Here is a 72,089-nt window from a genome sequence, read left to right as displayed (position 1 = left end):
TCCACTAGGAAGTTCCAAAACGAACTCCTAAGCTAAAAAACTGAGCGGTGAGGAACATTCTCCGTGAACTAAAAATTTGGTGCCGAGGAGCAAGAGGTTAATCCCTCTCACCAAAAAGTTGAAGTTAAAGACTGAGTGGTAAATCCCTCTCGGTAGAGAGGTAAAGTCCTTCCATTAGGAAGTTCTCTAGGGACTCCTAGTGTAAAACCGAACGGTAAAGCCCGTTCACTAGGAAGAACTCCTAACTTAAAGACTGAGCGGTAAATCCCTCTCGACAAAGAGGTAAAGTCCTCCCATTAGGAAGTTCTCAAGGAACTCCTAGTGTAAAGCCGAACGGTAAAGCCCGTTTACTAGGAAGAACTCCTAGCACAAAGACCGAGCGATAAATCCCTCTCAGTAGAGAGGTAAAGTCTCCCATTAGGAAGTTCTCCAGGGATTCCTAGTGTAAGATCAAACGGTAAAGCCCATTTACTAGGAAGAACCCCTAGCTCAAAGACCGAGAGGTAAATCCCTCTCGGCCGAGGGGTAAATCCCTCTCGATGATGTTGAAGACCGAGAGGTAAATCCCTCTCATACACCAAAAAGCTGATGATAAAGACAAGAGGTAAATCCCTCTCGGTCGAGAGGTAAATCCCAATCGTCAACCAGAAGGCCGAAGATAAAGACCGAGAGGTAAATCCCTCTCGTCAACTAAAATAGTTGATGCCGAAGAGCGAGAGGTAAATCTCTCTCGCCAGAAATTTGAAGTCAAAGACCAAGAGGTAAATCCCTCTCACCAGAAAATTGAAGTCAAAGACCGAGAGGTAAATCCCTCTCGCCAACAAACTGAAGTTATAAACCGAGCGGTAAAGACAGTCCCCCATGGACTATAAATCGAACGGTGAAGACAGTCCCCCATGGAATATAAACCAAATGGAAAAAAACAATCCCCCATGGACTATAGATCGAGCGGTAAAGACAGTTTCCTGTGGACTATAAACCGAACAGTAACACCCATTCCTTAGAAATAACTTCGAGGTCAAAGTCACAAAGCCGAGAGGTAAAGCTCTCTCCCTAGGAAGTTCTCTAGGAACTCCTAGTGCAAAGCCGAACGGTAAAGCCCGTTCCCTAGGAAGAACTCCTAGGTCAAAGTCACAAAGCCGAGAGGTAAAGTCCTTTCACTAGGAAGTTCTTCAGGAACTCCTGGGTCGAACACCAAGAGTTGAGGAATAGTCATTCTCAATCAAGCGTCTTCAATAAAGCACTCTTGCACGCTTGGCCATTCAACCTTATAAAATGGGTTAGTCTAATTATTCACATTCTTTTGACACTTCAAATTCGATCATTATTTTTCTTCAGAAAAGAAAAACGAATCTAAAAAGAACTCCCAACATAAGCGGCTCAGCCTATTGAAAAGTTTAAAAGAGAAGTTATAAAGTCCACCGTTTCGGCAGCACGAGCAATGACTAAAAATAGCCTCCCTCAAACTTATAAGTCCTATAGTTAACCACAGCTAAAGCCGAACGCTTAACTCGGACTTGGGGGACATAATGTATCGTACCTAGTGGAGACCGAACGATTAACATTTGGCACCGTTCGGTCCATCCACTCAAGATCATTCGGTTCATCCGCTACAGTCAACCAGGTCAAAGATTGGGCTGCAATTGGGTTAATGTTTAAGTTATTGAGCCAATAGTCCAGCAGATGATAAAATAATCAAGAATATCTAATTAAAGATATTGATAAGCAGGTTATAAACACCAACCAGATTTTTAGGTAATCTGTTTATATCTTATTTTGTTTATATTTTATTAGGCTTATGTCAGCTTAAGGTCCATAAGACAACTTATAAATAGAGAGTCAGAGCCACAAGCCAAGTACATTCAACTCAAACTTCATAATAGTCAAACATTCAATAGTAATAATCCTTCACTAAATACTCAACTAAAAACCAAGGTTCTTCAAATTCACGCCTAACTTGAGCTTCGAAGTATCTTTTGCAGGTACCTCCCCCCTGAAGCAAGAAGGTAACCGAACAGTCAAGACTGATGTGACTGAACGGCCCAGACAGAAGTCAACCGAATGGTTCAGACAAAAGAAAGGCAAGCAGCTCAGGCGCTCCTAATTTTTGGAAGGAAGGAAGATGCGTCGGAATAGGTTAGTCTCTCGATCCCGAAAATTCTCACCGAAACACAGACCATAACTCGAAAGAACGCTTTTGTTGTTTTTGCAATGTAAGAAACTAAGAAAGAAAACTCTATATATGATATATAAAAAGAAATTTATACGAGACATCTTAGTGTTGGACGTAAAACAAATCATTTATGTCAAACACTATAAAGTCTAACATGAATTACTATAACTTATAAAAATATCACTACATTTATTTTACATGAGCTTCTTCGCTCTTAAATATAAATTAGGTAACGTAAACAAGTATTATTGTACTATATTTGTTATTTTTTATTTATTATTATGTTATATTGATGTGATTCTTTATGCATATAAACTAATTTATGAGTATAATGGAAGTGAAATACTTTTAAAATTAAATAATATTTTTAAATTAGAAAGGATATTTAGTCTCAGTTTTAAAAAATCCAAGACAAATTCTTTTAATGTTTTAGTTATGTAGATAACCGAAATCTAATGTATTTTTTTTAAATATTCTTTTTTTAGTATAAATCTTGTTGCTCTCTCTCATACTCAACAATTAATCTAATCTTAATTTATAGCATATACTTTGAAATTGTTTACACAATTTTAGTAATTTTTAAATAAATTCTCATCACGAGTGTTTTTGTATTTAATGTTCGACCCTAACTCATTTAAGAAAATTCACTTTTTTTTTTTTAGTTTAGTGATGCATGTTTTAAATAACATATCATAAATTTCACAAAATTTTGTCAAAATTTTGCTTAAGTTACATGAAATGAAAGTGATCATTATCAACCAGAACCAAATATACACCCGATGATCAATACAAAATTCACTTGAAAGGTATTAATGAATTTTAAGATATGAGTATTAAAAATACATATGTACTCCATGAAAAGTTATTATTCTTTTTAAATTATCCAATCGGACAATTCAAGATTCAATACATATAAATTATTAGTATTGTCTCCTCTTATACTAATTTTAAAAAAACATAATTTTATCAAAAAACTTAGAGATAGTAAATAATTTTTGTATTGAATTTCAAACAGAAAACTAAGGCTAATTTAATGTAACAACAATCTCAAATAAACAAAATTTAAACATATAATTACCATATCCTAAATAAATAAATAATTCAACATACCAAGTATATTAACAACATTTAAAAAACAAATTAAGCAAATAAGAACCTGGGAGTGCATATGATAGGAATCACAACAATGGAGTGTGTTTTTGAAGCAATGAAGCACAACCTACACAATGCAACTAGAATGCAATACCCTAAACACGGATGGCAACACAAAAACGTGTACTCTGATCGTGTTTCTATGGTTCATAGGAGTAGACATGACTTCTTGTGCTTGTGGAGCTGTTTTAAGTTTTCTATAGCAATTTGGTCTTTTATAAGGTAAAGGAAGCTAAATACCATTATTCTTAAGTTCTAATATGAGTAGGATTGTGTGTACATGTTTGATAGTTTGTGATTGATTGAAATTACTATTTTAGTTTATTGAAGCATTGTTAAAATCTGTTTTGAGTTCATGATTTGTGTTGTTTGACAAGTCTGTTTTGGTCTATAACTGGTAGTATGTTGTATGGATTTTTTGTTGGAACTGATGGTTGAAAGTAAGTATGTGTTTGTTTGCTTGAAAATTAATGAAATTAGAGTCTTGGTTAGTTGAATATAGTGCTAAAATTTTGTTAGAAAAATATGAAGGTGTGATGTTAGAAATTGTTTAGAATTTGGGTTATGATAAGGGGAAATTCTATAAAGATTGATTTTTTAATTAACTTGATGTTAGTGGTCAGAGTTTATACAATTTAGGATTTATGTAGATGCTTGTACTGTTGAAATTGAGTCTTTAGTATGCTTATTATTGTTTGGGCCTGTAATGGTGGTTGGTTTGATATGATGGACTGAGTCATTGGCCAATTGAGCAAATTGGTATCCAATCTGAGGTATAAAAATGTTTTCAAATCAATGATTGTGTCAGGGATAGCAATTTGGTCATTTAGATAGGTCATAAGTGCATCCAGATCAAGTTTCAAAGTTGTTGAGTTCTGGTGTGGCGTTGAGGGGCACTGAGTGGCGTTAAGCAATGTAAAGTCAAAGAACCACTAGACTTCAAGGTGTTGAGCATTGTGGAGTCAGTAAGCTCATGATTTGTTGTGCACTAAGCGGTTCTGGGTGGTGCTAAGCGTCATTCTCCCTACAGGTCTTGATCCTTTTTCTCAGTAATTTCATTGGGCAAGGGATCCTGCTCGTTAAGAGCTCCCTGTTTCCCGTCTTTTCTTATTTATGTGTTTTATGAATTCCTGTTTTGTTTGAATTAGTTTTATGGATTTTAAATATGAATGTAAGTATGGTTAAAGTATGATGATAAACATGTATGTAGCTTATTCATGTATGATATTTTGATGATGATAATGAGTGTGTTATTAATGGTGAATATGGTATATGTTTTTTATATCGTTCCACGAATCTAATGGAGATATTCTATGGTGGTATTCAGTAGTGTGATGTTTGATGTAGGCAAGCAGCTCAGACGCTCCTAGCTTTTGGAAGGAAGGAAGACGCATCGAAATAAATTAGTCTCTCAATTCCGAAAATTCCCACCGAAACACAAATCATAACTCGAAAGAACGTTTTTGTTGTTTTTGCAATGTAAGAAACTGAGAAAGAAAACTATATAAAAAGAAATTTATACAACACATCTTATTGTTTGACTAAAACAAATCATTTATGTCAAACACTATAAAGTCTAACATAAATTATTATAACTTATTTATAAAAATATCACTACATTTATTTTACATGAGCATCTTCGCTCTTAAATATAAATTAGGTAAGGTAAACAAGTATTATTGTACTATCTATTTGTTATTTTTCATTTATTATTATGTTTTGTAAAAATATATTATATTTTCAATATTTATTATATGTGGTATGTTATATTATAATAAAATGAAGTTGTGCTTTTATATATATATATATATATATATATATATATATATATATATATATATATATATATATATATAATTGTTTTTTTTTACTTTCTAACAATTTCATCCCGATTATAGAACTCTACCAACAAATGATATTGTACCAAAAAAATCCCAATAATTAAACAGTTAAATATTGAGTCAGTAACTTCACCCTCTTTAATCCAATTAAATTATATAGAAACCTATATAAATACAATTAATACATTCTTTAAGTTAAATTCTTTGAGAAAAAAAATCACTTGAAACAAATTATATATAAAAAATTATAATATATAAATAAGAATAAATTTCTTATATCAATTTTACAAAATTAAATTAAACATATATCTTTGCCATAAGGCCAAACTACCCTAACACTAATAAAAACAGCTTATTACGTAACGTGTTTAACGTCCAACAACTGAATAACCAACTTTAGAAATGATAAGTGACATTTTTGTAAATAAATGCAATTATTAAACGTCGTTTAGAATTGTAATATGACGTAAAAGGATATAAAATGTTGAATGTCTCAGCGTTAGACGTCAAAAAGTTAGTGAATTCAATAAACATTTGAGCGGGAGATTGAAAATTCATTCACTTTATCTTAGCACGCGAGACTCTCTTCTCAAACTTTTCTCAAACGAAGTTTGATGAGATCACATGTAATATTTCTTTCATTGGATACAAATGTATGTTAATTAACTACTTTATGTATGATTTTCTTTTGTTTTGACTGATTATTTTCGTGTTTTTGTCCTTCATAGACGCATTCTGTTTTCTCTCTCACTGGTAACGACACTTTATTCTGACGAACCCACCTTTTGATGATTAGTTTTCGTTTTCGTTTTGAAGAACTTAATTGTTGAACTTGTTTGTTATTTTTTTTGTTGAACTTGTTTGTTGTTGTTGTTTGGCTGAACTTGTTTGTTGTTGTTCTTGTTTAATTGAACTTGTTTGTTGTTGGTTATTGTTGTTTGTTGTTGATGCTACACTCCTCGTTCATAGTTCATGCTTTATAAAATACTAAAAACTGAAATTTGTTGTAAAAAATGATCACAATTAATTAAAAAAAATTGATTAACATCGAATATTGACAAAATTTGACGTTAATTTAACGTCGAATCTTTTAAATTCGACATCAATTTAATGTCTCCTTATATATGTTGACTTCGAATTCGACGTAAAAGGCCCAAAATATTCACTTTGTATGTTGTTTTTGTACTAGTGTAACAAAGGATTACTATAAGAACAAAAAAAAAACAAAATTCGGCATGTTTACCAATTTTGAGGCCGTAAAACTAATTAAGGTGAGTTAGCTAAAGCTCGAAAGCATAAAAATGGGTTAATAGCTTAATAGTTGCTACTAGAATGATTGAACTGTAACAACATTTTTGTGTTTTCGTGAAACACTATTAGTACAATTTTAATTATTAATTATTATAAACATAAAAAATAGTAAACACCATATATTTGTTTTATCAAGTAAGCATCTAATCGACCAATCCAAACTTTATATTATAATAAAAATAAAAACTTGATGATTAACCATGCACGATGTATGACACCCCTTTAGTCCTTGTCCATCCATTAATCAAAGCACTAAACCTAGCTATCTAGCATGACTTTAACTAAGGATGAAAAATTACAAAAGAACAGAACAATAGCCATAAATAAGAGAATATACATACTTCATCGTGCTCACTCTGCATGCCTATTCATGGTCCTTTTATTTGTTCCATGACAAAATTGGAAAAATAAAATACGTGTATGTTAATGTTATTGCATGGGTTCTTCACCATTTTTTTTTATAACTGTTTGGGTACTGATTGGAACATCCTCTTTAAATCTGTGTCGCACATTAGTTTACGTAAATCTATGTAGGGGACATGATGAAGCTTCACTTTTGCTACTGAAGTTATTGCAAGTTTGTTAATGGAGGCATCCCATGATGAACGAACCATTGCTTGTTGATTAAAGTGTGATAAAAAAGGAGAAGAGATTTTTTTAGTCATGTGTCGTTTCATACAGTTTATGTTACCTTTGATGGACTGCTAGCAAAATTCAAGTCTTTTCAAATGCAGTTTACCTATCAACACTAAGAAAAGTGATAAAGATTTGTGACATATGGAATTTGATTATGGTTCTTTTCACTTCGAATAGAAAATAAATTAGGTTGAAAGGAAAATACACATTTGGTATAACTTCAAACAAAGAACAAGCCACTTTACAATTAAGAAGAGATTGAGAAAAAAAGAGCATAAAGTTATTTAATATATTGAAGATTTATATTGATTATATATAAGATAAATTTACAGATATAAACAATAAGTGTAAATCTCAGTTTAAAAATTAGTTTTGTAAAATTAGTTTTAAAATTTATTTCTTAAAATGGTATTATAGCATTTAAAGTTTATAGTTACAAAATTTATTATTTATTGAATTTATTGTGATAGTCATTATTTTTATGATCTAGTTTCACGCTGAAGTTATATATGTCTTAGCATAAAAAATATATATTGAATATATAACACTAACTATAAGTAATTAAGACAGTTTTGCAAATTTGTAAATTAATTTTATTAGATTGGGTTAAGTATGTATATTTTTTTCAATAAACTATTTTACTTTAGCATAATATGTTAACTAAGAGCTTATAATTTAGATTTTTTATTTCATCTATTATTAAAATTTATTTTTCCTATATTTGATATCACATTAATATAAGCTTGTTAGAGAAATTCCCACTAACTAAAAGAAAATTTATAATATATAAAATTGAGAATTAATAAGTTATCGAGAAAAAAATTTATTGAAAAAATACAATACCCATAAAATATTAATATAATTCACGTCACATTCGATTCAAACTTTAAAACAATAAATTTACGAGTCTTCATTTGGTATTCAATTTTTTTTTTATTTCCATCAAATATAGAATAAAGAATCACATTTGTCTGACAAGAATAAAACCTCCAAGTGACTTAGTATTTTAAATATTTAATCTCCTATTTCAAATGTTTAATCTTTTATAAGAAAAATAAAGTGATACAAAAGGAATGTAATACATATTATTAATTTATAATATAAACAATTGTCGATCTCCTCTCTCCGTAAAAAATATTAATATTATATGATTGTATACAATTTTTAAAGTTCGTTCATTTTATTAAAGAAGCCTTATATTCTTTTTTAATTAGTCAAAAAGGTTATGGTGTATTAATGTTTATTTAATTAAATAAAGGTGTGATGAGTTTTCAACCTCTCAAACTTTTAGAGATGGATACCAAAATGTGGAGGTCGTTGGTTATTTATAATTAAATAAAATTTGTAGATGAATAGATAGATGGCATATATTGGCTTTTCGTTTGATTTGGTTGGTGCGCGTTCATAGCTGTATTTATTCCATCATTATAAAACTGCTTTCCACAACATTTATTTTTTATACACTTCAACTGGTTATCTACTGCAAATAAGTAAACTATAAATAAATAAAAAATAATAAAATTTTAAAATATTCGATTGAAGAAAATCTAGGAAAATATACGAGAGATAAAAAATATAAATTAATCGGAAATAATAAAATAGTGTCATTATTATTTAAAGTTATTTATTTCCTCTTCCTCCCATTAAACAATACCATTTTAATTATTTCCTCTTCCATCGTGGTTGTCACAATCACACATAATTCTCATCGTAAAGAAGGTTAAAACTACCCACAAGAAAATAACAAAAAAATACATAAAAAATCATTATACTTAAATATATTTTAAATTTTTTAAATATGGATAATTCTTTTCGTCTTTTAAATTAAAAATGACATTTTTAGTTTCCAAAGAATAGAAAAGTACTTTTTTCTTTAATTTCATGTGGTGTGATCAATAACCTTCACGTGAGTAAACCATGCAAAACCCACTTGAGTAACTATGTTAAAAAAATGATATAAACATTTACTTTTTAATTTTTTTTAAGATAAATTTTTAAATTTAAAATTTTGACTCAAATTTTATGTTAGTCCTTCAGAATATAAGATCAATACTTTTAAGAACTTCATATTTATAAAATACCTTTTAATTCTCTAAAATTTAAAAATAATTATTTAGTCTTCAAATTTAAGAATAGTGTTACCTTGATATTAAAGTAGGACGTGATCATAATAAATGAGTACAATTTTTTTTATTAAATTTTTGGAGATTAAAATTAAGAATAAATCTATCATAAAGTTAATGATAAGAAAATATTCCTTTTTAGTTAGGAGGAATTCCTTAAGCAAATCTTTCTTGTTGCAGCAAAATTTTTAAAAATTTACAAATTTTTCTATAGTGGATTTTTGCATAAGTTCACTAAAGAATTACCAAATTCCTGTCATTTAGATTTTCTTTTAAAAAAAATGTATGCATATATCAACAAACACATAAAATTTGTAATTTGGTAAAGACCATTCATTCATTTATTCCATTCTATTTCATTATAATAATCAAATATGAAGCGGAAAAAGCTTACAATTAAAAAAGTCAATACTCTCCGCTCATGTCTACAATACATTATTTTACATCTAATATTAGAGGGCGAATATAATGCATAAAAAATTAAGTGAATTATCATACTAGGACAAAGTATTATATATTATTATAAATATTTATATGTAGGTGTATTATATAGATACAAACCTCTATAACATTCATATAAAATACATCAAAATCAATTTCTTCCACTCTTATTTACGTATATGCTTTCTTATTAAGTAATAGAATGGATAAATCAACCTTTGTTAGTCCGACTAGTAGAAAATGAGCCTCAGCAATTTGAAAATAGATTGGAAAATTAAGTTTGTCTCACAACTAGACAAGTTGGTGGATTGACATGTTCTAATATGAAGTCATTTTAACTCTATTAAATTCTCATATTCATTTATTTACGAGATCGATATGAAATAGTAATATGATTTAAAGGATGGAAGAGAACTAATCTTATCATGGTGGATTTTGGTGACAAGAAAGATGATTTTGGGATAAAAGCAAATATTATTGTTGATATTCAATTTATTGTATTAAAAATTTATGATAATCGCAAGACTTTACAAGAAAATCGACATCATATGTATTCGTCTCTGAAACTAAAGTCCTATAGGTTTATTTGTATCTAGTGTTAAAGAATGAGTTGAATGATTAATATCTAATTGCAACTTGATTGATATGATACAAATTGTTTAAATTAAATTTATGATAAAAAAAATTATATGTATTACAATTCAATGTCAATTGCTTACCTTTACATTTGTTGGTTAGTGGTGATTTTCAGCTGCAATGATCACATATGTATTTCTATATATATATATATATATATATATATATATATATATATATATATATATATATATATATATATATATATATATATATATATATATATATATATATATATATATATATGGGAGTAGACATTTCTCAGATAGTAGTGAGGATTCAAAATGAGCTTGTGATGTTATAAATAGGAATGGACGTAGGTATACATTTATGTGCTCATGTATTCGATAGTGTTTTCTTGTTAATAAGAAATGTTTGTGTACTATACATGGGTAGCCGACCGTCCTAGGAGAGGACCATCTACACCGATCGGTAATTCAATGATTGTGAGCCAAGTAAGATGGATGTCGTTAATGACCAATTAATACACTCATCAAAGTGGAGCAAGAAAGGACGACCGACCCTCAGATCAATTCAGCCGAAACAGTTTGTGTATATATATATATATATATATATATATATATATATATATATATATATATATATATATATATATATATATATATATATATATATATATAGGGGTTTGCTAACGTGCGTACGCCTGTTTTTTAGTTGGTACATTTTAGCAATGTATACCGGGTTTTAGTAGACAAAAATATCCTTATATATCATGGATTCTAAGTTTTAAGGTTAAGGGTATTGTAATAATTTTTATTCTCAAAACTAAAAAAAACCCCAAAACCCTTGCTCACCTCCTTCATTGACTTGGAAAAAATCAGAAATACTCGTTGTTAAACAATTTATTACAAAAAAATGATTTTATTTTTATAATTTTTTGTCGTATATAATTTTATCTAATTTTCACAAGCATAATGATATCCGAAGGAATTGATAATTGGCCTGGAGGGTTTTTTTAGAGATGATGATTCAACATATGCAGATGAAATTAGAGAGGTTAGTGAAGATGGTGAAATTGAAGAGATCTTGTATGAACCTTTGCCTGAAGGTGAATATGTCAATGACTCAACTCTTTACAAAGGAAAATTGTTTAACGACAAATGTTTATGATTTTTTCAATTGGCACTACAGTAGGATGACAGAGAAAAAAGGTTGGAGTGAGAGATGAAAGAGAAAGGGTTTGAGAGGAATGAGAGAGGTGAGTAAGGGTCTGGGCTTTTTTTTAAATTTTGAAAATGAAAATTATTAAAATACCCTTAATCTTAAAACTTAAAATATATGATATATAAGGGTATTTTTGTCTATTAAAATCCGGTACACATTGCTAAAATGTACCAACTGAAAAACAGGCGTACGCGCGCAAACCCCATATATATATATATATATATATATATATATATATATATATATATATATATATATATATATATATATATATTCACACTTTTGTAATAAATATTATTATTTAGTAATGTCATAATTTGATAGTTACATGACCCACTTTGATATTTGTATTAAGTACAATAAACATATACACAAAGGAGAAAAATTGTAAAATTATATTAATCTCATTAAAGACTAATAATTGATATATTATGAATCTATCAAACCTTAGTTAGTATGATGTTAGGGTGACATAAAACATCTACTATCAAATCAAATTTATATATGCTACCAAATCAAATGTATACTTGTTACAATTTATATACATGTAATATGAGTCATCAATTTAGGTTTCATCACCTCCAAAGGATCAACCAAAAAACGACATACATTATCTCATATGTCTTACCGCTGATCATAAACCTATCCAAAAAGAAATATAATTAATCTTACATTTATACATCATTGTATCAACGTAACATGTATAAAAATATGTAACTAGTGTTGAGTATTTGAACAAAAGTTTAAGTCAAGTCTTTATTTTTTGGGTTAAATACGTTTTTTGTCTCTTAACTTTTAGTGAAAATTAGAAATAGTTTATTTTCAAAACTTTGGCTCAATTTAGTTTCTCAACTTTAGAATTATATGAATTTAGTCCTTTTAACTAAATTATGTAGGTTTAATTATGTTTCAAACGCGTTTTAAGATAGTATTTGAGTTATTTATACCCTTTGATACATTTTTGTTTCCGTGTTAATTGAGAAACACATTTAAATATAAATAAATTTAACAAAATTTGGTTAAAATGATTAAATCCATATAATTTTAAATATGAAAACTAAATTGGTTCAAAGTTTGGAAGATGGACTAATTCTAATTTTCACATAAAGTTAACAAACTAAAATCATATTTAACCTTTATTTTTGTATGAACTTTGGAGGTTTTTAGTTTTTAATAAATTTAGAAAACAAAACAAGTTTAACGTAATTAAACTTGATGTGAACTAAACTACAATAATTCAATGACACGTGATTTTTCTTTGTCCAAGCCAAGCACCTAACTTGATCACTTGTTCCAATCTTGTTATTCAAAGTGAAATATTCGTATTCTCTTATACACACTTTTATATCAACACCATTGACTCGTGTTATCAGCACATTAACTATAAAATCATTTGGAACCATTTGAATTTCTATTTGTTAAGTGGGTTAATCATTTTGACTTTCTTTTGGGACGTGACCACGTAGTTTACATTTTAGACCGAAAAAAGGTACTTTTTTTAGATTGAATAAAAAACAGAACAACCTTTTGTAGACGAAAACCGACGCAGCAACATCGCATTCATCCCCTCAACTTTAGGATCATATTCAGATCTAATAAAGAAAGAATCCAACGTTAGTATTCGTTTTGAAATGTTTTTTTTATTCTGTCGCAACCAAATCGTATAGTAATGAGTACAGTTGTGTGTCATGTAAGCAAAAACTATAGTTTGTTCATATTCTTTTAAGCGTTTTTGGATTACAGCACGTGATTATTTGAGAGGTGAAAGAATGAGATTTGGATTTATGGTAATTGGAATGGAAGCAACTAGTTCTGGTGCTTAAAATTCAGGTTATAGGGAGGGAATATTTGTGTAGGATTTATGTACATGATACACGGTTCAAGTTTAAAGAGTGTGCCAGGAAATTTCACTAGATCTAGTAAAAATAGATAGAAAAGTACATCATAGCTTTTAACTAAAAATTAGGTTACACTGATGTGATTCTTTATGCATATAAACAAATTTATGAGTATAATGGAAGTGAAATACTTTTAAAATTAAATAATATTTTTAAATTAGAAAGGATATTTAGTCTCAGTTTTTTTTATAACTGAAAACAAATTCTTTTTATGTTTTAGTTAGACAGATAACCGAAATCTAATGTATTTTTTATAAAATATTTCTTTTCTAAAAGAGTATAAATTCTTTTACTCTTCACTCATACTCAACAATTAATCTAATCTTAATTCATAGTATATACAATGAAATTGTTTACACTTTTAATAAATCTTAAATAAATTATCGTATCGATTGCTTTTGTATTTTATGTTTGACCCTAACTCATTTAAGAGTTTAATGATACATGTTTTAAACAATATATTATAAATTTCTGAATAAATTCTCTTTTTATTCAAAACTCCATACGAAATTGTTGTTTTTCCTTTGTCGGATACACTTGATGAGCCAACACTACTAGTGTCCTGGGAAAATCAAAGAAATCCAATTTTTGAAATCTTCAAGATTTTGGTAATTCTGGTAAGCATATTAACAAAAGCCGAGACAGATTATATGGAGTTTCAGTCATGGATGCATTTAAAAAGGATACACAATTCAAAACCTGAACAAAATTCTAAACTCAAAGTTCAATCAGAATATCATAACAATTTCAAGAAGCTTAGAACAAAAACGGTGGGGTTGGGAACAAAATGCGACTAGACTCGTCGTGACAAAATGAATGATGCATATGAATGTGAGATAAGAAATGTTATTGGGATGATCGAGCAGGGAAGAGAAGAGAAGATATTGTCAGAACTCAAAATCATAACTACCACCGCTCGGTCTCAGTCATGCACCGCTCAGTCTCGGTCATGCACCGCTCGGTCTCGGTCATGCCTCCGCTCGGTTGCCAGGACTCAATCCACCCACCGCTTCATCGACCGCTCGGTCTCGATCGTGCCTCTACTCGGTCTCAGTCATGCCTCACTAGAAATGCATCCTAATAGTATAAGCTTCATTCAGGATGAACAACTCAATGCAATTGAAGTTTTCAAAATCAACAACACAACAGGTAGTCTCGTTGAACCGAACCCAAACCCTCTTCCACAAACCCCTAATAAACAAATCTCAAAGAAGAAAAATAGCGGCACCAAGAGACCCCTAACTGCTGAAGTTGCTGGTGCAATTTTTGGTGTCGTTTTCCTCTCCCTTATCATCGTTTTGTTCCTCATCAAACACAGAAAGAACATCTCTGTCAAAAGGACCTACCGAGAAACTTCCAATGGAAGTCCCGTTTATCGTCTCATCGAACAGGTTTCTTCCTTCTCCTCCCGTTTTTCCTCGCTTTATTCCCACACCGTTTCTTGATCTGTTAATTGCGTCAATTGGTTGTGATTGCGAATGTAGCACTCCATTGATTACTGGCTTTGGGCGGATCTCATCGCAAGCACCCCAATCTCGAAGAGGCTCTTGAACAGTGTCATCAGGATTCACCCGGAGGAGGCAATCACTTTTCCTCAATTAAAAAATAAAATAAATTAAGAACCCTAGTATGATTTCAGAAACCAAAACTTCGTGGCACAATAACTTGCATCAGACGTGGCTCGTTGTTTGTCACGTCAAAGAAAATTTGACGCCGTTCAATTTTAAGGACTAAACATAAGAGTTTCAAAACTAAGAGGACTAAAATGAACAAAACTTTCGAATAAGGACTAAACCCAAAATCGTTTGATAGTTTAGGGACTAAAAATATATTTAACCCTAAAAACAAGTAACAACATTTGGGTTCCTATAATTTCTTATAATCATAATAATTTTGCTTATATTTAGGAACATACTTGATTTTATTCTAATAATTATAATCATTATAATTATATTTGGAAACATTTTTAGTTTTATTATTACAGTTAACAATTATAATTATATTCAAGAACATTTTTAACAACCGTTTTAACATTTGAATTATTTTTACTAATTTCAGCATGGATTATTTCTTGTAATTTATTAAAATTTATGCAAGATATACATTCATCAATACTAACAAATTTTCCTTTTTCTAAATAGGAAATTTTATTTTTCAAATCTTTATTTTCTTCAAGAATTTTTTTCATGATTTGATTTTAGTTCTTTAAAATTCTTCTTTAATTATTTATGAGCATTATTTAGTTTCTCTGATTCACATAATAATTCTTTATACGTATCAAGTAATTCATTTTTACTATAATATGAATTTTCAGAATCGCTAGAGATACTTACTTGACTTTCAGAGATGTCATCATTAACCATCAGACATATGTTGGCTTGCTCATCAGAGTCGCTTGAGCTTGTTGTAGAATCATTGTCTTCCTCCCAAACAATATATGCCTTCTTTTTCTTAAAGAATTTCTTTTGGTGTCTTTCTTCACCCTTCTTTGGATTTGGACAATCTGCCTTCATGTGTCCTTTCTCACCGCAATCATAGTAACGATAATTTGACGAAGATTCCTTGTTTTCCTTCTTCCCATTTTTAAATCTTCTTTTGCCCTTGGACTTCATGAACTTGTTAAATTTCTTAATGAAGAGATCCATGTCTTCTTCATCTTCTTCAGAGTCTTCTTCTTCAGAGTCTTCTTCTTCATTAAGATGTTTGCTTTTATCAATCTCATATTTAAAAGCCAAAGTCTTTTTATTTCCTTTCTCTTCATCCTTATTCAATCTCCCGAGATCCAGTTCATGTTCTCTTAACTTACCAAACAATGCAGCCATTGACATAGTGTTGAGATTTTGTGACTCACTGATGGCAGTTACCTTTGGTTGCCAAGTCCTGTCCAAAGATTTAAGAATTTTTATATTTAATTCATCATTATCAAAGGACTTACCTAACCCAATGAGATTATTCACTATGTGAGTGAAGCGTTTTTGGACATCTATAATTATTTCTCCCTGCTGCATTCGAAACATCTTATACTCTTGGATTAGATTGTTTCTTCTGGCTCTCCTAACATCATTAGTTCCTTCATGGGTGACTCTCAGCATCTCCCACATCTCTTGAGCAGTCTTACATGTTGAGATCCTGTAAAATTCATCAACAGTCAAAGCAGATGATATTATGTTACGAGCCTTTACGTCCTGTTGGGATCTCCTTTTATCATCAACATTCCATTTTTCTTGCGATTTTGGTTCCTACAAATTGTTAATAAATACAATAGGAACAAAAGGACCATTTGTGACAGTTTCCCAAATCTCACTATCAATAGATTCCATGAAAATTTGCATTCTCACTTTCCAAAAAGAATAGTTTTCTCTAGTAAACAATGGAGGTCTATTGATAGAGGCACCCTCAGCAAAGGTTTGATGTTGCCCAAACATTTTCGAAAAAAATAAATTTGAATAACTATCAAAGAAAGCTCTAATACCAGTTGTCAGAGTGACACAGCGGAATGGTTAATGCGTTCAACAAACCAAGAGGGGTTGAAATGGTTTCTTATCTCAAATTGTTCTTTTAATAATTCTCTCAAATAAATATAAAAATTCCTTAAAATAATTTAAACAAATTAAAGAATAAGAAAGAGAGAAAATTGCACAAGTAATTTTTATCCTAGTTCGGATCATAGAGATCCTACATCCAGTTGTTAATCTCAATTGAGAATTAACGCTTCACTAGCACAAACCAACAAATTGTTACAATCACAAAAAAGATAAACAAGTTCAAGGTTAGAACACCTCTCTTGTTACCCCAAGAGATGAAAGTCACTTCCCCTGTAACCTACAAGGGATGAACACTTCCTCTGAATCTTCACAAAGGATGAACACCTCCTTCGAATGCTTCACGAAGGATGATATACTTTTAACTCAGCAACAACAACAACACTCAATCACACTCCCTGTGAAAGTTCTCGCTCTATGCCAATAACAACAACACTCAATCACACTCCTTGTGAAAGCTTTCGCTCTATGCCAACACGCCAAGTTCTCAAAGTCACAGCACAAGGGTTCAGCAAACCGTAGAACACTTATCATCGCACACTGCAAATAAGATTTTCCGAAATACACTTATTTCGTATTTGTATTTTAGAAGGAGAATCTCAATCTAATTTATAGAGATGTCACTCAAGGATACCTCCAAAAATCCGTTGTCAACTAATTAACGTGTAATAATCAATTATCTAATTATGGTAATTGATTATGCATTTAATGAATGCACAACGGTAAAAAAAAAACTTGCTTAAAAATTCTCATAATTGCTCGTGATAAGCAATTATGACAAGTCATAATTGATTATTCATAATCGATTATCTATAATTTGATAATCAATTATCTTGAGTATAAAATAAGGTTTTCTTATTCAAAATGAATTTTAACGCAATCTAAGGCAAACAATACATAGAATCAAAGACAAACCACATCATATACATAAATCTACTAAATTACAAAAGTTTTAATATAAAAACAACTCTTCATGACGATCTTCCTGCAATAAGAGCACTTGAGACTTAACTTTGAGATATCATCAAAATTTCTGCTCTTCAGTTTTATGCTAACAGACTGGATCGCCTAGACACTTCCTGATCGTCGAACAGATGAATGAGGAGTAAGAATTTGTAGAGATAAGTGAGAGAGAACGAAGAGGACAAAGTTTAGAGAGATAGACAATATTTTAGATAATGAGACGAGCTTTATAAAATTTTATTTATATTATAAAATTATTTTAAAATAAAATAATCGATCTCATAATTTTAATACATCTATCTACTCTAATACATTATTTTCTAGGCTCTTACATTTTTTATTTTCTAAACAACATTGAGTTAACATTATTAATTTAATTAATCAACCACATTACTAAAAAAATATGTAAATTAAAATAAACAAAAAAAATACTTTAAAAAATAAACAACTTCATAATTTTTGGAAATAAATGTCTTTAAACAACTAGAAATCGAATAATTTTTAATTCAGAAAAAACACAGAAAATTAATATTCAATATTTGTTAAAACAATTTACAAAAAATAAAAAAAAATCAAAACTAAAGAAATTCAAACACACAAATGGTAATTCAATGTACTGTTTCCTTAAAAAAATAAAAATAAAAATAAAGAAATGGAATTGGGTGTAAGATTTGATTTAGAAGAAAAAATTGTATTTCGATGTACAATTTCAATTAGAAAAACAATAAAAAAACTAAAAACAAATTAGAAACACTGTTCGTAAGTCCAAAATAATTTTTTGAAATCATGATCCAAAATACAATTTGCCCAATGTGGCAATCTTCTTCAAATATACTCATTTATATAATATTAAAAAAATTATCCTAAACTCTTGTGAAAAAAGAACCTTGGTATTTTCACTAGTGACTAACAATAATTCTTTTTCCTAGCCAAATATAAAGTAGGTGAGCAAAAGTAGCATGAAAAGATCACGTGTGAATAATAATATGCGTCTACATGTTTTTTTTTCAAATTAAATTTAATTTTGAAATGTAATTTTTGAAGAATAAATGAAAAATCAATGTAGAATTAAAAAAAAATGGTGAAATTTAAGAAAACCCAAAAAAAAAAATAACATTTGTAATGTAAAAGGAGTTCAGTATGAGGTCTTATTTGGTTTTAATAAAATCGTAATTTTAATCTCCTATGTTGGTAATAATGGAATTTTGGTGGTGTAGTTTTCCATTAATTTAATCTTGAAATGTTAAAACAGTGGAAGTTGAATGATTGATGTTGGGAAAAAGAAAAGAAAATAAAGAGAGGGAAAATAGTTATTAGATTAGAAGAGTAGATAAAAAAAGAAAAGAAATAAGAAGGTGGGAATATTCTGGTTTGTGAAAGTTTGGCACAGGAAAAGGAATAATGGTGGTGGAGATTGGAGAGAGAAGAAGAAGGAAGAGTATATTCCAATTTTCTCTTTATAAATTGTAAGAAAGATACATCAGAATCTTGTTAATGTGTGTGTGTGTTAAGGGGACCAGAACTTGCTTCTCTTTAGTATCACTCTACAGGGATACTAATATAGAATGAACCACTACTTTGTAAAAAAAATATTACGGTTAAATAAATTTTTACTTTTTTAATTTTATGATATTTGAATTATTTTTGTTCTGAAATTTGAAAATATTTAGTTTCTAAATTTTAGAAATAGATAAATATAATTTTTTAATTTAATTATATTAATTTTTTTATGTGTTAAATATGTTTCCTATTAATATTCAAGTTGTTATATTATTGATATACGTTTTTTTTTAACTTATTTGACACGTTAAAAAAACATAATAATTGGATTATAAAAAATTATATTTATTTATTTTCAAAATTTTGAGAATAAAATATATTAAAATTTTATATAAAAATAAATTTTAATATCTCATAAAAATTAAAATACTAAAAATATATATTTAATAAAAGAGGTATTCAACTTATTGAATATTTTAATTTACAGTCAGTTTAAGTTTATTCAGTATAACTTGTAGTTCATACTAAATAGTAGTGGGACCAAGAAAAGAAAATAGGATAGATGGAATATTTCAAAAATAACGACACTTTGACAATATTTTTTTACAATATTTTAACATCTATGATTGATTTAAAATTATTTCATAATCAATAATAATAATCATAAACACTAACATAGATTAACCATAGAATGATATATAGATGATGTTAAAATATTATCAAATGTTGTCAAAGTATCATTATTCATATTTTAATTTACAATCCGTAACCTTATTCTATATAATTCGTAGTTGACAGTAAATAATGGTGGGACTAAAAAAAAAGTATGGACAGATTGAATAGTTTAATTGACAACATGTTTAGATTTATTTCATATAACTTGTTGTTCACACTAAATAAATAATAGTGGGACGGGGTAGGTTAGTTCCCATAATCCCAAAAAGAAATTTATCATATTCTAATTTTTATTAGACAAAATTATTTTTGGTTTAATTAATAATTTAGTTTTATATTTAGGTTTTTTTTATCCATTTTGATCTCTATATCTTTTACTTAATTGATTGTCTATTTTTCCAAAAAAAATTCAATTAAGTTTTTATTGTTGTAAAAAAAAACTTAATGTGATCATTTTCGATAAATTGACATTGATGTTGTTTGGAGATGTCATGCATTAAAGCTTTCATTTTGTTACACATGAAAATAAAGTCATTTTCTACTTGAAGGTAACATGTGTCAAAATCTTTTAAGGTTTAATAACTCATATTTTGACACTAAATAGCGATGATTTGCAAGAATGAACCATTTTTGCATCTTGTCTCAACTACATAGTATTTTCAATGACACTTTTATCCCACGCTTTTGATTGATATGCATGCATGGTAGAAGAGAATTGAAAAGAAGGAGCTGATGTAACTAATTCCAAACATTGCAAAGAAGAACATTCCTACTTGTTAATCAAGCTTCTCAGTGGTTGGGTGTTCCTCAAAGCTTCACAAAAGTGGTGCCAAGTTGTTAATACGTGATCCAAAAAGATGATGAGTTTGAAGATGAAGGGAAGGGAACCGATTTCCCTCTTTATGTGTAACTAATTCCACCAAAGTTGTAACTGATTCCAGAAGCTTGGAATCGATTTCATCAAGCTTTGAACCTTATGCTATGCTTTAAAAGTATTGAGAGATGAAGTTATCATTTTTTTTTTCAATTTTTGATTTTTTACATTGCAATCGTTACAACATTACTATTTTTTTTTTCAATTTAAGATTTCTTTAACTAAACACTCTTTATTTTTATTTTATTTTTCACATATTTTTTTTTCCTTTTTCTATTTCTTTTTCCTTTATCGAAGAGGCTTAACAAATATATTTTTTTATTTTTTTTAAATTTGTTTTTCAATTTGAAAAAAAAGATAACAATTGAAATTAAAATATAACAATTGAAAAAATATCTTAAAAATATATTTTAAGATGTATTAATAATTTATTAATTATTTAAAAAATTCTACTATTCAAATAATTTTCACTAAAACAATATATTACTCAAATATAATTTTATATTAATATTACCATTAAATGCAATTTAGTAATTTTCATTTTCTATCTATTAATACATTTTTTTAATTTATTATATCAATCAAATTCTTATCAATCTTCGTAAACTTTGTTACCAATAAGGAGTATTGGTAAATCTTGAAGAAAATTGTTTTGATGATGCTGCAAGAAGTTTTAATTGAAGAAGATATTAGAATTATTTAAAAGCAATTTGTAGAAATTAAATATAGTAGGAAAGTCTTGTAAACTTTGTAAAAATTGCATTTTTAACTGCCATAATCGATTATGGAATGGCAATAATCGATTATCACAGAGTCATCCAGGAATAATCAATTATCACCTCATATAATCGATTATCACATTTTTGAAAACCTGTAACGGACTTGAATAATCGATTATCACTTACAATAATCGATTATTCGTGGCAGTTGAGACTTAACCTTAGATATTCATAACAGCTGGCTATATATTGGGTTTCTGTGAAGATCAAGGGGAGAAGTTGTTGAACAGAAGCTCTTGCAGAATACTGTTTGTCAGAGGAAGTTCTCAGAAGCTATAGTTCAAGTTCCCTTGCTTGGTCTCATGAACAGGAGGGGCTCGCGTGTCGTGTGTCGATAGTCGGAGCAAGCCCTCTTCGAGTTAGCAAGGTGCTCTGCCTGGTCTCGTGAATAGGAGAAGCTCGCGTTTCGTTTGTTGATAGTCGGAGCGGTTCTCTTCGAGTTGGCAGAGTGTTCTTCTTCCGGTTCGTTCGTCGAAGGAAGGTTTATTTATCTGCTTTATTCACTATTTGTTGTAATCTGTGAAACATCCTTTTAGTGGAACTGTTAATCACTTTTTATAGTGATTAATGACTGGATGTAGATTCTGTTGAATCAAACCAGTATAAAAATTACTCGTGTGATTTTCTATTCCCTACATTTTTTATCTTTTACGCATATCAACTGTTCGATAAATTTTCTGAAAGAAAATTGATTTTCTAAAAACAGACCAATTTATTTTAAAAAGGTGACCGAACACGCTTTTTGCTACTCTAGTTTTATTCCGCTGCGTTACACTCTGTCTGGTACCAACCAACAAACTTTACTTTTACTCTCAATCATTTTCAAATCCTTTTAAAAAATAACATACATTTTATCTCAAATCAATTCATTCAATCTTCCTCAAATTCATCCTTATCTTTAGTCTTTTTATGCACAAAGAGAGTCGAATGAGTGGGGGAAAATTAGGGTAGAAAAGCCTAGAAATCCATAAAACAATAGCAAAACAAAAATATGTCAAAACAACCCCTATCGAAATTGTTGCTTACACCTCCTTTGCCAATCTTACTTCCCCTTGCGTCACATCTAACTTCCCTCGCGTCATATGGTTTGTGGCATCATGTGCCTCTCTTGATCTTGATCTCCCTCGTGCTTCGTGGTGTGACTTTTTTCTTGTCTTCTCCCGCATGGTGGTGTTGACTCGCGATATGTTTGTGGATGGTGGTGGTGGCTCACAACTCGTTGTGAGTGGTAGTAGTGGCAGCTCTTGCATCTCGCATACATGTTTGTGAGTGTGTGATATGTTTTTTATTTTGGTTATATACCTAGTCCAATAGTAATATGTGTGATAGGAACAGAGTAATACAATCTTTGTTTTCAACGAATTGCGAGTTGGTTCGACAAGTTAATAGTTGAAATTTCTGATATATTTAATATCGGATTGACATACTGATCTATTGAACCTGACACATTTTATCATATCTAAATATATATTCAACTTCACTAAATAAGAAAAACTAACAACTAATATTTGTCTGATAAAAAAAAAATCTTCAAATACAAAATTCTCTGTATTTTCTTTATTATTTGTTTACTATATTTTTACAATATTCTGATTTCATTATATTAAAAGAGATTTTGATATATTTTAAAACATTAAAATCAATATTCACTTATATATATTTTGAAGTCCAATGAAAAAATAATATCAAAATATTAAAATATTAAAAGTGGGAGTCCACGGCCCTGCCTTTTAATATTGACACCTTCCCTCCTCACTATCTTTAATGTTGTGTTCACTTGGACGTAATTTATTGTTTACGAGTATCAGCGAGCGATGGAAAGCAATGAAAGTCGTGTTCACTTGATGGAATTTGCGAGCAAGGAACGCGATTGAATTGCGGGATGTCCATCTTTTTGGTCACTAGCTATGTTGAGAAGATTTGGAGGGATCCGTAGCATAATTACTCATGTGCCCCCCACATTTAAAAAATTTCCACGTCCACGGTTGCATGTTTTATATAATATTGGAAGATAATGTTTTATATAATATTGGAAGCTGCAAGCTACTGTGCACTCACGCGAGTAACTCAAAGCTATAATTTGCAGAAGAGATTCCTGAGCCTTTGCTTCAAACAGACGTTCAACAGTGAAGATTCGCGCATGCATTAGTCACAGTACACACTTTGCAATAGCTTTTGACCATGTCGAAGAAGGATTAAATAGTGGTAGGTGTGGTTGTTGTTGTGTTAATTGCAGAACCTACAAGAGCATTGTGTGGTTGTGTTAATTGAAGAAGCGAGAATAGCATTGGGTTGTGCAAGTTCAGGAGCTGCAAGTGCAAGTGTGTTTCAGTGCTTTTGGAAGAGAGAAAGCTAAGGTGAGCTTTGATTGTAGTTGTTTAGAGCTTTTGTCTATTGTTTTTATGTTGCAAGTGATGGAGGTAGATGAAGACATCAGCTGGATCGGTGGAGGAGATGAAGAACACAGTCGTTGATGAAGAAGATGAGTGTGCGTGAAGGTGGAGAACAAGAACGGTTTCAACGTATTCGGATCAGAGATGGCGTATCCAGTTACACGGTCAATGAAGAAATTGATTCCAAATCGTATCCGGTTACAGTCATGCGTATTCGGATACGACATGGTTTGCACGTTGCGGCTTGGATCCGATTACACAGCCCGTCGTCGTTCCCTGCAAGTCCTCCGGTTTGGTTCGTCGTTGGCAGAGTTTGGCGTGGAGAAGGTCGCAGCGCGCATCTGATGCAGGTTTAACCAGTGGACGAAGTTGTCCGTGATGATGGAGGATGGAGGCAACATTTGATGGTCCTTCAACCAGCGACGACAGTTTGTGATTGGTGAAGGATGCACCGATGTTGCTTTGACAGGTGAAGCAGTGGACGAAGGAGGAGGATGGGCACACATGAGGATGCTGAGAAGAACACAAATCTGGTGTTATTGGTTCAAATATGATAGGACTAACGATTTGTTTGTGATGGTTTGTGATGCAGGTCTTGTTAGAGTGGTGAAGGACAAGCTTGAACATTCAATTGCAAGCTCTTCCGTCGTGTAAGTTCATGAAGCACCATGTGTGTTGTGTGTAGGAAAGAAGTTGATCATGCTTTCTTTTAATATTATGAAGGTGCTGGACTGGAGTTGTTGCTTTTGGTGAAGAAGGTTCTTTGTGCATGTTTTTTTTCCACCAAGCACGAGTTATTTCTTTGGTTGAAGAAGCTTATTGGTGAATATTGTTCGGGCAGCCAAGATAATTCAGTTTCTTAGTTGAACATTGAAGATTTTGACTCATTTCTCTATATTCATTGAACATTGAAGATTTTGACTCATTTCTCTGTATTCATTTCTCTGCACCTAGTTCATGAATTGGATCTACTTTGTTCAAGGTAGATTATGAATTAAATTTTTTGACACATTGCTTTTGAACCATGATCTAATATTATCATATTCACAGGTTTCGTGTTACATAGTTGAAAAACATAGAAAATTACCATCGAACTTGGCAAGTCAAGAATCAATGAATCTTTTAGTACATTTGTGGTTGGGGTTTGAGTGTTTTGGCTAATTCATACTTGGAAATCTACATACACAGATCTTCAACAGGTAAGTGTGATTGTTTGTTTATTTTTAATTAATATAAGAATGTGTTTTTAATGTGTTAGTTAAATATATATCCTTTAATTTTAGTAATATATGAATGTATTAGTTAAATTTGTTTATATATGAATATATGATAATATGAATAAGATATGTTTCATGAATATATGAATGCATGATTTTAATTATAGTATGATTATTTGTTTAAGTAAAAATAGATGGAAGAAGAATTAGATTTTTCGTACTTGGACCGTGAAGATATAGATGATGACGTGGTTGGTGTAGAGTTTAATATAGTCGCAATGCTACATCAACAATTACAAATAACGACGTCACTGGCTGCACTAACAATGTTATGCATTGTTTGTCATGCCTTGAATATATTGAATATGTGCTCGAGTGATCTAAGTAGTGTTAGCACTTTCCTTCCCGACAAAGACCGTCGCAGGCAACAGTTAATGTCGTATTTGGTGCACACTAATCGATGTCGTGACATTATTCGGATGGGTCCAGAGGAATTTATTAGTCTCTGTGAGAGACTAAGGACAACTGGGTTAGTTAAAGACGTCATTCGCTCGACAGTGGAGGAACAAGTAGCGCAATTTCTTCATATAATTGGGCATAATGTTAAGAATCGAAGTGTCGTATTTTTCTTCCATCGATCTGGGGCGACGGTTAACAAACACTTTCACAATGTGTTGGATGCTATTTTATCTCTAGAATCAGAATTTTTAACTCAGCCATCAGGAGACGAGGTTCATCCATATGTCTTAAACAATAATCGGTTTTATCCTTACTTTAAGGTAACCATATGAATCTGTCAGTTTTGATGTAAATTTACGAAATGATGTTTATGTTATGCAGTTGTATGATGACTTCTTAATTGGATGCTTAGGATTGCTTAGGGGCCATAGATGGTACTCATGTTCGTGTAACAGATGCTCCGAGATTTTGTGGAAGAAAAGATTGGCCAACTCAAAACGTGTTTGCCGCATGTGACTTTGAAATGAACTTCACATACGTTCTAGCTGGGTGGGAAGGCACAACATCTGATTCTAGAATCTTAAAAAATGCTCTTGATAGAGATGATCCGTTGGTCATCCCCCAAGGTAATTTTATCCCATTGGGATGTTATGATTGGTTGTTTATTAGTTAGTAAATGCTGATGTTATGCATTATTGTAGGAAAGTATATCTTGGCGACGCTGGATTTATGCTTAAAAGTACGGTTATGACACCATACAGAGGCGTCAGATATCATCTTAAAGAATTCACACACAGAGGACCACAAAATGCACGCGAGCTCTTTAACCATATACATTCATCATTGAGAAATGTTATTGAAAGAACATTCGGTGTGTTGAAGAAAAGGTTTCCTATCATTGCAAGTGACACTAAACCACATTATGGATTGGAGACAATGACAGACATTATTTTAGCTTGTTGTATCCTACACAACTTTATCCGTGAAGTTGATAACGATGACCCATTGCTTAATGAGGTTGATAATGAGTTAAATGAAAGGGAAGAGCATAATGTGTCATCTTCTCAAGTTCGAGAATATGATTATAGGGTTGGTAGTACTATTAGGGATGCCATTGCTGATGAAATGTGGCGAGATTATCAAAATTCATAGCTATTGTAATTGATAGTTTTTTATGACTCTATTCTTTGAATATGACATGTACTTTGTTTTATGATTAACTGAACTTCACTTGTTACCATTTTCTTTATGAAATAGGAATAATATGGACAGGGGTAAGGGAACAACCATTGAGTCATCTGTTGGTACACGAGAGTTCATTAAATGGACTGAGGACATGGATGCTAGGCTTTTGCATTCTATGATCGAGGAGACTCGTTTGGGTAATAGGATTGATGGCAGTTGGACCACCCACGTGTATAATAACATGGTTCAATACCTTCATAGTTGTGGTTATGTTAATGTTAGCAAAAATAATGTCAAAAATCGTCAAAAGGTATTGAAAGACAGATGGCGTGAGGTTCATGACCTCTTTGGTGGATTGAGCGGATTTGGTTGGAATGTCGTAACTATGAGATTTGGAGCTGAGGACGAAGGGTGGGCTGACCTCATTCAGGTATTTGTTAAATATTCAAACACGATAGATTTTTCAAATACATAAGTTCAACCACTATCTGTTTCATGTATGTTGTTTTAGTCGAGGCCAAGTGCAACAAAGTGGAGAGTGAATAGCATCAGACACTATGATTTAATGGTGGAGTTATGGGTTGCAGATCGAGCAACTGGGAGTGGTGTAAGGACCGCTCGACAAGCGTGTCATCAGCAGGTTGGGCCTCGTGTACAGGTTGACCTGAATCAGAATATGGAGTACATTCCTGAAGAGCCTACCTATCAGGAGTATAGAGACCCAACTCCACCATCACCTCCTCCATTCGTGGATGAGTATAGTCCAGGGCAGACTCAATCTGTGTCATCCGTTCCATCTGGAGGAACATCATCCTCACGAGGTTCCAAAAGGAAGACACCTATGGCCGATGTGATAGATGCACAATTTGATAAGTTGACCACCAGCCTCGATGGTTTCACAAATGTACTTGACTCTACAAATGTTCACTTCGGTGTAATTTCTGGTGCTGTCGTGCGTCAAGTCTCAACAACGAAAGATAGAAATCAAATACTCCGTCGCAGCTCCACATACACATACACAGAGGGCAACATTTATGAAATGTTGAGTGCTATGAATATTGCTAATGAAAACTTGCTCGATCAATGTTATGATTTCTTATGTTCAAACCCCACATGTAGAAAGAGGTTAATGGGACTTCCACCGCACAAGAGGTGGAACAAGTTATGTAAAATGATATCGGGTGGTGAATGTTAGAATGTTTTGCTTACTTTGTAGTTATGTTTCTCAATTATACTATTACATCTTGGCCTTCGTCCATGTTTAATATTGAAGTTAAGGTTATGGTTATGATCTAATGATTTGTCTTTAATTATTGTTATTATTAATATTCTTTAATTTGTTATGACTTAACTTGTGCATGTTTTTATGTATGGTTTTGTTGAAGAAATTGTTAAATTGCCTCATCATCAAGCAAAAGACCTAGAAAAAATCGTAAGGGAAAAGAATCTGTAACTCAGCCAGAAGATGCAGCCAATGTCAGACCATGTCAGACCATCTATTGTAGAACAATTAAATCAGTGTCGTTTCTTCAGTCATAGCCATCAGATGGAAAACTACGCAGCTAATTTCTACACAAGGAATATTGTTGTCCCAAAAATAATGAATTTCGAATCATTTGCCGGTTCAAACTTATTTTTTACTCATCATCTTCTGTTCCAAGGAGTGGTTGAATTTATGACGTTGCAAGCACCCTTCTATCCGGATTTGATCAAAGTTTTTTATTCAAATCTGAAGATTTCTGGTAATGGATATTTGGTCAGTGAGGTCAACAAGACAAGAATTAGATTGAAACCTACTGATTGGTTGAATGTTGTTAATATGAAGTATGAGGGTCAAAAATTGTGTTATTCAACTATCCTAGACGACTTTCCCTATGATCGGGATATGGCATTAGCTACTATGGTTAGACTAGAAATGCAGGGTGAACGTGTTAAAACAGTTGGATCTTTGAATATTAATGATAGACTTCTGCATTATGTTATTGTGCACATGTTGACTCCACGACCTGCAAATTTTGCAAGGGTATTGCAGGAGGATATCTTTATGATATGGGTGCTTAAAAATAATATAGCTATCAATTGGCCTCATCACATAATGCAGCATATGCTTAAATGCAAGGTCGGTGACACACCCCTTCCGTACGGTGTCCTTATCACCCAAATCATGCAATATTGTGGAGTGAGTGTTGATGCCGATGCCAGCACTCATATTGGGACCAGACATCATTTTTCAATTAATTCTTTGAAGAGATTGAATATTGTTAATGTCAACGGTGTTTGGCAACACGATGTCGACGATGATGAAGAAGAAGAGCAACCACACCATCATGCCAACCCTGTGGAACCTCCTCCACATCTTTCAAATCCTAATATGATGACTCAAATGTGGGAGGGGTACAAGACTTGCAACACAGAATGTAGGGTATGGAACAAATGCAGGTGCGGGTTCAACATATTGAAGATAACTTGACAAACCTATCTCTCGACATGAACCGACAATTTGTTCACCTGAATCAAAATGTTAACTTAATTCTTCACCATTTAGATTATTAAGTTGCTTACTATTACGTCAGTGTATTACATGACCTTTTTCTTGTACTTGACTTATGTGATTGATTGCTTACAAACCTCACTCAAGCAATTTCATCATGATCTATTACAAATATATTTCTATGTTATTATGTTCGCAGTTTTTATATTATGTTATGTAATAATATAACTTCGTTTAATTATCGCCTTCATTAAAAATTAATAAATCTCACTTCCATAACAAATAAATTCATACTACTTGGAACTAAATTATATTCAAAACAAATACTACATTTTAAAAAAAATTCGTTTTACTAAATTATAATTTAATTAATTTTTATAAATTATTTTTAAAATTGATTTTTAATTTTTTACTCTTAATAAACATTTTTACAAATAAATATAACATAAACAAATATCATTTTATATCACCTTAATATCTAGGGGCATTTTGGTAAGCTTCAATTTCTACCAATTAAACAAATTTTTTAAAACTGTCATCAATCAAATCCTACACTAATTCTCACAAATTTTACCTCTAAATCCACTCTTAATTACCTCCAAATCCACTCAAATAAACACAAAAAAAATTACCCTCAAATTTATTCAATCACTCTCCCCCAAATCATCTCTCCCAATCAACCCCAAATGAACACACCCTAAATGTCACATCTTAACTACCTGTAAGAATTTTTATTAAATTTCTTAATGCAAACTAAAATAAATGTTCAAGGAATTAACAATAAAATAAATTAGTTAAGAACATATTTACATGTATTTATCTTATTTAATTCATAAGCCAACAAGTTTGGAAAACCCATTTGCATAAAATTTTGTTATGAAGGGCCTAATAACTAAATCACCCATCTTTCATAGGCTTGATGAAGTATATAGATATTTAAATCACAATTAAAGTATGTTTCTTCTTTCCAAAGTTACACGTCTTTTCTTCCTAAACAAGAAGCCTCCTTTATTATGTCAGACTTTGAAAAATATAGATAAAGTTTGGAGTGTCCAAATCAGATACACAAGTGTAGAATGTGAAATGACAATTAGGTTTCAACCTAAATTTCCTTTTCAGCTACTTTTTCCTCGCTAAATAGTACAACAACACTTCAAAATAGACTAATTAGGTTTAAATTACATAAAATATATCCTACTACTATATACAAAGTAAATATGAAGCAAAATATAGTTTCACTTTTAATATTTTCTACAAAGTTCTCTTCAAATAATTATTACAGTGAAAGTCTACTAATTTATAATATATAAGTGAATGAAACCTTATTTAATAAGTCGATTTTATATAATTAAATTAGATTTAAAGTCTACTTTTTAATATATATATATATATATATATATATATATATATATTTTGCTAGAACATATTCTAGCAATATTTATCTTTTTGTTAAATATATTATTTCACCCGCCATCAAACCTTTATCAAATCACCTATCTCTGAAATTATACAAAATATTAATTAATAAGTAATAAATTAGTTTCATATGAGTCTATATTTTTTTACTGAATTTTCTGATACTATGTAAAATATAAAAAATAAACTAATGTTGATAAATTAAAATTTCTTTAATGTATTTTGAAACATAGCAGAAAAGAAAAAACAGAAAAAAAAATCCAAATTCTTCGCGTGCTATAAGGATTTTGACCCTACTGTACAGCAACGTGTTATTTAATAACGCTTTTGTACATATCCCAAATGATAACTAAATTTAAGTAGTACGAAAATGAAAAATACTTCAACATAAAAAAATACTTAATTAAAAAGTATCTATCCTATAAATATTAAATAATGTTTATTAAAAATGAAGTTTAAAGCTTATTAATGGCATTAAACATTATATTTTAATAGAAATTCTCTATTTTATATTTTGTTTTGTAGTTTTTAAAGTTTTTTTATTTTAAATATTAACATTTAAAAATAGATACTTTAATTTTTTTAGAGTTGGTTAAATCTTAAGTTACTCATAATAAATTTAAATATTCTGATTTTAACTTTTTTTAAAAAAATTATTAAATTTAGTATTTAAAATATTTTTTTTTATTGTAATTTAATATTTTAATGTCTTTTGTTTTGTTCATGTAATGATCTGATTATTATTTCACTTTTATTTTCAATTTAACAATTAACTTTGGTTTATGTTTAATTTTTTTTAATTTGTCGGTCAATTTATTGTTTTCTCTTTTAAAGTGAATTGACTAACAAAAAAAGTATATAATATTGATTGGTGAATTGGAAAAGAAATAGTAATCAACAAAAATAAAAAAATATTTCTAATATTAAATAAAAGTAAATCTAAATTGTTGTCGTAAATTTTAACAAAAAATTAATTAAAACAGCTCCAATTTTTATGTTGTAATTAAAGTTTCTTAGTTAAGCTTTTATTTTAATTTAAAATTCATTGTTACTATAATAGGACGAAAAACAATACATTAATAAGCCACCAGAAAAAGAGGAAAACATGATTTTTTTCTCTTAAATGGTGAAAGTTGAGTAATTATTGAGTAACTTTTTGGTATACTGATAAGCAAAAACTCATTTTTCATATTTTTTTTGGGCTGTATTAATTTGGTAAGATTTTCATAAACCCTGTGCATTTGTATAAAATAATTTTAAACTTTTTTTTTCTTTAATTGGATTTAATCGACGTCGAATATTATGAAAATAAATTTAGTCAAACTTATGGGAAAAAAAGAAAATATGGACATTATTGGTTTTACTATTATGCACTTATATTCGTATTCAGTAGAGCTGTCAAAACAGGTCACCCGACCCGACCCGATCCGGCGCATTACGGGTTGGTCACTTAGTGAGCTAACCTAACACGCCTTATTTATTAGCGAGTCAGAAAAATTCGAATCCGGCTCGACCCACCACGGGTTGGTGGGTAAACGGTTGGCTCACTGACTCACTTAATTACAATCTTTTTAAAATAAAAAAAAATTACAAACTTTCTATAATTCAAATCTAAACAAATTTCATTCTCAAATTTAATTTTAATAAAATAAAATTAGGTAGGTAGGTTGGTGGGTCAACCCGATCCACCACGGATTCAACCCGCATGAGCCAGGTTTAAATGAGCCGGGTTAAAATCTGACCCGTATTAAAAAAATACAATTTTTTCAAACTCAACCCGGCTCAAACTCGTGGTGGGTCAAATTGACCCGCGGATTATGACCCATTTTGACAACTTTCTTAAGTATATGTGGGCATGGCTAAATTTATAAATATGTGTACCTATCGTGAAAATATACATATACTTCATCCTATATGCCTCTCATAAAACTATTTTTTCTTGTATTAAATAACAATCGTAGCTAAAAGGGACCGAGTACTAATAATTTAGATTAGAAGAGATAACAAAATATTCTTTTATACTATAATTATTTTATTTTTATTATTTTTTATAGTTTATTCAGTTTTTACTAAATTTTCATGATCTATTGACAATTAAAAAATATATTTGAATGAAAAGTTCGTTGAAACATTATTAAAGAAGACATGTTAAAGAACTCTAAAAGAATATAAAAATTTGAGAAGTAGTTAAAGATTTTTACCTTCAAAAAATTACATTTGGAAGACCCTAACATTTATGAAAAATTATAAAATTTACTAATATTAAACAATATGATGAGACAATATAACAATTACATCAACCTCTAGCAACCACATTATCCAATCAATAAAAAAATTAAACAATTATTCAATTAAAATATAATTTTTTTCATGTACTCGATCGATCATTAAAAATTAATTGATACTTAATTGAACATTTTCAACAGTAAAAAATTTTAAATTTAATTAAACCTTTTTGTATAATTGTTATTAACAGTTTTTTTCCTAACAGTACCTCTACTTATAATTAAAAGTAAAGATTAAAAAGAGATACAAAGTGCCATTCCATTCGAAATCGAGTAGTTTTAAACTTTTATAGTTATTTTACAAATCGAAGATAAACTTATATGCTTACGAGTCATACCTCTATTTATATCTATCAAAACATTTATATTGTAATTGATGATATAGTTGTTCAAGTACGGACATTCTATTTTATTATTAAACAACTAGAAAGTTATTTTTACCTGTATTAACTAATTTCTTTTACCCGTCAGTTAGAATGAATCAGAAGTTTTTTAACATAATTTCTTAAAATAATTTAACTGATAGAAATAATAAAAATACTAATTCGAACAAAAACTTATGATATTGGAATTTACTCTGTTCGAATCTTACAAGGTTCGCATCAGCGGAACAAAACTGAGAGAGAAGAAAATAAAGAAAAAGGCTTAAAGTAATTCCGCACCTTGAATCTAAACTGAATAATGAAGTAAAGTCAATCCCAAAATGCAAACCCCCTAATTAAGTCTCCTCTTGCTCCAATAATAATAACTCTTTACACTCTCTCTCTTTCTCTCTCTCTGTGACTACTCAATTCACCTTTTTCGTGTTCACAAAGTTGCTCTCAATCTTCAATCCTATATATACTCACGCATTCCCAAACGAACACCACCACCAAACTCTCCGTGTGTCTTCGCTTTTAGCATTTATCCGAAACCGATACCAGAATGCATCTCTATAATGCATGGCTTCCGCCGCCTGTGGCCGCTCAGACAGCCGCAGAGCGCGACTCCTTCACTCGCGTCATCGCCGCCGTCAAGTCCTCCTTCCGACCCGACGATCCCGAATCCGTCTTCTCCACTCTCAAATTCATATCCGTCCTCGACCTGTCAGTTTCCACTCTCATTTCCAATCTCCTCCTCTTCCTTTTCCCTAATTCATCTTTAATTTATAATTTTTGTTTTCATTTCATCTGTTTTTGCTTTCTCCTTCGGTGTATTTCTCCGCCGTACGGCTTAATTGAGCAGATTCTGGAATATCCCCTTGATTGATTTTTTTTTTCCGTTTTAAGTTTTCACTTTTAGCTAGTTATGTGGTGCGAAGTTTTTCGTGCTTGTGCCGTTAGGAAATGCTGTTGAATTTGTGATCGGAGGTTTCGAAGGAGTTAGTAAAACGCTGAGGAGTGTGAGATTCATGGTTTCGGGAGCGGTTTTGTTGATTATGTGAATTGAAGAATAGCTTCGGGGAGTGGTAGATTGACTTTGTTTATAATTGGGTTTGCATGTTTGATTTTTCTTAATTGCTCGGAAATGACGTTGAACTTGTGATAGAAGGTTGGGAAGAAGTTAGTTAAAGGCTTAGGTGTCGAGAATCGTGGTTTTGTGAGCAGTTTTTCAAAGTATGTGAACGGAGGTATAGTTCCGGAGAGTGCTGGATTGACTTCGTTTATAATTGTTTTTGCATGTTTGATTCTGCTTAATTACAAGGAAATGATGATTGATTTTTCTTCTAAACAAGTTATTCCGAACAAGATTAAGTAATTTCTTCCGCTGTTTGTTGAGGTTACTTTGTGCTTAATTAACACTAAGAAAAACTTAGTATTTTGTTATAGTAAGTGTTAATTTCTTTAGAAGTTGTTTAATACTGTTATTACTTGTTTTTGTGTATGTTAGCTGATGGAATACTTTTCTTATAAATAAGGTTTCAAATTATAATTGTAGTTATAGTTTCATTACAAACCTTGATATTGTAGGAATTTTTGGACAAACGCAGTTGCTGCAGCCATAATTGCAGTTGGTGTCATTCCAAAAAACCTTATTTGTTTTGCTTGATTTGAAACCACGTTCGGGAACTGTTGTTTAATACCTTGGTTGCAAGTAATGGCTCTGCTTTGCTTCCAAAACGGCATTATAATTTATTAGTAGTGGATTTGAGTTTTTTCCCCACTCAATTTGAATTCAGACGGTGCTTGTTGCCGGGTCGAATCTAACTTTTATGCTTGTTGTGCAGTTTCATAAAGGCAAAAAGTGATGTTTCTTTGGAGGATGTTCGCGATCTTGCTCAGATGGGCCTTGAGATATTTCATGTTGCCCGTAATAAGCTTTATGCTCAGGTGCTGCTGCATTTTGTCTTGGATGAAACACGGGCTGCTTATTTTTTGGTCTCTGCTTGCTCTTAAATGATTGTATCATTTTTTGTTTATTAGGTTAGATGGGGAAATTTAGTGGTCAGATTACTCAACAAATATAGGAAAAAGATTACACTAAGTGTTGGATGGAGGCCCCTGTATGATACACTGATTAGCACACATTTTACTAGGTGAGTTTTATATCGGTACTGTTTCCGCTGCAGCCTTAATTGGTTTAAAATTATTCTGTACTTAATTTGTGATTCTTAGTTAGCTAAATAAAAAAACAAAGGAAAAATAAAAGAAATGAAGACTAATCCCAAGGATTCAATGCTTGACGTTGCAGTAAATCCACAATTTACCTTTGCTATAAGCTTAAGTTTGTCTCTGAATTCAGTTTTGTATTTTATTTTTCATTTACTTTTGGACTTAATAATCTCGTGTCCCTTAATCAAAATATAGAATTGAACATATTTAACAGTTTATTTCTTTTCTGCATATGAGATTTCAAAATTGTTGGTTGGGGATTTTGAATTATATTCCCGTTGCAGAAGTACAGGTCCAGAAGGTTGGAGAATAAGACAACGACACTTTGAAACTATAACTTCCCTTGTCCAGTCCTGCCGGAGATTCTTCCCATCAGGTTCTGCCTTTGAGATATGGTCTGAGTTTAAGTGAGTGCTTTGGTGAAGTTTCCTCATAATCTTGAATTATTACGAGAGCTTGCCTTTTATTTTGTTTTGTACTTTATATTGATATTGATGATGAACTGAATTAACATGAAATTCCTGTGTATCAATACTTCCCATTGAGTGGAATCATGCTGGACCTGCACTAGGAATTATACTCTTTTCCCAATTTTAGCTTATTTCTTAATTCCTTTTCTTTGGGTCATTGGATAATTTGTAGATCTTTGTTGCAAAACCCGTGGCATAATTCATCCTTTGAAGGTTCAGGCTTTGCAAGACTCTTTCTCCCAACAAATCTGGATAATGAGGCCTTTTTTACCCAGTAAGAAGCATAAATTCTTAGGACTTTTTTGGTGTGATATATGACATGACTTCGTGTGGAGTAAAATTTTATAATTGGATTGGCAGTGATTGGATAACAGAATGTATAGACTTGTGGGAATCTATACCAAATTGCCAATTCTGGAACAATCAATGGGCAGATGTCATAGCTCGTGTTGTAAAAAATTACCACAATGTTGACTGGGACTGCTTCTTGCCTTTGCTTTTTGCTAGATACTTGAATATGTTTGAGGTGAGTGTGTAAATTCTTCTGGGAATGTTTGATTAGATATTTTTGCATTCTTCTTGCAAGGTTGATTTTATTTACACTTTGATTAAATGTTTTAGCATCAGGCGTATATTAACTTAAAATGATTAGGAAATAGATACATTTTCTCTCTCTGAAGACTTGTTTATTCTAAAGCTTAAATCTCTTTATATTCCTGTCCTCTTTCTTTTTTAAATTAACATTGATAACCTTGTTTGTTTTGCTACTGAGATTGTCAGGAGTTCCACATTGAGTAGAATAAACTACTTGATTGTTACTTAAAGCGTTGAGGCTCCCCCACCTAATGCATATTTGTAGGAACTCTCTCTAAATTTTTATTTTTTAACTTGAGTGTAAACGAATATTAACTTATGGAGAAATTTATTTCATTTTTTTCTTCTTATTTTTCTCTTCTGGAATTATGGAGAAGTTTGACCAAACAGACTCTGACATAATTGATAGCTAGGATAATAAACTGCAACTGGCATAACTAACTACATCTTGCAGAGGCTAATCTATTGCTTACAACAGAAGCTAAAATACTTAAGCTAATACACAATCATACACACTCTCTCCCCCTCTACAAATTTAGAGTGAAAGCTACGAGCAGCTGATAACTCTTGAGTTTGGCTCTTAGATTCTAAAACTGATCCTCTTTAGAAGAGACCAGGTGAGAATGTCAGCAACTTGTTCTTAAGCAGGAACATGGTCAAGAGTGAGAGATTTATTAGCACCTTCTTCAGGGCAAAGAAAATATCTAATTGTGTGTGCTCAGTGTGCAAGAGTGAAGCACATGACTATGACTTGGAGCCACACTACTCCGATTGTCTCAGTAGATAATAGTGGTTCTGGTAGTAACCTAGAGCTCACAAGAAGAGATTGAACCAAAATGACTTCAGTAGTTGCCAAGGCTAAGGTTATGTATTATTATGCCTTAGCACTCAAGCAAGCAACATAAGTCTACTTCAGAGTGTCAGGAGATTGGATTCTGCCCTAGAAAGAGACAGGCATCTGAGGGTGGCCGTCTATCATCCACATCAAATGCCCAAGCAGCATTGAAGTGTAACTTTTAGCTCTTGTTTTGTAGTCCTTACTGTGCTAGGGAAGCGAGCTAATGCATTTTCAAATTCCTGTATGAAGTAAATAGGGCATGGCATCTATTGGTTACACCATTATGATTAGTTGATCTATTGATACACCCTTGTTTTTCCCTGCTGTGTTTTGTTTAAATTGTATTACCTCAGAGCCAATTGATCTATATTTGCATTCATTTCCTTATGAGATTCACAATTTGTTTATTAATTTGTGATCAACCCATTCTTGTAAATCATAGGTACCTGTTGCAAATGGAAGTGGTTCATACCCCTTTTCACTAGATGTCCCAAGAAACACTAGGTTCTTGTTCTCTAATAAAACTTCTACTCCTACAAAGGCAATCTCCAAATCAATAGTAAGCAAATATGTTGTTATTACTTCTGTGAGATTCTAACATTGGAACCATGTTCTGATTTCTTAATATTAGTTTAGTAATTTTTTTTAATTGCAACTGCAGGTATATTTACTAAAACCTGGTAGTCCATCACAGCAGCACTTTGAAAAATTGATCAACATTTTGGAACAGTTTGTTGACTCACTTATTGCTCCAAATACATTGCTTAACTTAACTAAGCTTTCTTTCTCTTTCATTCTGTTGTTTACTTAATTTTTTGCTGGCATTTATTATTGTAGATATTATCATCCCTCAAATGGAGGTCGATGGACCTACTCCTTGGAGCGGCTTTTGTTTCATTTGGTGTTTCAATTTCAAAAGCGTCTACAGAATGAACAGTTGTAAGAATCAATTATAAATTGTCATATACTTTTTTATGTGTGTCTGTTTTCTGCAACTGAAGTGGTTCTGTATGACAGGAGCACAAATAATAGAAGACCCAGTGAACAGCATCTTGGGGAATCAGAGAGGGTTTTCTTTGTTAATTCAGTGCTTAAGTTAATTGACCGTGGTCAATACAGCAAGAATGAACATCTCTCTGAGACAGTTGCTGCTGCCACTTCTATACTGTCCTATGTAGAACCCTCATTAGTTCTGCCATTTGTGGCATCTCGGTTCCATATGGCCCTTGAGACGGTTAGTAATGCTTCATAAATTTCATGTTAAAATTAAGTAGCTATGTGTGATCAATGTCATGGAAAGAATAATATTTTTTCTTGATAGAATGTCTCCCACGGTTATGATATAGTCTTGTCAATGTGTAAGTGACATATTTGATTGGATTAGTTTCTCTTCTTGATCAAATTCTTTTAGCCTATCCAGATTGTATGATATATTCTTGTTGATCTATAATTGATATATTTGATAAGATTGCCTTGTTTTTCTGACCAAAATCATTGTGCCTAGTCAGATGACTGCCACCCATCAGTTGAAAATTGCAGTTATGTCAGTGGCATTTGTTGGGCGTTCACTGTTTTATACATCTGTATCAGCTTGCTCCACGAAGCCAGTTGATCTTGGTGGTGTTGGTGATGAAACATTTGTTGATCTTGTGGGGGTTTCATTATCTAATGCATTACTTGGCATGGATGCTAATGACCCTCCAAAAACCTTGGCTACCATGCAATTAATTGGTTCCATATTTTCAAATGTAAGCTTTCAACTTTTAGACATTGAATGAATAACTTATTATAATCTTAACCTTATCCACCTTTTAAATGCAGTTGGCTTTATTGGATGATAAAATTGATGACCTATCATTTATGCCTATGGTCCGCTTTTCAGAGTGGCTGGATGAGTTCTTATGCCGTCTGTTTTCCTTACTTCAACACTTGGAACCCAGCAGTGTTATGTAAGTAACAGTGCTAAGGTCCCCTCAGTTGAATGCTAACTTTATTTGAAAACCATGTTTAACTGCATTTTTTATGTTATAATGCTTTATAATTGGGTAACTGGTTTCTGGTACATTAGAAATGAAGGTCTGCAGTCATCAGCAACAACAGGAACTTTCCTAGTTGATGATGGTCCTTACTACTTCTGTGTGCTTGAAATTCTGTTTGGAAGGCTTTCTAATTCACTGTATAATCAGGTATTACTTTGAGTTTAAAATACTTAATAGTTACTTAAATTTCCTGGCTAATATATTGTCTTGCACTTAACTGATATGTCAATAGGCTCTGAAGAAAATTTCCCACTTTGTGAAGACAAATATTCTTCCTGGTGCTGTTGCAGAAGTTGGACTGCTCTGTTGTGCCTGTGTTCACTCGAACCCAGAAGAAGCAGTTAGTCAGCTAGTTGAGCCAATATTACTTTCTGCGATATCTTCTTTGAAAGGAACACCACGCACTGGATTTGGAGGAGGAGGAACTTTTGATGCTTCTGCTTCATCAAAGGCACCTTTCTTGGTCCTGTGATTATCTTTTACTGCTATGCTGCTTCTGGATTTTCTTGAAAGCTGACACTTTTTTTCAGGTTAGGTCCACAATTTCACCAGCTCTTGAGGCTGCAATTGACTATCAACTTAAGATATTGTCAGTTTGCATCACATATGGAGGTCCAGCACTCCTTCGCTACAAGGATCAATTCAAAGAAGCTGTCTTCTTTGCTTTTGACTCACCATCTTGGAAGGTCTTTTTATTTCCATGCTTATATTTTTCTTCAAATAGGTTGATTATGTTACAAATAAACGTGAGTTTTTGTGGTTAATAGTGGAGTTTCCATCGGTTCCTAATCCATTTGATTGTTACTTCCAATGATAGGTTAATGGGGCTGCTGATCATCTTCTTCGGTCTCTTCTAGGAAGTCAGATTCATTATTATCCAATTGATCAGTATAAGTATGTATATATAAATGTTTGACTATGTTTATTTAGTTTTTTCTGCCCTCATTCTCTGGTTTTATATCTTTCTCTGGAAATTCAAATGTTAAATTTTTATTTTATAGGTGTGTTCTTAGGCACCCTGATGCTGTTGCCCTTGAAGAATGGATTAGCACAAAAGGTTTTTCCCCTGAGGAAAGCTTTATCCCAAAATGGCATATTCCTTGTGATGAAGAAATTCATTTTGCAAATGAGCTTATAGACATTCACTTCCAGTCAGCTTTGGATGATCTGTTGAAAATATGCCAGTCTAAAATCCATGCAGACCAAGGTATGAGAAATACCCATGTCTCAAGTAGTTTATAATTTCTTGCTGATAAAAAAAGTAGTTTATACTTTACCTCGTCATCCTCAGCAAGATAAATTATTTGAGTTCCCTTTTGACATGACATGGTTAAAATCTGGTGATCATGATGCAGACATATTGGGATGGTAGTGTTGCATGAAGGAAGTTCTTACTTGGTTAATGCAAATTTTAACTGTTATATTGAATGTGATTTGTCATGCAGGGGATGAGAAAGAGTACTTGAAAGTGACTCTTCTACGTATTGAATCAACATTGCAAGGACTTTTTTCATGTTTGCCTGACTTTGTTCCAGACTCTAGAAATGGAAGGAATGAAGATTCAAACAATCTGTTTTTAATTGCTGGGGCTACAGGTTGTACTGTTGGAAGTACTGCTCTGAGAGAAAAGGCTGCTGAGATTATACATATAGCCTGCAAGTAAGGATTATGCTATGCTGCTGTACATTGTTTCTTTAACTTATATTGCTGTTCACAAATCCTGATAATTTTTTTTGGATTAATAGATATGTCCTGGAGAAAAAATCAGATGACAGCATCCTGTTGATACTGATTATTCGCATCATTGATGCTTTAGGAAACTATGGTATCAACTTCTGTGTCTGAATAAGTTTTCAAATATTACTCTGTATAGTTTGTATATGCACTGGCTAATTTTGTTTCATTCCCTTTTTTCCGCAGGGAGTTTGGAATTTGATGAGTGGTCTAGTCATAGACAGGCTTGGAAATTAGAATCTGCCGCCATAATAGAACCACCCATTAATTTCATTGTATCATCTCATTCTAAAGGAAAGAAAAGGTATTGGTAGACAACTCATCTTTCTTGATTACAGGAACAGTGTTCTAAGACCATTTTAATTAATCTCTGATGCTTGTTGTCTATCCAGACCAAGGTGGGCACTCATCGATAAGGCATTTATGCACAGTACCTGGAGGTCTTCACAAGCATCCTATCATCTTTACCGTACAAGTGGGAATTTCCGCCCATCTGATCATGTGACTATTTTGATGGACGATTTGTTGACTCTCTCGCTGCATAGCTATGAAACTGTTCGCCTGTAAGTGAGAAACCCTTGGCTGACTGAAACATAAATGTTTCATATGTTCTATTTTTTAGCATTATATATATATATATATATATATATATATATATATATATATGTATGTATGTATGTATGTATGTATGTATGTATATTTATATATATGTATGTATGTATGTATGTATATTTATATATATGTATGTATGTATGTATGTATGTAAATTCTAATCTCAGTAGTTAGATTAGCCATATTCAATGAACAAACAAAAAATCCCAAGTTCTTTGAAGGAGGAAAACACAGAAGAATGAAATTAGTTCAAGTTTAAAACGAAGAAAAAGCTCAAATTTTTAACCTGCCTTATATTTCGATTTTCCTCTCAATTTCTCACCTATTTTACACATACAAAAAAGTAAAGTGTAATTGTAAAAGTATAACTTAAAACTGTATCTCATTCAATTGTGTAACATGCTTTCTTAATACTGGCAAAGTACTTTTCTACACCTGATTGAAATTTCTCATATAATCCAGGCTTGCAGGAAAATCTCTAGTGAAGCTGATTAAGAGATGGCCATCTTTGATTTCAAAATGTGTTATCACTCTTACGAAAAACTTGCAGGATCTCAATGCGGAGGAATATGCAGTCTTGGGTTCTTGTTCAGTCCTTGCCTCACAGACAGTTCTCAAACATCTGACAACGGTGATTGTCAATGGATGATGTTCTTAAAATTGTTTTTCTGGATGGTTAATTCATTTATGTCTCATTATTTTCTTTCATTTCAGGATCCAAAGTCATTTTCTTCATTTATCTTGGCAATTCTTTCAAGGTAATTCCATTTTCTCCATTCACTGTTTGGATGAATTTTGTTTGTGGTGTGTAACATTAGAGAATAATAGTTTCGTGGTTTCTTTTTGAAGTTCTCATCATGAATCTTTGAAAGCTCAGAAAGCAATTAATGAGGTAAACTTATCCTGCATCGGATTATCACAGTTTCATTATGTGCTATAGATGATTCAACATTTCCATGGTTTCAACAGCTTTTTGTGAAGTACAACATTCAATTTTCTGGAGTATCTAGAAGCTTCTTCAGGATCTCTGACAAAGAAAATCATACTGGTGGACTAGAGTTTTCAGATTTGGTTTCTCAGATTGGTTCAATGAGTTTTGATTCTACTGGCTTGCATTGGAGGTAAATGTGAACCATTTAGCTCGAAAATCAGGACACAAATGATAGATGAGTTGCTCATGCATATTTGGATTGTCTCCCTGCTATTTCTTATTTATTTGTTATAGTTTACATGCTGCCTAGCAGTTTTTTAACAAGTTTAGATTCTTGCATATATAAAACATTGATTTAATAGTTACCTTTTTCAGGTATAATTTGATGGCTAACAGAGTTCTGCTTCTTCTGGCTTTGGCATCTCGGAACCATCCAAATTCATCATCTAAAATTCTGAGTGAAACTGCTGGTTTGTATAACTTTTTCTTTACTTTTTGATGATCTCTGCATTTTATTTTATTGAACTTTCCTTTTGCACATTCCAAGATTTTGTTCAGTGCGTTTATGTTATTCATGTCGTTGCTCATATAGGACACTTTCTGAAGAATTTGAAAAGTCAACTTCCTCAGACAAGGATACTTGCAATTTCAGCTTTGAATACACTATTAAAGGAATCGCCATATAAGTCGTCTCTTGATGCGAAATCAGCTGAATTTGAGGATTTGCAAGACCATGTCAAATCATCCCTTGAAGGAACTTTAACTCAAACTTTTCAGGAGGAGGGTTTCTTCAATGAGACACTGACTAGTCTTTCTCATGTTCATATAATAACTGATACTGAAACTGCTTCAAGAGGAAGTCAGGGAGATTCGAGTTTCCAAAGCTTAGCAGACAAATCCATAACTCGTTTTTATTTTGAATTTTCGGCTTCATGGCCACGTACACCAAGTTGGATCTCCTTTTTAGGAAGTGATACATTCTACTCAAGTTTTGCACGCATTTTTAAACGACTTGTACAAGAATGTGGCATGCCTGTTGTGTTGGCTCTTAAAGGTGCAGTAGATGAGTTTACAACTGCCAAGGAGAGGTCTAAACAATGTGTGGCTGCTGAAGCATTGGCGGGTGTGCTACATTCTGATATTGATGGTTTATCAGGAACATGGGAAAGTTGGCTGATGCCTCAGTTGAAGAATGTCATTTTAACCCAATCTGTTGAATCAGTTTCAGAGTGGGCATCTTGCATACGGTATGCAGTTACTGGTAAAGGGAAGTATGGAACAAGAGTTCCTCTTTTGAGACAAAAAATTCTGGATTCTTTGATGACATCTTTACCCCCAACAGTAGCTACCACGGTAACAACCAAGCGATATGCTTTTCTGGCAGCTGCACTAATAGAAATATCCCCACAGAAAATGCCGGTATCTGAAATTCAGCTCCATAATACACTTCTGAAGGAAGTTCTTGGAAATATGCACCACTCATCAGCCCAAGTAAGTGTCCTCTCTGATCTCATATGTTCAATAAGTCATAAATTGAATATTTCCCTTCCTTTACTACTTATCTGTTATCTCCCCTCCTATCTATTGCCAGCCAATTCGAGTCAGGAAATAAAACTACAAAACCATGGACTGACTATGCTGGAAATTCATAATGATTTAAATAGTTTTATATAACATATACAGTGTCACTTTCAACAGCAACCTTTTGAAATACAACTAGCCTCAACATTGACTATATTTGCGATTTGTTGTCTTAGGTATTAAATTGTAAACTGAATTCTTGCCCTCCATGCTTTGTTCAGAGTGGCTCATCAATTGACAGTTATATTACCTTGATTGTTCAGAGTTAATTCATACTGGACTTATTTGCATGCCTTGATAGGATTTGACAAGCTGGATAGTTGATCTAAATTCAGGATATTAATTTGGTATAGTTTGGTTGATATTAATAAACTATCTGAATGATTTTGCGTAATCAAGAAAAAGCATTAGGTTTAAAATTTATGTTAGATGGTCATTCAATAGTTTAAAACACTTACTGAACCTCAGGCAGCACTTGTAACATTATGACTGATTAATGTGATCTATTTCATGGACAGATTAATGTAATGGTGTTTTAAGTTTGAAATGCTCTCATCTCGGATTAGTTGTTGTTGAGTAACAGCTCAATATTATTGAACTGAACCAATGATTTTACTATGCAATTGTATCAAACTAATTTTATTTCCTTTTGCAGATTCCTTTATATGTTTAGTGAAACACATTATCTTGGTTATCCTTATAATTTTTGTCTTTGTGTTACCCTGGAGCTCTGCTGTTTGAATGTAGTGTTTTAACTTTTAGCAACCTTTTCTTTGTTGCCTTTGACAGTTTTTTTCTTCGTCTTTGTATGTCATTAGCTAATGGATTACATTCTTTGACATTTATTTGAAGAAAGAGGATTAAGGGATAACTGATTTTGCTGACGTATTGGATCACTGGAATTGGTTGATTGTTTAGGATCATGCTAGCGAGTATCCTTATGAGTTCACTTGTATATAAACTGTTTTTTTTGTTTATATATATATATATATATATATAGTTTGGTTTGGATTATAAGTTAATATATTTTATTTCAAATTTTAAATTAACCTATAGTCCTCACATTAAGCTATTTATAAGGTCTTTTAGATAAAAAAATGGAAATCTTTGCAAGAAATTTGTCAAAACGGTCTGTCAATTTCTTAAGTTAAGTGCGGTCTGGCTGTATATGGAGATATATGATCTCCATTTTTTCTCAACACATCCTTGTTTTTGCATTAGGATAATGCCATAGTGGTGTAAATAAAGGGTGTGTGGTGCACTTTTTTTGGGTTAAGTAATATGAATATACGAGTTGAAACAAGTTTCTTAATTTTTGTGGTTCTGACCTATTTCGATTTATCTATGCAACAGGTGAGGGAGGCTCTAGGGGTTACCCTTTCTGTATTGTGCTCTAACATTAGGCTTTACCATTCGAGTCATCAAGATGGGAGAAGTGACAATGTTGATAGTTTGATGCAAGATGAAAACTGGGTTCAGTTTCTTACAGAGCGAGCAGCTGAAGCAGTTGTGAACATTCAGATTGCTACCCAGTCGGATAAAGTAGTGAATCCTGTAGATGGAGGTTCTCAAAATGGGCATGTGGATGGTGATTCACAAGATGACATGAAATGGATGGAAACGGTACCAATGAAATGACTGTTTAGATTTTACTTTTACTTTGAATTATTGCTAATTATTTACCATTCAAACATATGTAGCTACTCTACTTCATCATCTCATCCTTGAAGTCAGGGAGATCCTCGTATCTACTTGATGTGCTTGTGGGGCTTCTGTATCCTGTGATTTGCTTGCAGGTTTGAGCTATATATTGACTATAGTTATTTAAACTTTTACTTTGACTTCATTGTAACTTATCGGATTTCTTATCATGTGATTTTCATTGGTTTATGCTTCATTTTGACAATTTGTTTGGTTTTATGTGTATGCTTTTAATTTTCTTGAGATATTTGCACTTGATTCTTTAGCAACTCCAAACTTTTGGGCATCTATCTTTTGCCAGGAATTAATTTTAGGTTGATAATGTTGACTTGGATTTTCATCGGTGTTAACTTACCTCCAAGATTCTTGTTCTACCAATGTTTTAAACAGTAATAAGATTGTCCATCGTCAAAACTAGAATATATGTTCCTGCAACTCTTAATATTCTGACGCTACTGAACGAGTGCTTGTGAATACTTTCATCTAAGGACACTTCAATTGAGGTGTAGTTTTATGGTAAAAGTTTATTGAGTGAATAAAACAGACATAGAAGTATCAATTTCTGATTGCTTATTATTGGAAGACTTAATGATGGCGATACTTTTCACATTCTTTTACCTGTATAGCATTTGTATTAAATAAAAGTGAATAAAATGCAATTTTCGTATACTGTTCTATTTGGTTCTATGACCATTCAAGTAGGGAAGGTATCAGTTATCCACTTCTGAATAATATTATTTTCTTTTAAAGTTTATTGATGAATAAAACAGACATAGAAGTATCAATTTCTGATTGCTTATTATTGGAAGACTTAATGATGGCGATACTTTTCACATTCTTTTACCTGTAGAGCATTTGTATTAAATAAAAGTGAATAAAATGCAATTTTCGTATACTGTTCTATTTGGTTCTATGACCATTCAAGTAGGGAAGGTATCAGTTATCCACTTCTGAATAATATTATTTTCTTTTGAAGGAAACATCAAATAAGGATTTGTCAACACTAGCCAAGGCAGCATTTGAATTGCTTAAATGGATGATCGTTTGGGAACCTCACCTTCAGAAGGCTGTATCTGTGATTCTCTCTGCTGCCAATGATTCCAACTGGCGGACTAGATCTGCTACATTGACATATCTGCGTACCTTCATGTACAGGTACGATGATCTTGTCAGGTTTGCTTTGGCATAACATACTCTAAATGGCATAACATACAGTTATTGTATTTGCATCCATGTTTTTTAGTATCCGGAACACGTACTTAACAGAGAGTTTTTACTCTGATTATTATATTCTCATTGATTTCACACTTTTGTTTGTTCTGAAGCAAATAAAATTTTTGTTCCTTTTTTAACAGGCACACTTTTATTCTCTCAAGTTCAAAAAAGCAAGAAATTTGGGGAACTGTTGAGAAGTTACTAGTAGACAATCAAATTGAGGCAAGTTCTTTCTTAGAAGTTATTTGGATAGAAATGCAGAATACGATTTTTCTTCTTTTAAATTTAAAAATAAGAAATTTGGGTAATTTAACTTGTGATGCTTGTGCTTTATAGAACATGCTATCATTACACTCTTTTTACCTTAGTCAACACTGCAGTTTTTAGTAGTAAGGTACCTGTCGTGCCTTTAAAAACTGAGTTGTGGACAAGACCTAAATCGTAATACATGGGAGGTTGTGATTTTCCTGTAGAGGAAAGCATGATATATCTAAAATGCTTATTTGTAGTTCCCAGTTGTAGTTTTCCTTTTGCAGACAATCCATATCAACGTATATTTTTGGGATGCCATTCATTATTGATGGTTGCCATTTACATTTAGTCTTAATCTTTTCACCAGGTAAGAGAACATGCTGCAGCCGTTTTAGCAGGCTTAATGAAGGGCGGAGATGAAGACCTGGCTACAGATTTCCGTAATAGAGCATATAAGGAGGCAAATATTGTACATAAAAGAAGAAAGTCAAGGTTATTTTTTGCCTTTGTTCTTCGGAAGTTTAGTTACTTTTGTACAGAAATGGACCTTAAAGCAAGCCTACATTCTGGTTCATTTCTTTGAATTTAATAACATCATCATCCATTGTGCATGGTCATCCCTGATCTGCCTTAGTTCTGGCCTCTTTGGAGGTTGCCGTAATTGCAACATCAAGGGTAGTGGTTTAGTCCCACAAAACTAGAGATATAACTAAAGTACTATTAATGCTAAATATTATAGGTTTCTATATTACGCACTCCAATATTGGTAAAGTACAAAGAGAGATTGCATAGGCTATGACAAACTTGCATATGTAGCAATGGGAAGCCTTGTGCTTATGTTAGATGCCGTATGGCGGTCTACAAGGGAAGATCAGGGAAATGAGAGGTTGGCTTTGCAGTTTGGTAGTTTTGGGAAGAGAAGGTTTTCTTATCAGATTTCTGTTCTTTTAGTCCTAAAGTTCACTGCAGTTTTCCTTTATAATCAGAACTCTCTTCTATAGAATCTTCCTTATTAATTTTTTAATAAATTAAGTTCCTATCAGCTTCTCCATGTGAACGATAAGCTTAATTGTCTAACTCTAGGATATTATGTGTTTATGAAAAAAAGAAGTCATGATGTACTTGCGTTGAAAACATTTTATGTATAACATGTAGGCCATAGTTATTACAAGATGGATTTACGAACACTTTTTATGTTTGTCGTCTAGCAAATTATTATTTTTTATTAGCTCTGACATGCCAAGTTTGTTAAAGTGGGGAACATTTTCCAAATACAGAAATGCACGCTCTGGTTCAACAATAGCATCTGTTCATGGTGCTGTACTCGCTTTGGTTGCTTCTGTATTATCTGCTCCGTATGACATGCCCAGGTTTGTCCAGTTATCCATGGCATATGATTTACATTGGTAATTTCAAATGCTTGTAAATGATTCAGTGAAGTCCACTTACGAGATATTGTAAAAAGTTAGCATTAAGTCAATCCTACTGGGATAAGACTTTTGATGCTGTTATAGGTTAATCTTTTTTTTGGTTCATTTTTTTTTTTTGAAAAAACAAAAGCTTATTTGTTCATAATGTGAAATCCCTGGCTCATGCAATATTTTGGTACTGTTGTCTTCAATTTCTGCATAAGATGGAAATTTGAGTTCATTTGTGAGTACATAAAAGGAGCAATATCAAACCTCAAATGACTTAAATGGTAGTCTTATGGTCATAATCTCATATAAACTTTTTGTGCAATCATAAACAAATATTACCAGTATATTTTGAGCTAAAGAATTTCTGTCATCTCTGTACTAGATTTATAAGACATGAATTTATTTTTGTTTCGGGCACAAAGGAAGGCGTCTATTGATTCCGTTACTTAGTAATTATCTGACAGCATTAACTACTTTCTTTCAGTTGGTTGCCTGAACATGTTACACTACTGGCCCGCTTTAGTGGGGAGCCATCCCCTGTCAAATCTACAGTTACTAAAGCTGTTGCAGAGTTCAGGCGGACCCATGCTGATACATGGAATGTTCAGAAAGAGTTATTTACTGAAGATCAACTTGAGGTAATTATCTGTAGAAAATCTAAACATACTATGTGGTTTAAAATTTTGATTATTACTTTTGGTTTTTTGTTTCTTCGTTTGGTTCTTTTTGCTAATTTTCTCTCCATATTCACAGGTTCTGGCAGACACATCGTCTTCGTCATCGTATTTTGCTTGATTTAAAATACAAAGATGCTATTGGGAGAGACTACTGAAAATAATAGTTAGGAAAGTATGTTTTTCATTTTTTGTGTATTGGCTGCATTGGTAGATGTAAAAATAGTTTTTATTTACATTTCGTACCATTGATATTCTTTTTAAGAAATTTATTCCTTAATCTAGTCTCAAAAGTTGAGCTTCTAACTATCGTCTGCACTGTAATTTTTTTAAACCATGGGGTTAATTAAATCATCGGCGGGTAGATCCCACACGACACAATCTGAGTTGAATATATTAGATAGATTTCGAATTTCCTTCGTGGCCTCAGAATCATCACCATTTTCCTCTTCAAGTTTTTCATGTAATTGGCTCTGCCGATCCATGGCTGTGCATGTGCTCCCTGTGCATACACTTTGGCTCCATGGAGATGCATCCCCTTTATTGCCGAAAGATGACGGGGAGAATTGATAACCAGATATTGTTGGGAAAACACTATATGGCATCACAAAACTTGCAGATGTATTTGCAGTGGAGTCCCAATGTTTATTTGAGGGCATCATTTCAGATTCTTGTTGCATGGCCTTGGATAGGTCAAACTTGATTTTCTCAACAGTTGCGTCCTTTTCATCTGGCTTACAATTAATGTAATCAGTGAAGTTATTCCCCAGTGCTGCAGCGGAATGCTGGCCATGGAAGTTAATTGGCTTCTTGGTAAGAAGGTGGAGCACCTCATCTTTGAAACAGCCAAGGGCTGCTTCAGCCAAGTGAGCTGCCTGTGGAGGTGCCAATGTGGTAGCAATTTCGGCCATTAGATGGGAAAATGGCTTGTGGGTTACAGGGTCTATACCCATACCTGACAGTTTCTTTTTTAGCTTGGTATTCCAATGGTTTTTGACATCATTGTCAGTGCGTCCTGGCAGCTGGGCTGCTATCAGTGACCATCTGAACATCCATTTAAGTATTTAGGGAACAATTACATAAAGATAATAATCAATCACCTATGCTATTAACAATAACTTAATCAATATGCACCTGTTACCGAAAACTGAATGAAGCTTCACAATGGTTTGTTCTTCTGAATCCGAGAATTGGCCATGTTTGAGATCAGGACGAAGGTAATTAGTCCACCTTAACCTGCAGCTCTTCCCACATCTCTGGAGACCTATTTAAATGAAGAGTAGTATTTTAATAAGATGATAGGAGTGATATAAAGATAAATAGAGTGGAGATAGACTAACCAGCATTCTTGGGAATTAGACGCCAGTTGCGAGTGCCATGTTGAGCAATGTAAGAGGAGAGTTTGTGATCTTCCTCAGGTGTCCACTGTCCTCTTTTCACGTTGTCCTTCTCACAGCATGGAATACGCCCCATGTCTCTAATATTTTTGCTTTTCAATTTGTTAATTCTCCTACCCCGAAAGAAATTTCAATTTTCAGGGCTGTCAGGACTAGAATAATTGTCTTTTCTTTCTTTCTTTCAACACAAGTTGTGAATTCTCTCTACCCGTCTTTGAATTCTTTGAGGCCAAAAGGGAAGACGTGGAATATTTGTTTGAGTTGGTTTTTGTTTTTCTGGTAGGCTTCTTATTCTTAATATATAAGGGGTGCCAATTGGAATTGCATGGCATAAAGGCATCAAAGGCGCATGATTTTGTTAAAGAATTTCAACGCCATTGAGCGTGTGAGGGGAAGGTAGGTAGCTCACCCGCAAGATGCTTGGTCAACATCTCTCTCTCTTTCTCTTTCGTTGTTGACTGCTTTGCTCATTGTTTGTGTGCTTAATGCATCTGTTGGGTAGGTTTATGCTTTGATCACACAAAACCTCATCATCTTTCTTCACAGTTACTTATGTCAAGGTCCACGTGTGGCGCTTCAGTCTTACATAAAATTCTTCATCATCAATTTTCCCTGTTAACTATACTATGGCAGAAGAGACCCTGGAAAGTGATACGGATCCCACACTCCATGTGTGCTTTTCTTCTTTCTCACAATACTTCTGCAATAATCAGAGACCCACTTTTATCCAAGACGAATAGCATGGATAATTAGGATCTTAAAAGGAGCTTCTTCCAAACACTTTTACAAAATAAAATAAACTTTTTTCATAAATTAAATTATGTATAAATTACTTTGTAAAAACCTTTTCATTAAAAAAAATATTTCACTTTTTCTTTTTCTCTTTTACAACCTTTATCAAATTCTATTTATCATTTTCCTGAACATCATAATGATATTTATGAAGTGCTGCTCATCCAATTAACGATATTATCATTATGTCCTCATTTACTGTTAATTTAGTAAAATCTTGGTTTAAATAAGAAAAAAAAAACAGCACTGTAATTTTTACCAGACTGGAAGTATAACGCAGTTCAGGTACAGAGCAGATTTCCCTGAATCTCAAGTATGAAGTGAAATGAAGGTCGTGACAAAACCTGCTCAACTTTTTTATTCCATGACAAAAAAATTGCGTCTTAACTAAAGTATTACAGATGAAACTAACTAGTTTCCCAAAAAAAAATGCAATTCTGCAACTCAATTACACTTGTTTACTTCAACACGTCTTAACAGGAAGAGACGCAGAACCTTGAATTCATCAATTTTCATGCTGAATTCTTTATGCTGATTAACGTTGATTTTCAACACAAAAATGCAACCACAATCTATTTTCTCAGTTCAACTTCCAGTTCCGCTGAAAGCTCCTCATTTTAGTTTTGCAGATACTATCCCTTCAATGGATCCAACGAGAGTGAACAATCCCACCACAAAGCCAACGGTGCTAAAACCCCTGAGCATGATCCACTTAGACGACCATGGCTCAATATTGCTCAGACTCAAGTACATTTCCACCGGAAAATATATGGACAATGGATAATAGATTATTCCGGCCAAAACTCCCAAAATCTGATTGAAGTAGGGAAAGAGCATTGCAATCACCGTTGTTGATGCAACATATGCAGTTCTGAAAGAAAGCCTCAGAAAACTTAGTTGGAAAGCTGGCAGCAATGGGAGTTTCAACAAGTATACGTGATTCACAAATTCACTGTCTGGGAACTTGAAACGGAGCCAATTCTCAACATTGGCAAAAAGTGGCTGGCTATACACCTGCACCAGAACAACATATAAAACAAATGCCACATTCACGATGAAGATAAGATATCTGTAAGATTATACATGTACCTGATATGCACCAACCAGGTGAATCACTATACAAGCATTCGCAAAGTCTACAAGCCAATGCTGTGCATTAGATGTAAACCCTGTTAAAAGGTTTCCTGGTGTTTCATTACCAAAGGCTGCATATCCTAAACACCCACAACAGAGGTAGAAAAATGTTGTGATAATGACAGATATTGTTGACGCCCTCTTCATCGTTTGGTGTTCTGGTGGAGGCGACCTCAAAGTATCCTTCAAGAATTGTACCAAGTTATATTAACCTTATAATCCTTAGAGCTTTCCCAAAGAGTTGTAGAAAAGTCACACTTTCTGATTATCTTAGAGATATACATACCTGTATTTCTATAAGAATTACAGAGAATGGATACGAGAATGCTATGTCACCAAGCGCTTGAGCAACCAGCCATACTTTATCAACTCCACTAGAAGTAGGGATTCCACTAATAGTACCCTCAGCATGTCCATTTTCTTATCAAATGATTGCCAGAAAATCAAAACAAAATGGTTCAATTATATACTTTCAAACAACTGTCCATGAACATGTCATGTCACTCATGCTCATAGTGATGAACATACCCGTGATTTTTCCAGCAGAAAGCCACATTCCTATGAAAGCATAAAAAAAGGACGTAATTGCTGCTACAATTGACAACCACTGAATATTGTGGAAGTTGGGTGTCTGAGAGAGAACAACTTGGATAGCCCCAAAAATAAGCATCAAATATGCACCATCAAATCCACATTTTCCTTCATCTTCTTTGCCATGGGAACAGTTTGATATTTGGATTGCTCTGCAATCACACACAGCAATCCAAACTAATCAAGTTGCTATTTAGCAATATTGGTATAGTGATATTTTGGGAACACCCTCATGTTTTCATGGGGGAGTACATGTAAGAAATAAATATTGTTTGCAACAAGTTGCAGAAATCAAGGAGAAGGAAATGAAAAAAAAAAAGAGAGAAACCATTGATAAGTTAGTGAACACACCTCATACTGATAGCAGCAGTAATGACATAAGCAATCCCAAAACCATATAAGCTCACGTTCACAAAAACACCACAGAAACGGCTATTCCCTTCTCCTGTAAGGTAACCATCCATTCATCATCATCTAAAGAAACAGCTCAAGATGATCTTCCAAACTTGCTAGCATATATGATCAAAATAGTAAAAGAAGTGATGTTTCAATATTAAATTAGTGAAGGTTAATTGTATCTAATTATTCTCTTGATTTTTTAACTTTGATATCAACAGTTCCTGATGGTTGATTTTTTTATAGAAAAATAAATACAATAAAGTATAACCTTAAAAAATCACCATACCAACATGGAATACCTATCTCCAGTCCTTGTATTATTAAAGAATTACTGGATATAAAAGCTCAGAGTTCACTCATCTATCAAATATACTCTGAAAAATAAAAAAATAAAAAAGAAATGCTTAAATAATAAAATATACTATAGGAGAGCTAATTAAAATTTTATAATTTAATTTATCAATAAAATGAATATCACCTTCAAGATTTAGAAATTCAAGATATTTGAATGATAAATTATAAAAGGCAATTAATTATTAGAAATTTTAAAATATTTTTTTAGTAAAATATATTATTTGGATAAAACATAAAAAAAATTAAAATTTAGAAAAAAAGAATTTAAAATTTTCATATGATTTTATGTTGTTAAAAAATAATCACATCTACTTTTAGATGTGACTTCCGCTCTTTCCACCGTTACTATTAAAATTGAGGTAAAAATGTCGATATTTGTATATTTACATAAATAAACATGATTTCCTCATTAAATATTTAAAATTAATTAACCTTAATTTTCATAAATTCAATTTTGAGATATATTTTAAATTTGTTTTTGTACTTAATAATAGTTAAATTATCATATTACACGTACTCAAACAAATCATTTAAAAAAATAAAAAAAATCATATCAAAACAATTTGAATCTCAAATTCCAAATTTATTAAATTTCTCGGGTAAAACATAGCTAAGAGAATTCTGGAGAAGTCACGGATTCCTATAGAAGGGTAACGAGGAAGATGTGGAAGCATTCAAAAGAGTGAAGTTGTGATCTGAATCTGCACACAACAAAATCAAAAGATGTCGTTTCCGTGACACAACTGCAGTTAGACGTGTCACAAATCACTTTTTCCAATTTTCTTCTCTTGCAAAGGGAAAATGACATCTTTATACACTTACATTCATTCAATTATTACTTTTTTCTTTCTAGCAAAGTACCAAGAAAACAAATCTTGACCCGTCATTGCCTCTACCTTTCTACCCCATCACGTGTCATTAAAAAACAAACAGCAGAAAGAAGATGGAGAGAAAAAAATGGTAAAAGCAAAGTATGAAGGTTACCCTTATGGAGGTTAACTGCATCAAGGTATGAAGAGCTCCTATGAGGGCCAAGTTCAGGGTCTGGACCACGGTAGGTGTTGCTGAGAAGGAAAGAAGAAAGCAGAGTGATGCAGGCAAAGAAAATGATTGTGAGAGGCCCTCCAATCCAACCAAGCTGTGCAATGCTCCATGCCAAAGACAACACTCCTGACCCTATCACTCCTGTCACTATGTGTGCCACTGCAGTCCACACGGTTCCTGTTTCATCATTCGCACCATCACATCACTCTCACCTCCGATAATTCAATGCTCTTGCATGTTCAATTTCCCATCATAGTTTACACAAGCAATCAATCAAACACTAAGAAATCATTAATTCTAGAAATACCACTTTCGAAACAAAATTCAGTAAATTCGTCAATCTCTGATGAATGACGATCTTGCTAATCGCAATACAAGATTGATTGAGTTATCTTGAAAGAAAATAGCTTACATGATTCATGGAACAATAACAAAAAGCATGATTCAAATAAAAAAAGATTGATGATTAAGAGAGAGAATAAGATTGTCTTTCCAGTTCTTTCAACATGATGAGCGTTTGCATACTGAGTCTCCAACAATGGGGAGCTGCCAGTTGCTGAACCTTCTCGATCTTGCATGGTTCTGCTGGATTAAACAGTTCCTTGTTATTTACTCCCAGAAGTAGTTGTTCATCTAAAACGGAAAGAATCAGTAGCAAAAGAAGTTATCTTTTGCAAAAGTAACGATCTTTGAATCTGGGTTTGCTCTGATTGGTTTTTGGGTGAATGAGATCAATGACATGAAACTGCCTTTCTCCACATACAAATCCAAATTCTGAATTACTTGTGGAAGTGTCAAATAACGTGTTATATAGTGAGGCTGAATTTTTTTTTTTCAATACACAATTTTGAGGTTTTTCGCCTTTATTCTCGGTAACCATGACCACAATTCATCAATTTCTTGTTTTTGTAGTTATTTTGAGTTTTTCCGTATCCACATGATAATGACAAATTAAATCTAAAACTATATTAAATTTATGGCTTAAAACCATATAAATATTATTAAATAAATTTAAATTTAAAATAGGGTTAAAAGTGTAACTTTTTATTTTGTTAGCTATAGGGAATATGGAGATATTTTTCAGTTGTTTAATTTTTATATTTTAGTACGTAACAATTTTTAATCTGTATTGTAGGGCTATTTTAATGGACTTATTAGGTAGCACAGTATATTTAAGATAAAAATATTTTTTGTGCGTGAATAATTTTTAAGAAAGTGGTATAAGAGTCTTATGTTCTCAGTATCGAGAGCGAAAAAAAAAAAAGAGGGAAGAGCCAAAAGTGAGTGTTTGAGTTTTTTTGAGTTCTTTTTAGTTTCAGGATGATTAGTTTTCATATTTTTGTACGTAACAAATTTTATTTTGTTTATTTTTCGTGGGTGAGTGAATTTTAACAAATTTGTAGTTTTACTTTCTAACTTTGGCTGTCTAGTAGTTGGCTAAGATTTTAAATCTAATTTATTATTAATATAATGTTGTATTTTAAAATGTTGACTTTTATATAAATAATAACAATCATAATTACTTATTCATTAATTATCCTTAAAATCTTTGAATGAAAATACATTAACTTTGACGATTAGAGAATTTTTTAATTGTAAAAGATATAAAAATAAAAAAGGTATTCAATTTATATGAGAACTGTAATCATGCTATTAAATACTTACCAAAAGGGTCTTTTTATTAATAAGGGTCTTTTTATTAATAAACTACATAGTTTAAATTTTATTTTAAATATTTTTGTTATAATGGTTAATCTTTTCCATTAGTATATCTTTCATTTTAACCCTCTGTTTTTTGACAATTGTGTTTGATGTAACGACAGAAACTCTTTTGTTAATAAAATTATGATCATGACTGTTTTTCACTTATGTAGGAAAGTACATTTTTTTTCCAAAAAAAAAAGACTATTAAAATCTAAATTTTAGGTTATTTCAATTATTCTATGTTTATAAAGCAAAAACAAAAAATAGGATTTTCAATTTTTTAAGGTGTTAAAAGGGGTCTTGAGCATCTGAAACGTAAAATTATTTTAATGAATCTATGAAGATTATATATATATATATATATATATATATATATATATATATATATATATATATATATAAAAGATGTTGTTTAAATTTTTAAATTTAATTATTATCATTTTAAGACTTAAAAAAATTGTGTTTTAAAATTGATAGTGTTTATATGGTGAAATTTAACTATTTTAAGATTTAAAATTTAAAATATAAATAAAATTTTGGAAACTAGTTTTATTATTTTAAAACATGTGTTCTTCCTGTACATTCTTTTCTTACAACTTTCTCTTCTTTCTAAAATATTTTACAATCAATTATTTTTTTAAGATAGGAGGTAGGATTTCTTCTTGTGGTGAGTTCATCAAAATCAATAAATAAATTTCTTTAATAAAGTAAGTTAATTTTCTGTCTCATTCTTGATCAGTTGGTTTTTTCTTCTTTGAGTAACCCCTTTTTGGTTCAGATGTGATATTTGTGTTCTTATTATTAGTCTCTATAGATCAGTGGTCTTAATAGTGTGTCCTGATCGTGTTTGTGTTTTTCGTAGGGATAGTTTGAGCTACCTTTGTGTTTAAAGGTGCTTTAGAAGTCTTTGAGTTGTTTAGTCATCTTTCAAGTAAAAGAAGTTAGTTGTTTTAGTGTGCATGAGTTGATGATCTTGATTGATTTTTGGTATGTTGTTGAATCTGATTGATGTTTGATGTTTTAGTTGAAATGATATGGTGTTTGTTGGAAGTCTCACATTGATTAGAGATAAAGTTAGTTTAGAGTATATAAGTGGGTGCAAACCTCACCTTACAAGTCGGTTTTGTAGGGTTGAGTTAGACTTAAAGTCTACTTCTTAGCATGGTATCAAAGCCAGGTTAGAGTCTATCCTAGCGATATTTGTTGTTTGTTGGACATATTGTTCTATCCGCTATCGGATCACTCATTAATGTCTAGTCTCACACTCGAGATGTATATATCTCGGCGTGAGGGTTGTGTGTTGGAAGTCTCACATCGAATAGAGATAAGGTCAATTTAAAGTATATAAGTGGTGCAAACCTCACCTTACAAGCCGATTTTGTGGAATTGAATTAGGCTTAAGTCCACTTATTAATATGGTTTCAGAGCAAGCTATGGTTAGAGCCTATCCTAGCGATATACCCAATATTGGGCCGCTATCGGACCACCTATTAATGTTTAGTCTCGCGCTCGAGATGTATATATCTCAACATGAGGGAGGGTGTTGTATGTCCCATATCGACTATAAATAATGCCAATTTAAAGTATATAAGTGAGTCCAAACCTCACCTTAAAAGTCAGTTTTGTAGGGTTGAGTTAGACTTAAAGTTCACTTCTTAACCGTTTCGTTAATTGAAATGAGTTGTGACCTCTGGTTTGGACTTTGGTGATTGAGAGAATTGAAGAACTAAGCAATTGTGAAAATTGGTATAAGTTAAGGTATAAAAATTATGTTGAACCAATTCTCTAAAAAGGAAATACCAATTTGATCAATTGATCATATCTCATTTTACTTAAATCACAAATTTGAGTGTACTAAAATATGGTATGATGTTGAGCTGTATTGATGTCGCGTTGAGTGCAAACTTGGTTGTGCAAGTCTGAAAAAGCATTTTTGCTCTAGACCGTTGAGCGTCCCTTTTCACCGTTGAACGATTAGTTTTGCGAATGCTTTGGCATTAAGCAGTGGCTTGGCACCATTGAAGGCCATCTTGCATGTTTGAAGCTATTTTGGCTCTAGGACGTTGAGCGGCAAAAGAGTGTCGTTGAGCGTGACACTTTTTTTAGAAGAATGGCGTTGATCGCCACCTTTTGTAAAAGGTTTAGCGTTGAGCATTAGGATTGTCGTTGAATGCCACCTTTTTGCAAGAGGTTTTACGCTAAGCACCAATCTGTATGCTTTGTTTCTTCTTTTTAGTTGTTTGGTATTGATTTAGATACTCATTGAGTATGCTTATAAGTATATATTATAACTGTATGTATGAAAATGAGGACTTTTGTCGTGAATATGTGAGGTATTATTACTAAGAGAATAAGGAGAAATTTTATGTGTTGTGATGTGTAGTGTATGTTGTAACATATGAGAGTTCAAAAAGTATGTATCCTGACATTCTACCAACCGTTCAAAAAATGTGACAGGAGGTCCTAACCACTGGACTATTTGGTCCTAGGCGCGAAAGGGACTAACCTTGTGAGTAGTAGGGTGATAACCCCTTGTGTATGGCTTTGTAAAGCAAAAATACTACTATGTGTGCACGCCTACCGTGAAGCCCTATGTTAAAACATGTATCTAGATAATTGAGTCTAGTGTCAATTGCATTGTGTGTTTATTTGAGTTAATGAAAAATTCATAAGTGTTTATATAAATATATTGTATGATCTAAATGTATTATGTTATTTCTTTTGTATACTAGTTTATCCTCTTTCTTTTCTTTATGTGTTGTATTTTGTTGCAATGATTATCTCTCGGTATAAGTAGAAGATGAGTTAGGTTTTAACATACTTTTGGTGAAAGACGATAACATGAAGACATAATTTTATAGTTTTATCTAAGTGTTATGTATGAGTTTATTCCTTTTGAACAACTTTTGTAATTTGAGTTGTCATGAACATATAATATGTTATTATAGTTATTATAATAGATATATGTATTAATTTTTGATATATATCAAAAGTTATAATGCTTTATTTAATAATTTTATATTATTAAATAAATATTATTATCATTATTGTACTTCTAAATATTTTCTAATATTATCATTTAAATTTCAATTATAATATTTTTTATTTTCATTAAGATATCAAAGAGAGACTTTTTTTTTTCTTCCTTTTACGTTATTTCCTTCTACTTTTAACAAAATAGACAATTTATCTTGAATAATGAACACAAGGACATTTTTCTATTTGAAGTTTAATTTATTGTAGATTGATAAAAATTATGTTTTTTTTGCTTAAATTAAACTAAATTGTAAATTTGTTCTCCTTTTCATCCTTGATCCGTGACTTTGATTATTCTATTATTTATCTCCAAAGTAATTTGTGTTTGTTCTGTATTATTATGGAAATATGTAGAAGCAATGTTTGGTGGCATCATTATATACAAATGTGGACCATAGTCATTGGTTTGTTTTTCTCATCTTTGGCTCTCACACTCAACCATGTGACACTTGTCTTCTTACAACATTAATTTTCATATAAACATTCTTTGGCACTTTCTCATGTACACTTCAAATCAATCATTCATTTTTCCATGTGCCAAATGTTTTGGTATGATACGAAATGTTATGCATGATTGTTTATAAGAATCATGTCATGTTTCAATATTTAAACATTATTTATAAAATGATTCTTCTTAAATAAATTGAGATAATACTGTTAATATCAGATATTATATTTAAGTTTTATCTGTTAAAATTTAAAACCTTTTGTAATTTTATTCTTAAAAAGCGCTTAAAAAAATTAAAGGAGTAAAATATATTTAAAATTATATTAATTTTTATGGATGTATGAAAACAAACTAAATAATATGAGAAATAATAATTTATCTTTTCAGTTTTTATTTGACAATTGAAAAAGTTTTTGGATTTTCCTTTTACCTTTAGAAAATGTCTAAAATATTAAAAATGGAAGATGAGAAACATTTTGCATCTAAAGGGTTATCTAAGTTTAATTTTTCAGAAAATTTCAATTATAGTAATAATGTGTTTTTTGATTTTTCAGTAGCTCTGATCAAACACCGTGTTCTTGGAACCAAAAAAAAAAAATCAATTGAAGAATTTCACTACGACACGCATACATGACCCAAGCAAAATTCAAGATAGAAATAGTATAAATAAATTAGTAATCAACATAACATTATCTTCTAAATATTTAATGTGTATATAAATTATTTAAAATAATAACATTGTCATAATTATTTAATTTATATAATTTCATATATTATGGACAGTCAAGCTCAAAATACAATTGCTCTGCATGTTATAGAAATTGGTGAATTTGATTTATGCACATAAGTTTACAAATACAAATTGTCATCATGAATAACATTTATGAATTAAAATCACCTAATCAATACTGCTTAATGATATGAAAACTAAAGTTTCTGACTAATGATTCCTTGAATTGATCCCACTAGACACACAAGTGTGACAGTAAAGCAAACAAAGCTAAACATCCTAAGAAGAATCCATTGTTTGGTCCAAGCTCCAATTTGCCTTTGTTGCAAGTAGATTTCCACTGGAAAATATATAGTCAATGGCCAGAAGTTTATAGCTCCTAACACTCCCAGAACTTGGTTGAAGTAAGGAAACAAAATTGCTATCCCAATGGTTGAAATCACATACACTGTTCTAAAACACAACCTAAATGGGTTCAGCTCATAACCAGGGATTAAAGGCAATTTTATTTTGTAAATCTTGTTTGCAAAGTCACTCTCATGGAATCTTCTTGAGCACCATCTATCAGCAGTAGTATATATTGGTTGACTGTACATCTGACGAAAGATCACAAACATCAAGAAAACATATGAAATGGTTAAGTTAACATGTAAAGACAGTGAAAGAACACATTCAAACGGTTAAGTAGTAGTAGAAGTACCTGATATCCTCCCACCAAATGAAGAATAATGCAAGCATTAGCAAAGGCAACAAGCCAATAAGGCTCATAAAACCCAAACCCTGTCAAGATGTTCCCTGGTGTATCATTTCCAAAAGCTCCATATCCAAGGCATCCACAAGATAGGTAGAAGAATGTTGTCACAATGATTGCAACCATGGAAGCCTTTTTCATGGTTTGATTTTCTGGTGGAGTAGACTTCAGAGTGTCCTTTGCTCAAAAAAAATTCAATACTGTTTTAGACACAAGATTTGTTTATTTCCAACCTTTTTTACTATAAAATATGAAGATGAAAACACCAAGTTACCTGTATCTCAAGAAGGATCAAAGCATATGGATAAGCAAAAGCAATGTCACCAAGTGCTTGGAAGACTAACCATAACTTGTTAGCAGTGTTAGTAGCCGGTATTCCTGTTATGCTCCCCATAAGTCTTCCATTTTCTGTAAGTACAATTTTTTTTCCATATGATCACTGTTCAATGTCATAACATTGTTCATATTCTAATCAGAACTCCGTGTAGCTAAAGACATAATAACATAATGAAACTATAGCAGTTTGTGTGGAGTAGAAATATCAGTAACGTTTGCAGTGTATATTCATGTGATATAGATTTTTTAGAATAGTATTATTTTTCTTTCCTCAGAATCATCAGAAAGCTTGAAATTGAAAATAAGCTAAATATTAAACCAACAATAAATGCATTGCAAGTGAAATTAATTACCTATAACCTTTGCCAAGCCAAGTCCTAGTCCAATGAAGGAGTATGTAAAGGACATAACTGCTGCACAAACTGAGACCCATACCATGTTATGGAGGTCTGGTATGAATGACATTACAATTTGAACAATTCCAAACATCATCATATAAATATTGCCCCCATAAGCACAACGAGCTTGATGCCCTTCCTTGTGATAACAATTTGCTTCCAGAATTGCTCTGCATGGTAAATAAACAAGTTTCATTATGACACTGACTTGGATATTATAAGATGATTAAGGTCCAAGAAGATCAGATCAGATGATGAAAAGCTTAGCAAAGTGTTCACAGAAATACTGAGTAGTGATTTCCTCATTTAATATGAGAAGTACCTTAAACTATTTGCAGTAGTAAGTACATAAGCACAACTAGACCCATACATGGTCAAAAATTGAAGGAAACCAGCCAACCATGTCATTCTTTTACCTGAACCAATAAAAGAATGCAATTATGAGTTATGATAACATTGATAAAGACCCTAAAAACAATTATTGCATGAGAGAATAAAAGAGAGTTCACTACCAAGACTGACTCTAACAGCATCCATGTATGAGTAGTTTCTTTTCCCAGAATCAGAAGTTCTATAACAATCAGAAAGGAGGGAGGAAGAAACATAGATGACGATTGCAAAAAAAAGCACTACAAGTGGCCCTCCAATCCATCCCAACTGGGCAGTGCTCCAGGCAAGAGATAGAACACCAGATCCAATAACAGCAGTGATGATGTGAGCCACAGCACTCCATAAATTTCCTGTAAAGATTGATGGCAGGACCAAGATCTGTTATTCAAATTAATGGAAATGAAGATGGTGTGGTTATGTTGCAATGAACTCTTACCAGTCCTTTTAACATGGCCGTCTTCATCATAAGCAACGAGTGCACTTGTAGTACTCGGCAAAGAGTTTTTCACCTCCATCTTTGCCCAAGCTTTAAACTCAAATACTCAATAGAAGCTTGTGGAGGAGTTTACTGCATGTCAACACCATAGAAAGGTCTAAAATGACAGCACTGAAGATAAGATATGTGATACATGATATCTCTATATTTGCTCAAGCACAATCAAATCTATGCATATGATGTGAATATGTTGATGTATAAAAAATGTATTATAAATCTTAAAAGTTTTTGTGAATATAACAAAAACTCATATAAGCCTTGTGTAGTACCAAGTAATGATGATAATAATAGTAAACCAGAAAACACAGACTGATTGTTGTGTCTCTATGTTTTATGAAACAAAATGCATCAAGAGACATAGTGGAAAAAAGGGTTCCTACTCAAATTTGATAATATTAATATATTAATAATAATAATAACCTAAAGAAACTCAGAAATGAAACCTTCTAGACTCAACAAAGATGCAGATTTGAAAAAGAAGTTGAAGTTTCTTTTAGGAGAGAATAAAAACTGATGTAAAGGAAAGGGCATACAAATCAGAATTGGTTGAAATTGAATTATTACGAGAGTGAATAATTTAATAAAGACAAAGACATGCATGAAATAAAAATTTACTGAGACCATTATCATTCCATGAAAAAGGCATGAAGAAAAAAAAGTTTTAATATTTTTTTTCAAAAAGTCATGTGTAGAGAACGCAGTTTCAAGAAAATGGTTGATAAACACATACTTTTTTACACAGAAAACATGTCATAGTCACAATTTCAACCATTCTTCATGAAGAAAAGTTTTGCATTCACATAACAAAAACGGCTGAAACATAAAATTATAAGAGAAATATACCTGTAATTCACTGAACTAGATACCAAGGTCTCACGATGCATGTATGTGTGTTTAATGGCAATATTAGTTATGAATAAGTTTTTCATCAATCAAGAGGGAGATAAGACTGATAGAAAGGAAACTTTAATTTGGAAGAGATAACCAAATCTTAATCTTCTTTCACAATACTATATGTCAAATCTTTCTTCCACGTTGGTATCTCTCAAATATATATATATATATATCTATATATATATATATATATCTATATATATATATATATATATATATATATATATATATATATATATATATATATATATATATATATATATATATATATTTGACTAGAATTTAGAAGAGATAGTTTATCTTGTGACTAGTATCTCTTAGATATTTACTTAATTGATTTTGTAACAACCTTATAACTGATTTTTTTAATCCGTTACTAATTTTAACCTTTAAAAATTATTTTTAATAAAAATACGTATATTAAAATTATAAAAGTAATTTATTTTATAATTAATTTTTATAAATATATTTTTATCTTTACCTCTATACTTATATATAAAAGAATTCTCCTTTTTCTTCTTGTGTCCATTATTTTTCACTTTTATTTCAAGTCGTTGCTTTGTTTAAATTTAACTGTATTTTAAATTTATATATATATATATATATATATATATATATATATATATATATATATATATATATATGTATGTATGTATATCATTTTATTTATTCTAAAATATGACAAGTATTTTACTTATTTTACATATTGTAACATATTATATTTTTATTATAATATCGTGTTTATTGGGTCAATTATCACTTATCCCATCAATATCTCCTATCAAAAGAGAGGGTAGGTTTGTTTTAATAGAGTAGGAAATTTTGATCTATAATATGTTTTACAAATATAAATTATAATAATAATGATAATTAAAATATAAAATTAATTTCATTATTGTTGTAAGGAAAACATACAATTTGGTGATAAGTTTTTGATGATGTGCAAACTATTTTGAAAATGCTGGAAATACCATATTACAAGTTTTAATAGATTGCTATAATAACAATTTTTTAAAACAAAGAAAATACTTCACAAGTCATCACTCGATTAAGTTAATATATAATAAGATTAAAAATATACAGGTTTTCTATAAACGTGGGACTGACTTCAATTAGAAAAAATACAATACAGTAAAATCCAGAACAAATAATTTTTGTTGCTTCTGCCACCTTCATTATTGTCGTCCATTGTTGTCGGTGGCGATAGTATTTGTCGTTGTCGACACCATCGTTTATCGCTGCCGACAACACCATTATCTATCGCTACTATTATTGGAGTTCTAGTTTCTACCAACAATCACATTGTTTTGATTGTCTTGGCTAGGTGATCACCATACTATCAATGAGACCTTCATCAAAGCTCTTACACGCTTTTAGTATCTTTTGAAGTTGTAGATTTACTCATTTCCATCGTGCATGGTGACATGTTTACTAGCAATTTAGAGCATCAAGGTCTTTCTTTTTTCAAGTTGATCGTGCGTTGTGACACATCCTGTCCCCTCTCTAGCAACTATTTAGAGCATAGATGTTGCTCTTTTTCCTTTTTCAGGTGCCTTGATTGAAGAATCTTAAATTTTTATGATTTCTTTCTCCTATTTATCCATGACTTCTTCCACAGTTGTCTCTTCTGTTGCTCTTTTATTTTCATTAAGATAACAAAGAGAGATTTTTTTTCTTCCTTTTACGTTATTTCCTTCTACTTTTAACAAAATAGACTATTTAACTTGAATGATCAACACAAGGACAATTTTCTATTTGAAGTTTAATTTATTGTAGATTGATAAAAATTGTTTTTTTTTTGTTTAAATTAAACTAAATTGTAAATTTGTTCTCCTTTCATCCTTGATTGGCGACTTTGATTATTCTATTATTTATCTGCAAAGTAATTTGGGTTTGTTCTGTATTATTATATTTAGAAGCATGTTTTGGTGCATCATTATATACAAATGTGGACCTTAGTCATTGGTTTGTTTTTCTCATCTTTGGCTCTCTCACTCACCAATGTGACACTTGTCATCTTTCTTACAACATTAATTTTCATATAGACATTCTTTGGTACTTTCTCATGTACACTTCAAATCAATCATTCATTTTTCCATGTGCCAAATGTTTTGGTATGATAGGAAATGTTGTGCATGATTGTTTATAAGAAACATGTCATGTTTCAATATTTAAACATTTTATTTATAAAATTATTCTTCTTAAATAAATAAGTTGAGATAATATTATTAATATCAGGTATTATATTTAAGTTTTATCTGTTAAAATTTAAAACTTTTTTATAATTTTATTCTTAAAAAGCGCTTAAAAAAATAAAGGAGTAAAATATATTTAAAATTATTTTTAATTTTTATGGGTGTATAAAAAAAACTAAATAATATGAGAAATAATAATTTATCTTTTCATTTTTTAATTGACAGTTGAAATATTTTTTGGATTTTCCGTTTATCTATAGAAAATGTCTAAAATATTAAAAAAGGAAGATGAGAAACATTTTGCATCTAAAGGGTTATCTAAGTTTAATTTTTCTGAAATTTCAATTATAGTAATCATGTGTTTTTGAACTTGGAAAGAGATTTCTCAGTAGCCTCTGATACAAACACCATGTACTTGGAACCAAACAAAAAATTACAAATTTTCAATGGGAGAATTTCACTACGACACATACATGACCCAAACAAAATTTAAGATAACAATATAAATATACTAAACTCGTCTTAAAATAGAAACAGTATAAATTAATTAGTAGTCAACATAACATTATCTTCTAAATATTTAATGTGTATCTAAATTATTTAAAATAATAACATTTCATATTTATTTAAATTATATAATTTCATAAGTCAAGCTCAAAATACAATTGCTCTGCATGTTATTGAAATTGGTGAATTTGATTTATGCAGATAAGTATGCAAACACAAATTCTGATGAAGAATGAATAACATTTATCAATTAAAATCATCCAATCAATACTGCTTAATGATATGAAAACTAAAATTTCTGACTAATGATTCCTTGAATTGATGCCACTAGACACACAAGTGTGACATTAAAGCAAACAAAGCTAAACATCCTAAGAAGAATCCATTGTTTGGTCCAAGCTCCAATTTGCCTTTGTTGCAAGTAGATTTCCACTGGAAAATATATAGTCAATGGCCAGAAGTTTATAGCTCCTAACACTCCCAGAACTTGGTTGAAGTAAGGAAACAAAATTGCTATTCCAATGGTTGAAATCACATACACTGTTCTAAAACACAACCTAAATGGGTTCAGTTCATAACCAGGGATTAAAGGCAATTTTATTTTGTAAATCTTGTTTGCAAAGTCACTCTCATGGAATCTTCTTGAGCACCATCTATCAGCAGTAGTATATATTGGTTGACTGTACATCTGACGAAAGATCACAAACATCAAGAAAACATATGAAATGGTTAAGTTAACATGTAAAGACAGTGAAAGAACACATTCAAACGGTTAAGTAGAAGTAGAAGTACCTGATATCCTCCCACCAAATGAAGAATAATGCAAGCATTAGCAAAGGCAACAAGCCAATAAGGCTCATAAAACCCAAACCCTGTCAAGATGTTCCCTGGTGTATCATTTCCAAAAGCTCCATATCCAAGGCATCCACAAGAGAGGTAGAAGAATGTTGTCACAATGATTGCAATCATGGAAGCCTTTTTCATGGTTTGATTTTCTGGTGGAGTAGACTTCAGAGTGTCCTTCAAAAAAATTCAATACTGTTTTAGACACAAGATTTGTTTATTTCCAAACTTTTTTATTATCAAATATGAAGATGAAAAAACAAAGTTACCTGTATCTCAAGAAGGAGCAAAGCATATGGATAAGCAAAAGCAATGTCACCAAGTGCTTGGAAGACTAACCATAGCTTGTTAGCAGTGTTAGTAGCCGGTATTCCTGTTATGCTCCCCATAATTCTTCCATTTTCTGCAAGTACAATTTTTTTTCCTTATGATCACTGTTTAATATCATAACATGGTTCATATTCTAATCAGAACTCTGTGTAGCTGAAGACATAACGTAATGAAATTATAGGAGTTTGTGTGGAGAAGAAATATAGTAACGTTTGCAGTGTATATTCATGTGATACTAAACATGAGATTTTTCAGAATAGTGTTATTTTTCTTTCTTCAGAATCATCAGAAAGCTTGAAATTGAAAATAAGCTAAATATTAAACCAACAATAAATGCATTGCAAGAGAAATTACCTATAACCTTTGCCAAGCCAAGTCCTAGTCCAATGAAGGAGTATGCAAAGGACATAACTGCTGCAAAAACTGAGACCCATACCATGTTATGGAGGTCTGGTATGAATGACATTACAATTTGAACAATTCCAAATATCATCATATAAATATTGCCCCCATAAGCACAACGAGCTTGATGCCCTTCCTTGTGATAACAATTTGCCCACAGAATTGCTCTGCATGGTAGAATAAACAAGTTTCATTATGACAGTGACTTAGATACTGAGTAATGATTTCCTCACTTAATATGAGAAGTACCTTAAACTATTTCCAGTAGTAAGTACATAAGCACAACTAGTCCCATACAAGATCAAAAATCGAAGGAAACCAGCCAACCATGTCATTCTTTTACCTGAACCAATAAAAGAATACAATTATGAGTTATGATAACATTGATAAAGATCCTAAAAACAATTATTGCATGGGAGAATAAAAGAGAGTTCACTACCAAGATTGACTCTAACAGCATCCATGTATGAGTAGTTTCTTTTCCCAGAATCAGAAGTTCTATAACAATCAGAAAGGAGGGAGGAAGAAACATAGATGACGATTGCAAAACAAAGCACTACAAGTGGCCCTCCAATCCATCCCAACTGGGCAGTGCTCCAGGCAAGAGATAGAACACCAGATCCAATAACAGCAGTGATGATGTGAGCCACAGCACTCCATAAATTTCCTGTAAAGATTGATGGCAGGACCAAGATCTGTTATTCAAATTAATGGAAATCAAAATGGGGTGGTTATGTTGCAATGAACTCTTACCAGTCCTTTTAACATGGCCGTCTTCATCATAAGCAACGAGTGCACTTGTAGTACTCGGCAAAGAGTTTTTCACCTCCATCTTTGCCCAAGCTTTAAACTCAAATACTCAATAGAAGCTTGTGGAGGATTTTACTCCATGTCAACACCATAGAAAGGTCTAAAATGGCAGTACTGAAGATAAAATGTGATGCATGATATCTCTATATTGCTCAAGCACAATCAAATATCTGCATATGATGTGAATATGTTGATGTATAAAAAATGTATTATTAACCTTAAAAGTTTGTGTGAATATAACAAAAATCATATAAGCCTTGTGTAGTACCAAGTAATGATGATAATAATAGTAAACAGAAAACACAGACTGGTTGTTGTGTCTCTATGTTTTATGAAACAAAATGCTTCAAGAGACATAGTGGAAAAAAGGGTTCCTACTCAAATTTGCTAATATTAATAATAATAATAATAATAATAATAATAATAATAACCTAAACAAACCAAGAAATGTAACCTTCTAGACTCAACAAAGATGCAGATTTGAAAAAGAAGTTGAAGTTTCTTATTAGGAGAGAATAAAAACTGATATAAAGGAAAGGGCATACAAATCTGAATTGGTTGAAATTGAATTATTAAGAGAGTGAATAATTTAATAAAGACAAAGACATGCATGAAATTAAAATTTACTGAGACCATTATCATTCCATGAAAAGGCACGAAGAAAAAGAAAAGTTTTAATATTTTTTGTTCAAAAAGTTATGTGAAGAGAACGCAGTTTCAAGAAAGTCGTTGAGAAAGACAAATTTTTACACAGCAAACATGTCATATACCCTAGTCCCAATTTCAACCATTCTTCATGAAGAAAAGGGCAAAAGTGAGAAAGCACAAAGTGGAAGGGGAAAAGTGAGAAAGCACACTTTATAGATAAGGATTAAATGACTAATCCTACGTAGCAAGAGAGAGAAAGCAAAATTCAGAGTTTTCTAAAGAGAGAGGGAGCCAAGGGAGAAGCTCTGCTAGTGTTTTAACCCTCATGCACATAACCACAAAATGAAGAAGATGATGATCAGAGTAGAGAGAAAACAGAAAGAATGCACACACAAGGTACTGAGTAAGCAATGTATATTCTATTTTTTTTTCTTTTATATATAGTAGCTGAATACACTGAATCTGTTTTCTGTTTTTGTTTATTCTAACACTCCTCCTAAACAAAAACTTTAATCGAACAAAAAACACGATTTTTTGAAAAAAAACACTCTTTTCATCGATTGAATCGGTGAAATTTATTCTCTTTCGATTCTGAGCCTTTTGGACCGATTAAAATCGGTAAAAACACTTCCTACTAAGCATACAAGCACTTTCCACTGATTAAAACCGGAGAAAGCTCTCCCTAGGTCGATCTCCTCCTCTCCGGCAGAAACCCTAGGTTTTCGCCCTCCTCCTGGTGTGATCTTCACTGATCTCAGCTCGCACCATTCCAATTTGCTTTCTGAGTGACTGAAAGCGTTCACCTTTAAGGGCTTTGGTGAGTATATCTGCTAGTTGGTCTTCGGATCTGCAGTGTACAACCTCCAATCTCCCGCTACTGACATGTTCCCTAATGTAGTGAAACCTGGTCTCAATGTGCTTGCTCCTACCGTGAGATGCAGGGTGCTTAGCAAGATCTATGGCTGACTTGTTGTCAACAAGTAGCCTCACTCTCCCAGTTAGCTTAACTTTCAATCCTTCTAATAGGAATCCCAGCCAAGTTGCTTGACAAGTAGCTTCACAGGAAGCTATGTATTCTGCCTCATACGATGACAAGGCAACCACTGGTTCCTTTCTTGAACTCTAGGAAATTGGAGCTCCTCCCATGAAGAAGATATACCCAATCGTGCTTCTTTTGTCTGCCTTATCACCACACCAATCTGCATCTGAGTAAGAAGTGATTTGCACTTCTTCTCCAGCCTCTCCTCTTCTCAGTAGAATTCCATAGGAGTGAGTGCCCTACAAGTATCTTAAAATACGTTTGACAGCATTCAAATGTGACATTCTGGGGCATTCCATATACCTACTCACCACTCCAACGCTGTAACTTAAGTCAGGTCTTATGTTATAGAGATATCTCAAACTCCCAACCATCCTTCTGTAAGCTGTTGGATCTACAGCTTCTTCCTCTGGCTCCTTCTCAAGTCTCAGTCCCACTTCAGCTGGGGTATTAGCAGCATTACAATCCACCATTTCAAACTTCTTTAGTAGGTCTAGAACATATCTGGACTGATGCATCACAATTCCACTCTCAGTCTCAGTGAATTCTATCCCAAGAAAATAACTGAGCTTTCCCAAGTCACTCATTTCAAATTC

At 31.9% G+C, this 72,089-nt stretch overlaps 5 protein-coding genes across 5 annotated transcripts; 1 reads left to right on the top strand and 4 right to left on the bottom strand.

Moving 5' to 3' along the window:
* Positions 1-33,927: 33,927 nt before the first annotated feature.
* PA200 (proteasome activating protein 200) lies at positions 33,928-50,131 on the top strand. Its single transcript, XM_047295849.2, has 35 exons — positions 33,928-34,260; positions 35,382-35,484; positions 35,578-35,690; positions 36,051-36,173; positions 36,409-36,510; positions 36,597-36,762; positions 38,111-38,227; positions 38,330-38,397; positions 38,506-38,607; positions 38,686-38,902; positions 39,177-39,416; positions 39,490-39,617; positions 39,737-39,854; positions 39,940-40,158; positions 40,238-40,393; positions 40,525-40,601; positions 40,709-40,914; positions 41,153-41,366; positions 41,453-41,532; positions 41,628-41,745; positions 41,834-42,004; positions 42,516-42,684; positions 42,768-42,811; positions 42,903-42,945; positions 43,023-43,174; positions 43,360-43,454; positions 43,577-44,475; positions 45,919-46,188; positions 46,266-46,361; positions 47,243-47,421; positions 47,622-47,703; positions 48,101-48,225; positions 49,011-49,103; positions 49,636-49,789; positions 49,905-50,131. Exons 1-35 carry the CDS (start codon positions 34,100-34,102, stop codon positions 49,944-49,946), a joined length of 5,442 nt encoding a protein of 1,813 aa, XP_047151805.1. The 5' UTR covers positions 33,928-34,099; the 3' UTR covers positions 49,947-50,131.
* A 23-nt stretch (positions 50,132-50,154) lies between these two features.
* Positions 50,155-51,357, bottom strand: MYB80 (myb domain protein 103). The gene is made up of 3 exons (XM_047295851.2): positions 51,166-51,357; positions 50,960-51,089; positions 50,155-50,869 (listed from the first exon to the last, which is right to left on the bottom strand). The coding sequence occupies exons 1-3, from the start codon at positions 51,296-51,298 to the stop codon at positions 50,155-50,157; spliced, it is 978 nt and encodes a 325-aa protein (XP_047151807.1). The 5' UTR covers positions 51,299-51,357.
* Positions 51,358-52,349: 992 nt separating this feature from the next.
* Positions 52,350-56,381, bottom strand: LOC124823602 (putative amino acid permease 7). The gene is made up of 7 exons (XM_088116636.1): positions 56,035-56,381; positions 55,477-55,718; positions 54,091-54,184; positions 53,677-53,891; positions 53,435-53,568; positions 53,104-53,331; positions 52,350-53,028 (listed from the first exon to the last, which is right to left on the bottom strand). Exons 1-7 carry the CDS (start codon positions 56,112-56,114, stop codon positions 52,627-52,629), a joined length of 1,395 nt encoding a protein of 464 aa, XP_087972762.1. The 5' UTR covers positions 56,115-56,381; the 3' UTR covers positions 52,350-52,626.
* Positions 56,382-61,651: 5,270 nt separating this feature from the next.
* LOC124823606 (putative amino acid permease 7) lies at positions 61,652-63,844 on the bottom strand. Its single transcript, XM_047295853.2, has 7 exons — positions 63,766-63,844; positions 63,452-63,679; positions 63,262-63,355; positions 62,895-63,109; positions 62,480-62,613; positions 62,155-62,382; positions 61,652-62,050 (listed from the first exon to the last, which is right to left on the bottom strand). The coding sequence occupies exons 1-7, from the start codon at positions 63,842-63,844 to the stop codon at positions 61,652-61,654; spliced, it is 1,377 nt and encodes a 458-aa protein (XP_047151809.2).
* A 3,866-nt stretch (positions 63,845-67,710) lies between these two features.
* LOC124823607 (putative amino acid permease 7) lies at positions 67,711-69,828 on the bottom strand. The gene is made up of 7 exons (XM_088091415.1): positions 69,750-69,828; positions 69,436-69,663; positions 69,246-69,339; positions 68,949-69,163; positions 68,534-68,667; positions 68,214-68,441; positions 67,711-68,109 (listed from the first exon to the last, which is right to left on the bottom strand). The coding sequence occupies exons 1-7, from the start codon at positions 69,826-69,828 to the stop codon at positions 67,711-67,713; spliced, it is 1,377 nt and encodes a 458-aa protein (XP_087947541.1).
* Positions 69,829-72,089: the final 2,261 nt, after the last annotated feature.

The sequence above is a fragment of the Vigna umbellata genome, chromosome 5 (genome assembly GCF_029865625.1).
Source record: "Vigna umbellata cultivar VRB3 chromosome 5, Vumbellata_1.0, whole genome shotgun sequence".
NCBI lineage: Eukaryota > Viridiplantae > Streptophyta > Magnoliopsida > Fabales > Fabaceae > Vigna > Vigna umbellata.
This window is presented reverse-complemented; position numbering and strand designations above follow the sequence as displayed.

Coding starts and splice junctions, on each gene's coding strand:
- PA200 (XM_047295849.2), top strand. CDS start 34,100: ATGCATCTCTATAATGCATGGCTTCCGCCGCCTGTGGCCGCTCAGACA. Junction 40,602..40,708: donor TATCCAATTGATCAGTATAA/GTATGTATATAT, acceptor TTTATTTTATAG/GTGTGTTCTTAGGCACCCTG. Junction 41,367..41,452: donor ATTATACATATAGCCTGCAA/GTAAGGATTATG, acceptor TTGGATTAATAG/ATATGTCCTGGAGAAAAAAT.
- MYB80 (XM_047295851.2), bottom strand. CDS start 51,298: ATGGGGCGTATTCCATGCTGTGAGAAGGACAACGTGAAAAGAGGACAG. Junction 51,090..51,165: donor TCTAATTCCCAAGAATGCTG/GTTAGTCTATCT, acceptor TCATTTAAATAG/GTCTCCAGAGATGTGGGAAG. Junction 50,870..50,959: donor CATTCAGTTTTCGGTAACAG/GTGCATATTGAT, acceptor ATGGATGTTCAG/ATGGTCACTGATAGCAGCCC.
- LOC124823602 (XM_088116636.1), bottom strand. CDS start 56,114: ATGCAAGATCGAGAAGGTTCAGCAACTGGCAGCTCCCCATTGTTGGAG. Junction 53,892..54,090: donor ACTGCTGCTATCAGTATGAG/GTGTGTTCACTA, acceptor GTGTGATTGCAG/AGCAATCCAAATATCAAACT. Junction 53,332..53,434: donor TAATTCTTATAGAAATACAG/GTATGTATATCT, acceptor CAATTCTTGAAG/GATACTTTGAGGTCGCCTCC.
- LOC124823606 (XM_047295853.2), bottom strand. CDS start 63,844: ATGGAGGTGAAAAACTCTTTGCCGAGTACTACAAGTGCACTCGTTGCT. Junction 63,110..63,261: donor ACTACTGCAAATAGTTTAAG/GTACTTCTCATA, acceptor TTTACCATGCAG/AGCAATTCTGGAAGCAAATT. Junction 62,051..62,154: donor ATTTGGTGGGAGGATATCAG/GTACTTCTACTA, acceptor ATCTTTCGTCAG/ATGTACAGTCAACCAATATA.
- LOC124823607 (XM_088091415.1), bottom strand. CDS start 69,828: ATGGAGGTGAAAAACTCTTTGCCGAGTACTACAAGTGCACTCGTTGCT. Junction 69,340..69,435: donor TGCTGTTAGAGTCAATCTTG/GTAGTGAACTCT, acceptor TTATTGGTTCAG/GTAAAAGAATGACATGGTTG. Junction 69,164..69,245: donor ACTACTGGAAATAGTTTAAG/GTACTTCTCATA, acceptor TCTACCATGCAG/AGCAATTCTGTGGGCAAATT.